This window comes from Macaca mulatta, chromosome 4, assembly GCF_049350105.2.
Source record: "Macaca mulatta isolate MMU2019108-1 chromosome 4, T2T-MMU8v2.0, whole genome shotgun sequence".
Lineage (NCBI taxonomy): Eukaryota > Metazoa > Chordata > Mammalia > Primates > Cercopithecidae > Macaca > Macaca mulatta.
In genome coordinates this window covers 156319327-156391415 of record NC_133409.1, presented here as the reverse complement: position 1 = coordinate 156391415, position 72089 = coordinate 156319327, and the positions used below count along the sequence as shown (strand labels likewise).

Here is a 72089-nt window from a genome sequence, read left to right as displayed (position 1 = left end):
GGCACGAATCCTTTACTGCTGCATTCTTTTGTACAAATCTAATTTGCCTAGAAAATCATACTTTACTATGCATCCCCATTGTGTTTCTCCACCATCTATTTTGCTTTTTAAACTTTATTTCATTTTTATCATCACAGAAGCTTGTTGCTACAAAATAAATGAGCAAATCAGCCAATGGCAACAAAACTGCACTGATATCTCTCTTTAGACCTTGAGAGCCTTTTCCTTAAAGGTGAACAATACTGCATGTTCAAGGACTTTTTCAGCACTATGTGCTAGAAATTATACTGACTGTTTATTAATTTTTATGTAAGTTGGTCGACATAGTTTCTCATGTTTCCCAAGTATTATTACCCCAGTGTTATAGATGACACTGAAGCTCAGAGGAGTTAAACCATTTTCCTCAGATCACATAACTTTAAAGAGGGAAACCAGATACGAGAAGCAGATTTCTTTCTCAGTGAAAAAGTCATAAGCTCTTGCTTTCACTTAGCACATAGTCTCATCATCTGTTTTCTTCACACCAGCTCACGCATGTAACATTCATTCATTTACCAAATACAGATAAATGAGTGGATTTATTCTTGCATTCATCAGATACTAATTCAAAATCTCTTCTGTGTCTGCCACACTGGGCTCAAGACTTCCCAGTGTCTTTGTCTCCTCTCCCTCAAATCTCTCCCCCCAGTGTCTTGACAAATACAGTAGATCTTTCTCGCATAACCTCTCCAGAATCTTTTTCTTCTGTTCTCCATGCTACAGTGTTTATGGAGGATGTTTTCTTCACCTATGAAGTGTGATGGGGGCTGAAGCTGAAGAAAGACTCATGCTGTTCGCCTCAGGAGCTGACACAGTGAATGTGGATAAACCTCAAACCTCTAATATCTTTATGATTTCCTTCCCAGTTACCCCAGTGGATTTACAGATTGAGGTTAGAACCCAGCAGGATTACCTTCCTGGAAAGAATAGGCTTCCCTCTAAGGTTTCACATAGATACTGGGTGAGAAAAGAGCCCTAAATGGCTTGAAAAATTGAATGCTCTTTGGGCAAAGCAGGAAGCCCTGCTATGGAAGAGCATCATTTGAACATAAGTCAGGGTCTCAGTACAAACAGAGTGCTCAGGAGGTCAAGATGGTTAACCAGAGAGCCTGACCAGAATATCCATGGTGGAGAGAAACAATCTTGTTGGGAGAGGGATGACAATAATTGGGGACTTAGAATAAAGGCTAAAAATGATTCAAAGAGAATGCAAAAAAAATCAGGCACAAATCCTTCACTATATTCTGTGGTGCAAATCTCACCTTACTATGTGTTTGTATTCTATTCCTCCACAATCTTTATTTTATTTTATTTTTATGTTCACAGAGACTTTTTGGTGCCAACTAAATGAGCACAACAGCCAGTGACAACAGACTGCACCTAAATAGTCCCCCATCAGCTCTTGAGAGCAGATTCCTCAAAGGTGAACAATATTCCACATACAAGGACTTTTTCAGCAGCAAGCATTAGAAATGGAAGTGAATGTTTATTATTTTTTATGTAAGTTGGTTTATATGGCTTTTCAGGTTCCTTCAGTAGCATTATACAAATTTTTTAGATGACACTAAAGCTCAGAGGAGTTAAACCATTTTCCTCAAATCACATAGCTTTAAATAGGAAAACCAAATATGAAAAGCAGATTTATTTCTAAATTAAAACACACAAACAAACAAACAAAAACAATGAGCTCTCGCTTTACTCTGGCACATAGTCTCACCATCTGTTTTCTCCATACCAGGGCATTCCTGTAACATTCATTCACATAACAAATACAAATGAATGAGTGGATTCATTCATCAAATATTAATTGAGAATCTCTTTTGTGTCTACAACACTAGGCTCAAGACTTTCCAGTGTCTTCGTCTCCTCTGCCTCAAATCTCTCCACCCAGTGTCTTGACAAATACTGTAGATCCATCCTGCACATCTCCAGAATCATTGTCTTCCCTTTCACTCACCTCTGTTGTTATCCATGCTATGGTGTTTAAGGAGGATGTATTCTGCGCCATGAAGTGTGATGGGCACTGGTGCTGCGGAAAGACTCCTGCTGTCCACCTCAGGAGCTGACACAATAAATGTGGGTAAACCTCAATCCTTTAATATCTTTATGACTTCTTTCCCTTTAAATCCAATTCCTGTTTTCTCAGTTCAAGCTCTGACATTCAAAACTAAACACCTTTCTCTCACATGTTGCTTTAATTATTTAAGCCTTTTGCTAGGATTTTTCAATTTCTCTTAAGTTTTCATGAAACTCTCCCAACATATCTCCAAGTGACCAGGCTTTTCAATCACTGCTTCCCTCAATGTGTATTTGACACACAGACACACACACGCACACACACACACTCCACTTAAATTGAACAGGTTTATTTATTCACACAGGAATTCCTACAAACAGCCTGGTTTTCTCCAACACATATGTCCACTCCTTCTCTGCAAAGCTCAATTTTGATTCTTACACTCTGATATTACATATATTCTTACACTCTGATATGATCTTGCCTCTTATTCTTTATGGCTCTGCTCTGTAATTTTGTTGTTGTTGCTCTGACATATAGTTGGACACGTAACTTGTACATGACACCCCTTAGCAAGGAGGCAACCCAATCTCAGATGTAAGTGAAAGAAGCACTCTCCTGGGGTTTCTTAGGGGAGTGGTCAGCATGCTGGCCTCATTCCTGAAAGGGCCTAGTTATGAAAACATCAGGAGCTTTTGCCTTTCAGAAATCTGTACCATCTTACAACCCCCAGACAGTCTCAGCTACAAGGAACAAGTGATAATGCCATACCACTGTTATAAACACTCACACACACACACAATACACATACACACACAAAATCATTTAGTTATTTTTTAAAAATCTGTGACACTTGTGCTGGGCAGGTCTAGGCAGGTCCTCCTTTGCTGAGACATGCCTTTTTCTGTCCTGGAATACCCTAAACTTGACATTTTGGCATCACAAGTTTTCCCTTTGTGACCTTCTCCTTCTTACCTTTTCTCCTCCTTCTTTGCGGAGAATGAGCAGCCACTGCGCCCTGTGTCCTGGTCCAGCAATGAGAAGATCTGCTCTTAGTAGAGCCCTGCTTTTGCACTGAAGTCCCTGAAATCACCTGTGTTCCAGACCACCCACTAAGGATAAATAAAGCTCCCCTGATGTGGGGAATTAGCTCAAGTGGTAGAGCGCTTGCTTAGCATGCAAGAGGTAGTGGGATCGATGCCCACATTCTCCAAGCTTTATTATTTAGACCTTGGGTCTCCAAACATTCAGGTCTCCAAACCCGAGTCAGTGTCTGAGGGCAGGATACTGCTTTGGTTCAAGATATAGGAGCAGCAACAATACAGGGCTGGTGATGGCTCCCTCCTGGCATTCAGTACAGTGTAGATCTACCGTGTAATTAATTTTCTGTTTCTTCGAGGAGCTGTGAAACCAAGGGACATATACAATTGCTCTTTTCTCCCTGTTTCTGCCTGCAACTTGAATGTGAGACAATTGTGAAAAATGCAGGGCAGAGCCACCTGGGTAAGTACAGCCCCGGCTTTCTGGTGAGAGGACTGAAATCAGGATGTGCGAGGTAACTAGAATGTGCCTGGACAGATACTGTAGAAAGCAAACCCATAAAGTTGTTCATGAGCTTGTGGACGCACCTGCCAGCTGTGAATAAGTGGCTCTAATCCCAAACAACTCACCTAAAAAGAGCCTGAGAGCTGAACTGAGCAATGGCCCACTTTCCAGTCCTCACTGACCACTGGGTTGGACACATTCCAGAGATCTCTGAACAATAGTGTCAAGGCTTTCAAGTAGAGTTATCTTTGAAAGAACAACACATGGAAGGCTGATTGGTACTTGGAACTTGAACACAAGGCTATTCTGAGCCTGCAAAAACAAAAATAGCAATATTATCCTTAAGATTTCAATATGACACAGTGTCTCATCACATAATCCAAAGAAGTCCAGGTTACAACCCCAAAATATTCAGCATATGAAAAAACAGGGAGATCTTAATTCACATGGCACAGAGAATCTTTGAGTAACAATACTGAGGACACAGGTGTCAAAATCATCTGACACATACATTAAAGCAGTTATTATAACAATGCTCCTAGAATTATGGGATAACATTTATGAAGTGAATGGAAAGTCTCACCAAATATTTGGAATATATAAACACCAATTTAAGCTTAAGAATTAAAAAATGTATTAACCAAAACTCTTAGGGGAAATAAAAAGCTTAATTGGATGATCACAATAACAGAATGCAGAAGACTAAGGAAAAAGTCAGTGAACTTGAAAACAGAACAAGAATACCTACATAAGCTGAACTATAGAGAAAAAGGAGGATTTTATTTGTCCCTGAACAGAGGCTCAGGGAAAAATAAAAAATAACACATCTAACATTCACATTATTGTAATCTGGAAAGAAGAGGACAAAGATTTTTGTGGGATAAAACTTTGAAGAACTAATGGCTGAAAATGTATCAAATTTGTCAAAAGATATAAACCAGATTTTTAAAGTTCAGTAAATGTCAAGCACGATAAACCCAAAGAAACAAGTAGCAAGACATATCATAATCAAACTGCTGAAAACTAAGAAAATACAAAACAATTTTGAAAGCAGCCAAAGGGAAATGAAAGAGAAAATACCATATGAATGAGTGTAGATTTCTCATCAGGAACCCAGGAGCCAGAAAAAAATGTCATAACATTCAGTAAGCACCAAAAGAAAAAGACACACTATGTGGAGCAAAAGTATCTTCCAGGCATAAAGGCAAATAAATGCATTCTCATCGGAAGGTAAATAAATACATTCTCAATCCCAGCAAGACTGCTGGAAAAGAATTAGCAAAGATTTGTGATAAGAAAAGTGATACTAGAAGGAAACTTAGAACATCATCAATGAAGGAACAAAAGCAGAAATAGAAAATGTCCGGGTAGACCTAACAGACTCTTATTCTTCTGTTGAGTTCCTTAAGTTATGTTTCATGATTGAAAGCAAAAATTGTAACTTTATCTGATGCAGTTGTCATTGTATCTAGATATACTACATACATAAGATAAAAAGGTAAGTTTAATGGGCTTAACTCTTCATGAAGTTTGTATATTCAATTTGAATGGTAAAATATTGATTCTACATATACTGGAAAAGGTTGTATATGTATATGGTAATCCCTAGACTAGTTACTAACCAGATTTAAATAAACCAAAACAAGATAGAAAGAGGAACATAGAAGAATTAAAACAAAGGGAACAAAGGTTAACAAATTATTAAATAGTAGATCTATCTAAAAACTTATCTATAATAACATTACATGTAAATGATCTAACTGCATTAAGTAAAAACTAGAGATCATCAGAATGTGTTAAAAATAAATGTGCTGACTAACGAAAGCCACCCACAATACACTTATATATAAGAATAAAAGTTATACAAGAGATTGAAAGAAAAGAGTGGGAAAGATACCTCATGCAACCATTAATCAAAGACTGCTGTGGTGTATATATACATAAAATCAGACAAAGTAGTTTTGAAAGCAGAGAAGTGTTTCAGGAATAATGAGGGCTGCTAAATAATTATGATTGTCAATTTTCCAGAGGAATACTGTCCCAAATGTATATGAGGACACAGATCTTCAAAAGTCATAAACAAAATCCAACCGTAGTTGTAGTCATTAACACTCCTCTATTAGTAATTGGTGGACTTAGTAGAAAACAAATCAGCAGAGATATTGGAGAATTGAACCACACCATCCAGTAATGGACCTATCAACTTCATAACACAAAATAAAAATTTAGGCAGAAAGCAAAGACAAAAATTAAAAGAAAAGTAAGATCATGTTATAAGCAGAAAATTAAGGGTAATCCAGCATATAGAAGAGTGCTATTATTGAAAGAGTTTGAAAGAGTTATTCAGTTATTTTGAGACATTTTTGAAGCAGTTATTTAGCTGGAAATGACAGAAAGACTGAAAATGGCGAATCTGGAGGTGGATCTTCCCTCGTCCATATTTATCTTGTCTTCTTTTGAGGTCTAGGGTGTCTATACTTCCTCTGAATTACCTGGTCCTACAATAGTGTCTGGCACAGAGCATCTCCCCAGTGGATATGTACTAAATGAGTAGAAAGTAATTGATAGATTCAAAAGAGTTGTGCAAGAATAATGTTAATTATTTGACAAATCATTAATGTGGTGTTTGAAGGAAGATAGTGAATCAAAGTTGACTTGAAAGGCAAGCCCAAGGCCAGATGTGGTGGGTCATTTCTATAATCCCAGCACTTTGGGATTCCGAGATGGGCGGATCCCTTGACACCAGGAGTTTGAGACCAGCCTGGACAACACAGCGAAAACCTATCTCTACAAAAAATACAAAAATTAGCCAGATGTGGTGGTATACATCTATATTCCCAGCTACTCAGGAGGCTGAGGTGGAAGGATCACTTGAACCAGGGAGGCAGAAGTTGCCGTGAACAGAGATCCTGCCAGTGCCTGAACAACAAAGTGAGACTCTGTCATAAAATAAAATTAAATTAAACAAAACAAAACAAAACAAAACAAAAAAGTTAAAGCCAGGCTGGGAGGGGTGGCTCACGCCTGTAATCCCATCACTTTGGGAGGTCAAGGTGGGTGGGCGGATCACCTGAGGTCAGGAGTTTGAGACCAGCCTGGCCAGCATGGCGAAAACCCGTCTCTACTAAAAATACAAAAATTGGCCGGGCGTCATGGCAGGCACTTGTAGTCCCAGCTACTCAGGAGGCTGAGACAGGAGAATTACTAGAACCCGGGAGGTAGAGGTTGCAGTGAGCCAAGATCTTACCATTGCACTGCAGCCTGGGTGACAGAGTGACACTGTGGGGGGGAAAAAATGTTAAGCCCAAAAAGTAAGTAAAGAAGAGGTCTGGAATTAGATATTTGGTGTATGAATGAATAGGCTAAAGTGCAAAAGAACGGGCAGAATAACTGAGCTGGTACAGAGGGAAAAAAAAATCACTTTTTTTTTTTTTGAGACGGCACCTCCAGTGCCACCCAGGCTGGAGGTGCACTGGCGCGATCTCGGCTCACTGCAAACTCCGCCTACCGGGTTCACGCCGTTCTCCTGCCTCAGCCTTCCGAGTAGCTGGGACCACAGGCACCTGCCACCATGCCTAGCTAATATTTGGTATTTTTTTTTTAGCAGAGACGGAGTTTCACCATGTTAGCCAGGATGGTCTCGGTCTCCTGACCTCGTGATCCGCCCGCCTCAGCCTCCCAAAGTGTTGGGATTACAGGGCGAGCCACCGCGCCCGACCAGAAAAAAAATCACATTTAAAATGTAAAAATATCTGCTTCTCAATTCGGGCTTTTCCACTTAGCAGCTTTGGCACCTTAGAAACAACAGTTAACTTATCTGAGCCTCTATTACTTCTAAAAAGTGGATAAGTGCAGACTAAGACATGGTTTTTTTTGGCAAAATTCAGTCAGACTACATCAAGTAAACTCCCTAAGTCTCCTAGTATAATTAATAGCACAAAAAATTGGGGATAAAACAGGGAAGATATGACTGTAAGTTCAGTTTGTGTTTTTTTGTTGAATGAATGTCTTCAGTTATATAGATGCAAGTGGAGATACACAGTAAGAGTTGTGTGAACGGGAGACACCTTGGAAGGTTATTTCTTCCTTCATTCATTCAATTGGTCACTCAATGAACTATCATGAATTGAGCACTATCTCTGTTTCTTATCAACAAAGGAGACTACGGAAAGGAAGAGTGAATAAGATCTCTGAAGAAGGGAAAAGCTACATCATTGGTCACAAGAGGGAAAAAAGGCAGCAAGAGGTACAGTTGTTTCTGGTCCACCAGGCCAGAAGGTCCTATCATTATGAGAATACTGGAAACAGGTGGACTCCACCTGTCCTGAGTGGGGTAGTTTTCCAGTGCAGCATTGGTTGATAAGGAGTGATTTCCAAGTAGCATTGATTGTGTTCTTTAAAAGCTAGGAATTGATTAAGCAGCAGTGTGTGAGAAATGAGATGTGATAATCTGGATGTCAGCTCTTGGGAACAGTTGCTCTCTTGAGTAGCAGACCACCTGTCAATCTCATATTCTGAAGGTCCTGAGTTTGAACATCAGACAAGGTACAGCTTTTGCCACTATTTCCTTTAAGGGAAATGAAATAGGTGCGATAAATAATGGAACACAAATGCTATGAGATAATGATTTCAAGACAGACCAAATATTAACTTAAAATTTAAAAGTGAGCTTTCTTTCTTTTCTCTTTCTTTCTTTCTTTCTTTCTTTCTTTCTTTCTTTCTTTCTTTCTTTCTTTCTTTCTTTCTTTCTTTCTTTCTTTTTCTTTCTTTTTCTTTTTCTCTTTCTTTCTTTCTTTTTCTTTCTTTCTTTCTTTTTCTTTCTTTCTTTCTCTCTTTTCTTTCTTTCTCTTTCTCTCTCTCTCTTTCTCTCTCTCTCTCTTTCTTTCTTTCTTTTTTCTTTCTTTTTTTCCTTTTGACTTCTCAGTGGTTTGAGTACAAGGAGTGGTGAAGAGATATAAATTACACAAGAAACTGCAAGCTGTGTCATATGTCTACCTCTCTAGCTGATAGGGGAAGCAGGGGAAAGTTCTCTTCCTTCCTTCCTTCTCTTCCTTCTCTGAAGGTCATCCAACCACAATTATGGGGTGGGGTGAGTGAACTCTTTTATTCTTTTAATCATCCAACAAATATTTCTCAAGCACATACTTTGTTAAGAGACTGTTTTGGGTACATCAATTCACAGTGAATAAAACGCAGGTATTCTCACCTTTGTGGTACTACCTCATAGTTGGAAGGAGAGGGGAGAAACAGACAGGAAGCAAATAAGAAAATAAATAAGAAGTCATGTGATGATATCTACTGGGAGAGAATCATTAGGCAGTAAAGGACTCAACAATGTGGAGGTGACACATTCAGTTTTCAGGAGAGGAATCGGGGAAGTTGTTATTTTGAAGCTATCATTTAACTTCCCTTTCTTCCAATCTTCTTTCTTTACATGGGATATAAAGACTGTGGGATTCTTTGGGTGGATCACAGCACCTAGAGATGGATCTGATCAATAGGAATGGCGCAGTAAGCATTAGCTACTGCTTTGGTTGCGTTCCTCCTGTGGACTGCTGGCCTCCGGGATTGAGCTTGCATCCTCGGTATTCAGTAGGAGCTTGCTTAGTGGATTTACAGGTTGAGGTCAGAACCCACCAGGATTCTCTTCCTGGAAAGAACAGGCTTCCCTCTAAGGTTTCATATAGACCCTGGGTGAGGAAAGAGCCCTAAATGGCTTGAAAAATTGTATGCTCCCTGGGCAAAGCAAGAAGCCCTCCTATGGAAGGGCATTATTTGGGCATAAATCAGGGTCTCAGTACAAAGGTGAGTGCTCAGGAGGTCAAGATGGTTAAGCAGAGAATCTGATCAGAATGTTCATGGTGCAAAGAAATAATCTTGTTGGGAGAAGGATTACCACAATTGGGGAATTACAATACAGGGTAAATGAGATTCAAAAATAATACAAGAATCAGGCACGAATCCTTTACTGCTGCATTCTTTTGTACAAATCTAATTTGCCTAGAAAATCATACTTTACTATGCATCCCCATTGTGTTTCTCCACCATCTATTTTGCTTTTTAAACTTTATTTCATTTTTATCATCACAGAAGCTTGTTGCTACAAAATAAATGAGCAAATCAGCCAATGGCAACAAAACTGCACTGATATCTCTCTTTAGACCTTGAGAGCCTTTTCCTTAAAGGTGAACAATACTGCATGTTCAAGGACTTTTTCAGCACTATGTGCTAGAAATTATACTGACTGTTTATTAATTTTTATGTAAGTTGGTCGACATAGTTTCTCATGTTTCCCAAGTATTATTACCCCAGTGTTATAGATGACACTGAAGCTTAGAGGAGTTAAACCATTTTCCTCAGATCACATAACTTTAAAGAGGGAAACCAGATACGAGAAGCAGATTTCTTTCTCAGTGAAAAAGTCATAAGCTCTTGCTTTCACTTAGCACATAGTCTCATCATCTGTTTTCTTCACACCAGCTCACGCATGTAACATTCGTTCATTTACCAAATACAGATAAATGAGTGGATTTATTCTTGCATTCATCAGATACTAATTCAAAATCTCTTCTGTGTCTGCCACACTGGGCTCAAGACTTCCCAGTGTCTTTGTCTCCTCTCCCTCAAATCTCTCCACCCTATGTCTTGACAAATACTGTAAATCCTTCCTGCACAACATCTCCAGAATGTTTTTCTTCCTTTGCTGTCATCCATGCTACGGTGTTTATGAAAGATGTATTCTTCAGCATGAAGTGTTATGGGCACTGCAGAAAGACTCCTGCTGTCCACCTCAGGAGCTGACACAATAAATGTGGGTAAACTTCAATCCTTTAATATCTTTATGACTTCTTTCCCTTTAAATCCAATTCTTGTTTTCTTCGTTTAAGCTCTGACATTCAAAACGAAACACTTTTTATAACATGTTGTTTTAATTATTTAAGCATTTTGCCTGGGATTTTCTCAATTTATCTTAAGTTTTCATAATACTCTCCCAACATATCTCTAAGAGACCAAGCTTTTCAATCACTGCTTCCCTCCATGTGTATTTCACACACACACACACACACACACTCTCTCTCTCTCTCTCTCTCCACTTAAATTGAACAGTTTTATTTATTCACACAGAAATTCCTACAAACAGCCTGGTTTTCTCCAACATATGTCCACTCCTTCTCTGCATAGCTAAATTTTGATTCTTACACGCTGATATTTTACATATTCTTACACTCTGATATGATCTTGTCTCTTATTCTTTATGGCTCTGCTCTGTAATTTTGTTGTTGTTGTTCTGACATATACTTGGACATGTAACTAGTACATGACACACCTTAGCAAGGAGGCAACCCATATCTCAGATGTAAGTGAAAGAAGCAATCTCCAGAAATTTCCTAGGGGAGTGGTTAGCACGCTGGCCTCATTCGTGAAAGGGCCTAGTTATGAAAACAACAGGAGCTTTTTGCCTTCCAGAAATGTGTACCATCTCACAACTCTCAGCTACAAGGAAGAAGTGATAATGCAATCCCACTTTTATAAACACACACACGCACAACACACACACACAAAATCATTTAATCATTTTCAGTTATTTAATCATTTTTAAAAAATCAGTGACACTTTAGCTGGGCAGGTGTAGGCACCTCCTCCTTTGCCAGGACATGCCTTTTTCTGTCCTGGAAGACCCTAAATTTGACATTTTGGCAGCACAAGTTTTCCCTTTGTGACTTTCTCCTTGTTCCATTTTCTCCTCCTTCTTTGCAGAGAATGAGTAGCCACTGCGCTCTTGCCCTGGACCATCAATGAGAAGATCTGCTCTTAGTAAAGCCCTGGTCTTGCAGTGAAGGCCCTGAAATCACCTGTGTTCCAGGTCACCCACTAAGGATAAATAAAGCTCCTCTGATATGGGGAGTTAGCTCAAGTGGTAGAGCGCTTGCTTAGCATGCAAGAGGTAGTGGGATCGATGCCCACATTCTCCAAACTTTATTATTTGGGTCTCCAAACGCAAGTTAGTGTCTGAGAGCAGGATGCTGCTTTGGTCCGAGTTGTAGGAGCAGCAACAACACAGTGCTGGTGACAGCTCACTCTTGGTATTCAGCCTAGCGTAGATCTACTGTGTAATTAATTTTCTGTTTCTTCGAGGAGCTGCGAAACCAAGGGACGTATGCAATTGCTCTTTTCTCCCTGTTTCTGCCTGCAGCTTGAATGTGAGACAATTGTGAAAAGGGCAGGGCAAAGCCACTTGGGTAAGTACAGCCCCAGCTTTCTGGTGAGAGGACTGAAACCAGGATGTTTCAAGTCACTAGAATGTGCCTGGACAGATACTGTAGAAAGCAAACACATAAAGTTGTTTGTGAACTTGTAGATGCACCTGTCAGCTGTGAATAAGTGGCTCTAATCCCAAACATCTTACCAAAAAAGAGCCTGAGAGCTGAACTGAGCAATGGCCCATTTTCCAGTCCTCCCTGACCACTGGGTGACACACACTCCAGAGATCTCTGAACAGTAGTGTCAAGGCTTTCAAATAGAGTTGTCTTTGAAAGAACAACACTTGGAAGGCTAGTTGGTACTTGGAACTTGAATACAAGGCCATTGTGTGCCTGCAAAAACAAAAACAGCAATAATATCCTTAAGATTTCAACAAGACACAGTGTCTCATCATATAATCCAAAGAAGCCCAGGAGGTTACAACCCCAAAATATTCAGCATTTGAAAAAACAGGGAGATCTTAATTCACAAGGCAAAGAGAACCCTCAAATAACAATACTGAGAGGACGCAGATGTCAAAATCATCTGACACATACATTAAAGCAGTTATTATACCAATGCTCCTAGAATTATGGGATAGCATTCATGAAGTGAATCAAAAGTTGGAAAGTCTCACCAAATATTTGGAATATATAAACACCAATTTTAACTTAAGAATTAAAAAATGTATTAACCAAAACTATTAGGGGAAATAAAAAGCTTAATTGGAAGATCTGAATAACAGAATGCAGAAGACTAAGGAAAAAGTCAGTGAACTTGAAAACAGAACAAGGATACACACATAATCTGAACTACAGAGAGAAAGGAGGATTTTATTCGTCCCTGAACAGAGGCTCGGGGAAAAATAAAAAATAACACATCTAGCATTCATATTATTATAATCTGGAAAGAAGAGGACAGAGAGGTCTTTGTGGGATAAAACTTTGAAGAATTAATGGCTGAAAATGTATCAAATTTATCGAAAGATATAAACCGGATTTTTAAAGTTCAGTAAATGTCAAGCACGATAAACCCAAAGAAACTCATAGCAAGACATATCATAATCAAACTGCTGAAAACTAAGAAAATATAAAACAATTTGAAAGCAGCTAAAGGGAAGTGAAAGAGAAACTACTATATGAATGATTGTAGATTTCTCATCAGGAATCCCAGGAGCCAGAAAAAAATGTCATAACATTCAGTAAGTACCAAAAGAAAAAGACATGTCAACCCAGAATGCTATGTGGAGCAAAAGTATCTTCCAGACATAAAGGCAAATAAATGCATTCTCATTGGAAGGTAAATAAATACATTCTCAATCCTAGCAAGACTGCTGGAAAATAATTAGCAAAGATTTGAGATAAGAAAAGTGATACTGGCCGGGCGCAGTGGCTCAAGCCTGTAATCCCAGCACTTTGGGAGGCCGAGACGGGCGGATCATGAGGTCAGGAGATCGAGACCATCCTGGCTGACACGGTGAAACCCCGTCTCTACTAAAAAATACAAAAAACTAGCTGGGCGAGGTGGCGGGCGCCTGTAGTCCCAGCTACTCGGGAGGCTGTGCCAGGAGAATGGCGTGAACCCGGGAGGCGGAGCTTGCAGTGAGCTGAGATCCGGCCACTGCACTCCAGCCTGGGCGGCAGAGCGAGACTCTGTCTCTAAAAAAAAAAAAAAAAAAGAAAAGTGATACCAGAAGGAAACTTAGAACATCATCAATGAAGACACAAAAGCAGAAATAGAAAATATCTAGGTAGACCTAACAGACTGTTATTCTTCCCTTGATATCCTTAAGGTATGCTTGATAATTGAAAGCAAAAATTGTAACTGTATCTGAAGCAGTTGTCATTGTATCTAGATGTACTACATACATAAGATAAAAGGGTAAGTGTAATGGGCCTAAATCTTGATGAAGTTTCTATAATCAATTTGAATGGTAAAATATTGATTCTAACTATACTGTGAAAGGTTATATATGTATATGGTAGACCCTAGACCACTTACTAACAAGATTTGAATAAACCAAAACAAGATAGAAAGAGGAACATAGATGAGTTAAAACAAAGGGAAAAAAGGTTAATAAATTATTAAATAATAGACCTATCTAAAAATTTATCTATAACATTGCATGTAAATTATCTAAATGCATTAACTAAAAACTAGAGATCATCAGAATGTGTTAAAAATAAATATGCTCACTAAAGAAAGCCACCTGCAATACACTTATATATAAGAATAGAAGTTATATAGCAGATTGAAAGAAAAGAGTGGGAAAAGATACCTCATGCAACCATTAATCAAAGACAGCTGTGAAGTATATATAAAAAATCAGACAAAGTAGATTTGAAAGTAGAGAAACTTTTCAGGAATAATGAGGGCTGCCAAATGATTGTCAGTTTTCCAGGGGAATACTGTCCCAAATGTATACGAGAACACAGAGCTTCAAAACTCATAAACAAAATTGGATATGCCAAGTAAAAACAGAAAAATCCAATTATAGTTGCTGTCATTAACACTCCTCTCTCAGTAATTGGTAGACTTAGTAGAAAACAAATCAGCAAGCATATTGGAGAATTGAACCACACCATCCAGTAAAGGACCTATCAACTTCATAACGCAAAATAAAAATTTAGGCAGAAAGCAGAGAAAAAAATTTAAAAAAAAGTAAGATCATGTTATAACCAGAAAATTAAGAGTAGTCCAGCATATAGAAGAGTGCTATTATTGAAAGAGTTATTTAGTTATTTTAAGATATTTTTGAAGGAGTTATTTAGTTAAAAAATGACAGAAAGACTGAAAACGGTGAATCTCGAAGTGGCTCTTCCATCGTCCATATTTATATTGTCTTCTTTTGAGGTGTGGGGTGTCTATACTTCCTCCGAATTACCTGATCCTACTACAGTGTCTGGCACAGAGCATCTCCCCAGTGAATATGTACTAAATGAGTGGAGAGTAATTGATAGATTCAAAAGAGTTGTGGAAGAATAGTGTTCATTATTTGACAAATCCCTGAATGTGGTGTTTGAAGGAAGACAATGAGCCAAAGTTGACTTGAAAGATAAGTCCAAGGCCAGGACTTATCTGGTGGCTCATTTCTATAATCCCAGCACTTTGGGAGGCCGAGATGGGCGGATCTGTTGACGTCAGGAGTTTGAGACCAGCCTGGACAACACAGTGATACCCTGTCTCTACAAAAAATACAAAAATGAGTGTGGTGGTATACATCTGTATTCACAGCTACTCAGGAGGCTGAGGTGGGAGGATCACTTGAACTCGGGAGGCGGAAGTTGCAGCGAATGGAGATCCTGTCAGTAGTGCCTGGACAGCAAAGTGAGACCCTGTCACACACACAAAAAAGTACAATAAAATAAAATAAAATAAAATTGAAATTAAAACCCAGGCCGGGAGGGGTGGCTCATGCCTGTAATCCTATCACTTTGGGAGGCCAAGGTGGGCCGACCACCTGAGGTCAGGAGTTTGAGACTAGCCTGGCTAACATGGTGAAACCCCATCTCTACTAAAAATACAAAAATTAGCCAGGCATCGTGGCAGGCACCTGTAGTCCCAGCTACTCAGGAGGCTGAGACAGGAGAATTACTAGAACCCGGGAGGCAGAGGTTGCAATGAGCCAAGGTCTTACCATTGCACTGCAGCCTGGGTGACAGAGGACACTCTGTCAAAAAACAAAAAGCAAAACAACAACAACAAAAAAAGTTAAGCCAAAAAGTAAGTAGAGGTCTGGAACTAGATATTTGGTGTATGAATGAATGGGCTAAAATGCAAAAGAATGGGCTAAAGTGCAAAAAGATGGGCAGAATAACTGAGCTGGTACAGTGGGAAAAAAATCACATTTAAAATGTAAAAATATTTGCTTCTCAATTCGGGCTTTCCCACTTAGCAGCTTTGGCACCTTAGAAACAACAGTTAACTTATCTCAGCCTCTATTACTTCTAAAAAGTGCATAAAGTGCAGACTAAGACATAGCTCTTTTGGCAGAATTCAGTCAGACTACATCCAGTAAACTCCCTAAGTCTCCTAGTATAATTCATGGCACAAAAAATTGGGGGAAAAAAAGGGAGGATTTGACTATAATTTCAGCTTGTGTGTTTTGTTGAGTGAATGTCTCCAGTCATATAGATGCAAGTGGAGACACACAGTAAGAGTAGTATGAACGGGAGACACCTTGGAACGCTATTTCTTCCTTCATTTATTCAGTTGGTCACTCAATGAACTATCATGAATTGAGCACTATCTCTGTTTCTTATCAACAACGGAGACTATGGAAAGGAAGAGTGAATAAGATCTCTGAAGAAGGGAAAAGCTACATCATTGGGCCACAAGAGGGAAAAAAGGCAGTAAGAGGTACAATTGTTTCTGGTCCCCCAGGCCAGAAGGTCCTATCATTATGAGAATACTGGAAACAGGTGGACTCCACCTGTCCTGAGTGGGAAAGTCTTCCAGTGCATCATTGGTTGATAAGGAGTGATTTCCAAGTAGCATTGATTGTGTTCTTTAAAAGCTAGGAATTGATAAAGCAGCAGCGTGTGGGAAATGAGATGTGATAATCTGAACGTCAGCTCTTGGGAACAGTTGCTCTCTTAGAGTAGCAGGCCACCTGTCAATCTCATATTCTGAAGGTCCTGAGTTCGAACATCAGACAAGATACAGCTTTTGCCATTATTTCCTTTAAGGGAAACAAAATAGGTGTGATAAATAATGGAACACAAATGCTATGAGATAATGATTTCAAGACAGACCAAATATTAGCTTAAAATTTAAAAGTGAGATTTCTTTCTTTTCTTTTCTTTCTTTCTTTCTTTCTTTCTTTCTTTCTTTCTTTCTTTCTTTCTTTCTTTTCTCTCTCTTTCACTTTTTCCTTCTTTTGACTTCTCAGTGGTTTGAGTACAAGGGGTGGTGAAGAGATATAAATTACACGAGAAACTGCAAGCTATGTCATATGTCTACCTCTCTAGCTGAGAGGGGAAGCAGGGGAAAGTTCTCTTCCAATTGTCTGCTCTGAATGTCATCCAGCCATAATTATGGAGTGGGGTGGGTGAACACTTATTTTTTTAACCATCCAACAAATATTTCTCAAGCACATACCTTGTTAAGAGACTGTTTTGGGTACATCAATTCACAGTGAATAAAACTCAGCTATTCTCACCTTTGTGATACTACATCATATTTGGGAGGAGTGGGGAGAAACAGTCAGGAAGCAAACAAGAAAAATAAATAAGAAGTCATGTGTTGATATCTACTGGGAGAGAATCATTAGACAGTAAAGGATTTCGCAGTGTGGAGGTGACACACTCAGTTTTCAGGGGAAGAATCAGGGAAGTTCTCATTTTGAAGCTCTCATTTAGCTTCCCCTTCTTCCATTCTTCTTTCTTTACATGGGAAATAAGGACTGTGGGATTTTTGGGGTGGATCACACCACCTAGAGATGGATCTGATCAATAAGAACTGCTCAGTAAGCATTAGCTACTGCTTTGGTTGCCTTCCCCCTGTGGAGTGCTGGCTTCTTGGATTGAGCTTGCATCATCAGTGTTCAGTAGGAGCTTGCTTAGTGGATTTACAGGTTGAGGTCAGAACCCACCAGGATTCTCTTCCTGGAAAGAACAGGCTTCCCTCTAAGGTTTCATATAGACCCTGGGTGAGGAAAGAGCCCTAAATGGCTTGAAAAATTGAATGCTCCTTGGGCAAAGCAAGAAGCCCTCCTATGGAAGGGCATGATTTGGGCATATATCAGGGTCTCGGTACAAAGATGAGTGCTCAGGAGGTCAAGATGGTTAAGCAGAGAATCTGACCAGAATGTTCATGGTGCAAAGAAATAATCTTGTTGGGAGAAGGATTACCACAATTGGGGAATTAGAACACAGGCTAAATGAGATTCAAAAATAATACAACAAGAATCAGGCACAAATCTTTTACTACTATATTCTTTTGTACAAATCCATTTTGCCTAGAAAATCACACCTTGCTATGCATCCCTATTGTGTTTCTCCACCATCTATTTTGCTTTTTAAACTTTATTTCATTTTTATCATCACAGAAGCTTGTTGCTACAAAATAAATGAGCAAATCAGCCAACGGCAACAAAACTGTGCTGATACCTCTCCTTAGACCTTGAGAGCCTTTTCCTTAAAGGTGAACAATACTGCATGTTCAAGGACTTTTTCAGCACTATGTGCTAGAAATTATACTGCCTGTTTATTAATTTTTAATGTAAGTTGGTCGATACAGTTTCCCAGCTTCCCCAAGTATTATTACCCCAGTGTTATAGATGACGCTGAAGCTCAGAGGAGTTAAACCATTTTCCTCAGATCACGTAACTTTAAAGAGGGAAACCAGATACGAGAAGCAGATTTCTTTCTCAATGAAAATATCACAAGCTCTTGCTTTCACTTAGCACATAGTCTCATCATCTGTTTTCTTCACACCAGCTCACGCATGTAACATTCGTTCATTTACCAAATACAGATAAATGAGTGGTTTTATTCTTGCATTTATCAGATATTAATTCAAAATCTCTTCTGTGTCTGCCACACTGGGCTCAAGACTTCCCAGTGTCTTTGTCTCCTCTCCCTCAAATCTCTCCCCTCCATGTCTTGACAAATACTGTAGATACTTCCTGCAAAACCTCTCCAGAATCTTTTTCTTCTGTTCTCCATGCTACAGTGTTTATGGAGGATGTTTTCTTCACACATGGAGTGTGATGGGGGTTGAAGCTGCAGAAAGACTCATGCTGTTCACCTCAGTAGCTGACACAGTAAATGCCGATAAACCTCAATCCTTTAATATCATTAGGACTTGTTTCCCAGTTACCCCAGTGGATTTACAGATTGAGATTAGAACCCAGCAGGATTATCTTCCTGCAAAGAATAGGCTTCCCTCTAAGGTTTCACATAGATACTGGGTGAGAAAAGAGCCCTAAATGGCTCAAAAAATTGAATGTTCTTTGGGCAAAGCAGGAAGCCCTGCTATGGAAGAGCATCATTTGAACATAAGTCAGGGTCTCAGTACAAATAGAGTGCTCAGGAGGTCAAGATGGTCAACCAGAGAGCCTGACCAGAATATCTATGGTGGAGAGAAACAATCTTGTTGGGAGAAGGATGACAGTAATTGGGGACTTAGAATAAAGGCTAAAAATGATTCCAAGGGAATGCAAAAAGAATCAGGCACAAATCCTTCACTATATTCTGTGGTGCAAATATCACCTTATCATGTGTTTGTGTTCTATTCCTCCACAATCTTTATTTTATTTTATTTTATTTTATTTTATTTTTATGTTCACAGAGATGTGTTGGTGGCAACTAAATGAGCACAACAGCCAGTGACAACAGAACTGCACTAAAATAGTCCCTCATCAGCTCTTGAGAGCAGATTCCTTAAAGGTGAACAATATTCCACATACAAGGACTTTTTCAGCGCCACGCATTGGAAATGGAAGTGAATGTTTATTATTTTTTATGTAAGTTGGTTGATATGGCTTTTCAGCTTCCCTCAGTATCATTATCCAAATTTTGTAGATGACACTAAAGCTTGGAGGAGTTAAACCATTTTCCTCAAATCACATAGCTTTAAATAGGAAAACCAGATAAGAAAAGCAGATTTCTTCCCAAATTAAAAAACAAACAAAAAACCCTTGAGCTCTTGCTTTACCCTAGCACATAGTCTCGCCATCTGTTTTCTCCACACTAGGTCATTCCTGTAACATTCATTCACATATCAAATGCAAATAAATAAGTGGATTCATTCATAGATATTAATTCAGAATCTCTTTTGTGTCTACAACACTAGGCTCAAGACTTCCCAGTGTCTTGGTCTCCTCTCCCTCAAATCTCTCCACCCAACGTCTTGACAAATACTGTAGATCCTTCCTGTATAACCTCTCCAGAATCTTTTTCTTCCTTTTCATTCACCTCTGTCATCATCCATGCTATACTATTTATGCAGGATGTTTCTGCAGCATGGAGTGTGATGGGCACTGGCGCTGCGGAAAGATTCCTGCTGTCCATCTCAGGAGCTGACACGATAAATGTGGGTAAACCTCAATCCTTTAGTATCTTTATGACTTCCTTCCCTTTCTCCCCAGTTCCTGTTTTCTCATGTTCAAGCTCTGACATTCAAAACTAAACACCTTTCTCTAACATGTTGCTTTAATTATTTAAGCATTTTGCCTGGGATTTTTTCAATTTCTCTTAAGTTTTCATAAAGCTCTCCCAATATATTTCTAAGGGACCAGGCTTTTCAATCACTGCTTCCCTCCATGTGTATTTCACACACACACACACACACACACACACACACACACACACACACACACTCCACTTAAATTGAATAGGTTCATTTATTCACACAGGAATTCCTACAAACAGCCCGGTTTTCTCCATCATATGTCCACTCCTTCTCTGCATAGCTAAATTTTGATTCTTACACTCTGATATTTTACATATTCTTACACTCTGATATGATTTTGTCTCTTATTCTTTATGGCTCTGCTCTATAATTTTGTTGTTGTTGTTCTGACATATAGTTGGACAGGTAACTTGTACATGACACACCTTAGCAAGGAGGCAACCCATTTCTCAGATGTAAGTGAAAGAAGCACTCTTCAGGGGTTACCTAGGGGAGTGGTCAGCACACTGGCCTCATTCATGAAAGGGCCTAATTATGAAAACAACAGGAGCTTTTTGCCTTCCAGAAATGTGTGCCATCTCACAATCCCCAGACAGTCTCAGCTACAAGGAACAAGTGATAATGCCATCCCACTTATATACACACACTCACACACGCACACACACACACACATAAGATCATTTAATCGTTTTTATTTATTTAATCATTTTTTAAAAATCTGTGACGCTTTAGCTGGGCAGATCTAGACAGATCCTCCTTTGCTGGGATGTGCCTTTTTCTGTCCCGGAATAACCTAAACTTGACATTTTGGCAGCACGAGTTTTCCCTTTGTGACTTTCTCCTCCTTCTTCTCCTCCTTCTTTGCAGAGAATGGGTAGCCACTGTGCTCTTTCCCTGGGCCATCACTGAGAAGATCTGCTCTTAGTGGAGCCCTGCTTTCACACTAAAAGCTGCATTCCCGGCCACCCACTAAGGATAAATAAAGCTTCCTTGATATGGGGAATTAGCTCAAGTGGTAGAGCACTTGCTTAGCATACAAGAGGTAGTGGGATCGATGCCCACATTCTCCAAGCTTTTTTATTTAGACGTGGTGTCTCCAAACACTCAGATCTCCAAACCCAAGTTGGTGTCTGAGAGCAGGATGCTGCTTTGGTTCAATACATATGAACAACAATAATAGAGGGCTGGTGATGGCTCCCTCTTGGCATTCAGTATAGCGTAGATCTACCGTGTAAATTATTTTCTGTTTCTTCGAGGAGCTGTGAAACCAAGGGACATACACAACTGCTCTTTTCTCCCTGTTTCTACCTGAAGCTTCATCCTAAATGTGAGACAATTGTGAAAAGTGCAGGGCGGAGCCACCTGGGTAAATACAGCCCTGGTTTTCTGCTCAGGGGACAGAGTTTGAGGCACTGCAGAGGAACCAGCTAAAGTATGAGACCCATATGTTGAGAGTGACAGAGTGTAAAGTTCAAGAAACTCAAAATATTTAAAGATTTATCATGGGTCTTGATGTCATGATGGAATCTCTCTGCTCTCTGGACTTACTATGTGTGGTAATAAATCTACTTTGTTTAAGCCAGTTGAGTGTTTTTAATGTTGCGGAGCTATTGCTGAGAGTTTCCTGAGTTTTTTCTAGTAATGTAGAGATCTTTGTGCTAAATATTTCATTAACAAATTTGGTGGATATTGTGTTCTAAATCCTAATCACCAGCATTAACTCAAACCAGCCATATAAACGGTATAAAAAATGTCTGTCTGGCGTGCACTTCGTTCACTAAGTTTTTGCTTTCCTGTCAATAAATTAGACATTCTCTTCCCTTAGGAGGCCAACTTCTCAGCCACTGGCTCCAGCCTAGCCCTATGATCTGTCAGTGGCTTTAGATTTAACTGAGACATGCCCAGCCCCAACTCTCTCCTACCTTAAGGATATAAGCACCACTGTGAGCCTCAAAGTTATTATATTCAAGAAACCCAGAAAACCATTTATGTGTATAGCAGCCCACAGTTTTTTCATTTAAACACGTGGGTTGGAATAGCATAGGATCATACACCTGTGAGCCTACCTGTTTTACAAGTTAAACTTTTTCCTGATGCTTGCAAGCATTTTTTTCCTCACTCAACTCTTCATGCATGTGTGCAGAGTTTTAAGGTAAAATTATTTTTTGTAGACACTGAATGTGCTGCCCCCAAGGAATATTACAATGGAGTAGGGAAGACAGTTGAGAAAACAGCTGTTTACAATTCTGATAAAAGTCACCATTGAGATACATACTCTACACACTAGAAGTACAGAAAGGAATACTACTCTTGAGGATGAGTAGCCTGATAGGATTTGCCAGTGTTTCTGTTATTTCATTTGTTTATACCGGTCCCTGACACCTGGTTTCCTTTTCCAACAACAAAATCCTAAAATCTCCATCATCTGCTGCTTTCAGGTTCCTCACCACTGAGGTTAATGACCTGAGGCTGGCAGGAAACGAACTAATGACGCTTCAAGTAGACCGTGAATCTTTACATTTTTTTCAGCTGGACAGCTGAAAGAGGACAAATGGAGGGAGGCCAAGTGTTATCAACCACTTTTAGAAATTTTATTTAATCTGCACATCTTTGTTTGGTAGAAAGTTTTACAGATAAAATTTAACACAAAACAATTGTTTTGAAAAACGATGTTGACTTAAGTAGGGCCAATGATGCAATGCATCATGTATCAGAAGATTCCCAATTCAACTGCTAGCTTGAAGTTGCCCCCTCCTTGTGTTCTGGAAAGATGGGGTGTTGTTTCTCATCCACATATCAAAAAGTAAACAGAAAACAGTATTTCTGAAACCTTTTATGAGGAGGTCTTCATAAAACTTACATTGTTACTCTTTTTGGATCATCACACACCTGAGAAAGATTGGGTGGGGGAAGGTGAAGAAGGCTGGAAAAGATTTACAACAGAATAAAACAAGAATCTGGTACAAATTGACTAATAGTATCTTCTGCATCAGCCCATTTTGAGTGAAAAGTCCCCCGTTTTAGAACTTTTGGCTCTTTGTTTTAATGCTCCCTCCTAAGAATCAACAAAAATTTTGATTACTCTGGGCACACTACCTGGTTAGCCCTGCTCCGCAAGGGGCAGTTATATGTATATCTCACACACACACACACACACACACACACACACACACACACACACACACATTTTTCAGGGAATCCTGCCTAATTTCTTCCGAAGTTCAGCTATATCAGTTCACACCAAAACAAGTTACACAATTTCATAACGGATAGAGGACAGAAGCTTAAGGAGGGAGGGCCGAACGCACCGGGATCCCCAGTCAAGTGTAAGAAATCATCACGAGCGAGGCGAAGCAGGTCGTGGGGGACGAGATCTTCACTCAGGAACGGGGACGATGTGAATCGTGTTTCTATCGAGTGGCTGGGGGACCGGGTTGGGATCAGCTGGGAGGAGGTACCGCACAAGACTTAGCTGGGTCTCCCGCGCAGACATCTGCTGGACAGCGACCCAGCGCCGCGCAGGCGCTCACGGCCCGACCCCAGAGCTGCGGGTGGCGAGTACCTGCCGACGCCCGGCGCTCGCGGTGGGGGAAGGACCGACGCCTCGCGACGGACGCAGACGCACCAGCGGGCCGGTCAGTTCGCAGAAGAGAAGCAGGAGACAAACCCCAGGCAGTGAATGGTCGGGTTTTTCCATCCTGTTCGAATGAGCGAGACGCTGAAAGCGTGCGGGAGGCGGCTGAAATAATTCCGGCGACAGAAAACAGAAAAGGAGTCGGAGACAGGGAGGGCGACCCGGGTTCTCTGAACAGGGCCCTATCTCCTGTCTCTGTCGTGGCCTTGTAGGTTAATAGAGCCCAAGTGTTCTTTTTAAACGTTTAGAAGGTGAGATACGCTCCAGGGGTGAAAAGACAGACGCCACTAATACCACTGCCCAGGTTGCCCCGTCACTGACAACCATTTTCAGTAGCACTGTGGGTGCGCGCAGGAGAAAAGTATTTATGAATTTGCTTTCGCATTCTCTTCCTGCTTGCAAAATCATTGGTACCAGATCTTCTGTTATAGTTACGCTTCACTTTGTCTTGAGATTTCTAACAAGGTAATATTACTCCCTAGGGGCTGATGACAGCACATGGTAACCAACTGAACTACAAGAATACTAATAGCTTTGATCAGATCTCTAAGGCGTTTCCCTGAATGGTCAATAATAATACGTACTTCAGAGTTACTTTTCGCCTCCTCAGGTTCATTACTAAGACAAAAGTTTATCCTCTCCTCTTTATTGCTAACCCGAAATTTTGGTCACTATGAAACTCTGCAGTGGGAAACTTCAGATGTCATCTGCTTCGTGTGATGACCCTTGTCATAATACAACGTACCCTGCTACCCCCATAGCCTGGTCTGTCTCTAGACCTTCTTCCTGGTTTGTCTCCATAGTACCTTGATGATCCTCAGAGGCTGACTGAAGATAAAATTTCTTCCTTTTCCCAGCCTGTCAAGTTGAGCAAAGTTGCAAGGGTGCAAAGGCAAAGAAACACACTTTAGCCTCTCTGCTCCTGGGTTCTCTCCCAATTTCCTCTTTCAACTCTACCCATTTTTCTGAAAGGGAAATATTTTGATTCTCCTGAAATTTGCACCAACTTCTGATTGCAAACCCAACCTGCTTTTGTAAAAGGAATTATGGAAGTACAGATGCTCCATGATTTACAATGGAGTTACATTCCAATAAATGCATCATACATTGAAAATGCATTTAATACATCTAGTCAAACATCATAGCTTAGGCTAGCCTACCTTAAGTGTGTCCAGAACACTTTAGCTTACATCTAGGCAAAATCATCTGACAACACATTACATTGTAGCATATCAGTTTTTTACCTTTATGATCATGTGGCTGACTGGAAGCTGTGACTTACTGCCGCTGCCCAGCATCAAAAGAGAGGATTATACCACATATCATTAGTACAAGAAAATATTAAAATGTAAAATTTGAAGTAGGGTTTCTACTGAGTGCATATCATATTTGCCCCATTGTAACATTGAAAAATTGGAAGTTGAACCATCCTAAATTAGGGACTGTATATGTTTGCTTAACATCTGTGTTGATTGGATTTATATTCTTGTTGATCAGGTAAGTGAATTGACATTTTATGCACAGAATAATGAACTTGCTTTAAACCCCCACACCAGGATCTTCAGATTAAGAAAGGAAAGTTCTACCAATTCCCCCAATCAATCAACAGATGAGGTTGTCACATTCAACTTCAAAACTTAGACCTAATATCTCCTCCCATGTACCAAATACTGTTTTACAGAATGTTATTTCTCCATGTAGAGAAACAGTGGTTCCTTGGAATCTCCCCATATAATTTCACATGAGATTAAATTTTGAAAGAGTCTCATACTCGTGACCCATGGGTCAATGCCATCTAGCAACCATTCAGTGGCTGAATCCTCAGTCACTCAGCGTCCCCAGAGCCTACCGGCATGCCTTATGCCCCCACATAAAGATTTGTTGAATGAATGCAGGTGTCTCACTCCATTACCCTACCATATTAAAGATGTATACTTTCTCTGCCTAGACCGTTACGGTAATGCCCTGACCTTCCTCATGATCTTTGCACTCAACTCTCAACTCTGTGCCCTAATGGAATGATACTGAAATGCAAATTCAGTTACAGTCTGTCCTAAATTCATTTACCAGCAAACTTTGCATATAGTGCTTAAACATTTTATCCTGACATTCAAAGCCCTTCGTAAAAACCTGGCCTGTCTTCCAGCTTTACTCCTAGAATTCAATCCTATGCACACTCTCAGAAAACAAAATCATTGTTAATTCAGCTTCAAAACCTGTTGTTTTATTCTTCTGAGACTTTGCCAATACCTTTGAGCAAGGCGTCTGGATAGCTCCTCATTTTTAAATGTAACTGTGGATACTGTCTTGAGTGGAGATAGAGAGAAAAGGGAAGCTGAAGGATAATGGATTGTAAAAATCTATGCTTTATCATTCTTGTCTGGTTTGATAATCAGTGCCTAGAAAGGAGTCAAAGAAGGTTTTCTTTCTACATCTAAATAACACAAAACCTAGCTCCCCATTAAAGCCTTAGAATCAGTTTCTGGGATTGAAAAAAAAAAACAAAGCAGTAGATTTCAGACTGCCATATTCAGATTCCCACAGATGTGGCAGCCACAATGCAGAATACTAACCACTGTATGATCATGGCAGGCCACTGGGAAAAGCTGATGACTTCTATTTATTACAAATTTGTCATGCCAATTGCGTTTTCCTCAAACTAGGAAGAGCTCAAAAGAGCATACTTTATGATTACAAAGTAGAAATAACTGCGAAATCTTCATGGGTAGATTGATCTTGCTTCTTTTCACCTGTGACCAATTATCTTGCTCATTCCAGAAAAGCTCACAGCTTGCCATCTTATCTTGGTTTAAGAATTCTTTTTGAACTTACCCTATGAAAGAAAACACACAGAAGAAAGCTTTCCCTCTGCATGTCATTGATTTCTGAACAGGAAAATACAAGAAAGTATCATCACAACTGTAGACGCTGGGCATAAACTGGGAAATCTAGATTGTCAGCTTTTCAAGAAACTTATATTCCAGGGGAGAGATCGAAAATAAAAAATAATTTAAGATGCTTTCCAATTTATTAAAAATTTTATTTAAAAGATGGAGAGAGAGGCAGGACATTGATTCAGCCAGAGAGGTCAAAGAAGGACTCTCTGAGACAGTGACATTTGAGTTGTGGCCTCAGTGATGAAAATGAGTCCACTGTTCTGGGTCTGGAGCAAGACTGGTAGAGTGCAGAGGCCTACAGCTGGGGTCTGGGCCTCTGTGGGCAATCAGAAGACGAGCCAATGGAGGACCCCAGTTACCAGACTGACAGCAGAGCCAAATATGAAAATGTTCTTTTTCTCTCAAGCCTTGAGACTGCACACCAAAGTCCCGAGCAATCAAGGTCACTCCATTTCCAGAGGACCCTTGTATCAGAGCTTCATCTCAGTTCCTTGCAGACTTTTCCTGAGGTGAAATGCAGGGACGGTCCCTCTGCTCAGCTCAATGTGGATCATCACCTTCCTGCCCTTCCCCTTTAGCTCACCCTCACCAGATTCTGAGGATTGATGAGGAAGGAATTGCTTTACAGCATGTTCTGCTGAGCATTTACTGCAAGATTAGGTCGATGTCCAGCTCATTGTCCACTTAGAGAAAAAAAAATCTGCCAGGTTTCATGTGTGACCCTGAAAAATGTCCTCATTTGTTCTGTTTGTAATATAGGAGGTTATCCAGAGGAATTTTCCCTGGATGTTATTACATTAAATAGTAGACAGGGTACTGCAATGGTGAGGCCCAAGGCAGATGGAAATAACCACAGTTCACTGCCTGCTGCCACATACACCCTATTCCTGATCTGCCTGTGGGACCTTTTTCTAAGAATTGAGTTTGTGCCAAATCCTTCATTCCCTGACTCTGGCTTTCTGTCTGACAAATTCAAAAGAGATGTGCAAGAATAATTTTCAGTATTTGGCAAATCATTGAATGTGGTGTTTGAAGGAGGACAATGAGTCAAAGATGACTTGGAAGTCTAGGCCCAGGAGGAGGCTGAGAATTTGGTGTATGCATGAATGGACTACTGTGGACCACTGTGGAGAAAAACAGGCAGAGAGATAATGAACAGGAGCAGAGAAAAGACTCCCATTTTGGAATCTAAAATAAATCTACTTCTCAGTTCAGGGTTTGCCACCTAGCATCTGTGGCACCTTAGAAACAATAATTATCTGAGAATCCATTACATCTAGAAAGTGCACATTAGGGCACATGGTTTCGTTAGCGAAATTCAATGGGACCACGTAAACGTAATAAATCTCGTAGTGTAATTAATAGCACACAGGAAAAAACAAAGGAGTAAGAAACAAGGACGGTACTATTATAAGCGGTTTGTGCTTTTTGTAGCGGCAATGTCTTCAGTCGTGTAGATGCAAGTGGAGATATGAAGGAAGACAGTAGTATGGTCAAGAGACATGTTTGATGACCATTTCTTCATTCACTTATCCAGGTGGTCAGTGAACTATCATGAACTGAGAACCTCGTGTCTTTTTTCAACAGAGGAGACCATGGAAAGTGTAAGAGTGACTAAGATCTCTGAGGGAAGGAAAAGCCGTATCACTGGGCTGCAAGAGGGAAAAAGAGTAGCAAAAGACAGGTACAATTGATCCTGGTAACGCAGAACCCAGACGGTCCTATGAAATACTGGAAAGGCGTAGACCCCTCTGGTCTTGGGTGTGGAATCTTCCTAGTGCGGCATGGATTGATACGGAGTAACTTTCAAGTAGAATTGATTGTGGTTTTTAAAAGCTGAAACCGTAAAGCAGGTGGGAAATGAACTTTGATAAGTTGGATGTTGTAAAACTATAAACGGGAGCCCTCTTAGCGCAGCTGGCAGCGCGTCAGTCTCATAATCTGAAGGTCCTGAGTTCAAGCCTCAGAGAGGGCATTGTTTTAGTATATTAGTTCCATACACTAAATATCGGAACATAAATGCTGTACCAGATAAGGATTTGAAGACTGACCCGATATTCGTAGAAAATGGAAAGATTATTTAAGTTTTCTTGTTTCTTCGACTTTCCACTGGTTGGGGTAAAATGAGTGGTGAAAACAGAGGAGTAGATTACACCAGAAACTACAAGCTATGTCATATCATCGGTCTTTCTAGCTGACACAGGAAGCAGGGGAAACTTCTCTTCCAACTTCCCGCTCTCAGGTTCATCTAACAGTAATTATTGGGTGGATTGGTGAAGTCATTTATTCTTTTCATCATCCAACAAATATTTCTTGAACACGTATCTCGTTAAGAGGCTGTTTTGGGTCAAGAGTGAACACAACGCAAACATTCCCACCTTTGTGAAACTATGTCCTAGTTGAGAGGAGTGGGGAGAAAGTGTATACAACACAAATATTCCTACCATTGTGAAACTACATCCTACCTGGGAGGAGTGGGGAGAAACAGACAGGAAACAACACAAAATACGTAAGAAGTGATTTGACGATGTCTACTGTGAGGGAATCGCTAGGCAGTAAAGTGTTTGGGAATGTGGAGGTGGCACATTCAGCTTTCAGGAGGACAATCAGGGACTCTGTCACCTTGACAACTTTAGCCTCGCCTTCTTCTAGTCATCTTGCCGGGACACCTGTGCTCATGTTTTTCTAACACTGTCTTCAGAGTACTTTTACCATCAAGGCAACCGGGGGTTAGGAGAGCTTTTTGCACAGAAGGCTACTTGGCTTCGTTGGAAAACTGATGATACATGAGGACTGGGGTGGTCAATCCCTCGCATGCTTCTTCGTATGAAAAATGAGGACTGTGGGATTCTCTGGCTGGTTCTCAGCACCTAGAGGTGGATCTGGGCAGTAGGAACTGCTCAGCCAAGTGTTAGCTACTGCTTTTGTTGCTTTCTCCCTGTGGAATTCTGGCCTCTCCCACTGAATTTGTATATACATAGGCATTCATGAGGGCCTTGACTGTATCAATATCTGATGAGAGGTTTTAGTGAAGTTCTGTTGTCATGGCTGATTTGCTCATTTGGTAGCTAGCATCCAGCTTCTTGTGAACATTGAAATAAAATAAAATAAAATAAACTATGGAGGAATAGAATACAGATATATAGTAAGGTATTATTTTCCAGACAAAAAGGATTTGGATAAAAGAATCTAAGAATTTGTGCATGGTTCTTTTAAAATTTCTTTGAGGTTTTTTTTTTTTTTTTTTTTTTTTTTTTTGCCTGTTTTTCAAGTCTCCAATTTTTGTCACCCTTCACCCATCAGGTCAGAGAGACAGCCAACGGTCAGAAGGAATCTGCCAGCAACTACCATAGCGCTTTCGCCTGCCTGAAGATGCCTCTTTTTATTCAGCCTTCATGGGAAGTAGCAGCACCATCCGTTCTCAGAGAGTAAGCTCTGGAGTAGCTGAGCTAACCCCAGTTGTTAATCTGAGCTAATCCCAGTTACCCCAGCAGATTTACAGATTGAGGTTAGAACCCAGTAGGGTTCTCTTCCTGAAAAGAATAGGCTTCCCTCTAAGGTTTCACATAGATACTGGGTGAGGAAAGAGCCCTAAATGGCTTGAAAAATTGAATGCTCTTTGGGCAAAGCAGGAAGCCCTGCTATGGAAGAGCATCATTTGAACATAAATCAGGGTCTCAGTACAAACAGAGTGCTCGGGAGGTCAAGATGGTTAAGCAGACAGTCTGACCAGAATATCCATGGTGAAGAGAAACAATCTTGTTGGAAGAAGGATGACGATAATGGGGGACTTAGAATAAAGGCTAAAAATGATTCCAAGAGAATGCAAAAAGAATCAGGCACAAATCCTTTACTATATTCTGTGGTGCAAATCTCACCTTACGATGTGTTTGTATTCTATTCCTCCGCAATCTTTATTTTATTTTATGTTCACAGAGACTTCTTGGTGCCAACTAAATGAGCACAACAGCCGGTGACAACAGAGCTGCACTAAAATAGTCCCTCATCAGCTCTTGAGAGCAGGTTCCTTAAAGGTGAACAACATTCCACATACAAGGACTTTTCAGCACCACGCATTAGAAATGGAAGTGAATGTTTATTATTCTTTATATAAGTTGGTTGATGTGTCTTTTCAGTTTCCCTCAGTAACATTATCCAAATTTTGTAGATGACACTAAAGCTCGGAGGAGTTCAACCATTTTCCTCAAATTATGTAGTTTTAAACAGGAAAACCAGATATGAAAAGCAGATTTCTTTCTAAATTAAAAAACAAAACCAAAAAAACTTGAGCTCTTGCTTTACCCTAGCACATAGTCTCACCATCTGTTTTCTCCACACCAGGGCATTCCTGTAACATTCATTCACATAACAAATACAAATGAATGAGTGGATTCATTCATCAGATATTAATTCAGAATCTCTTTTGTGTCTACCACACTAGGTCAAACTTCCCAGTGCCTTTGTCTCCTCTCCCTCAAATCTCTCCACCCAATGTCTTGACACATACTGTAGATCCTTCCTGCACAACGTCCCCAGAATCTTTTTCTTCATTTTCATTCACCTCTGTCATCATCCGTGCTACACTATTTATGCAGGATGTTTCTGCACCCTGAAGTGTGATGGGCACTGGTGCTGCGGAAAGACTCCTGCTGTCCACCTCAGGAGCTGACACGATAAATGTAGATAAATCTCAATCCTTTAATATCTTTATGACTTCTTTCCCTTTCTCCCCAGTTCCTGTTTTCTCATGTTCGAGCTCGGACATTCAAAACTAAATACCTTTCTCTAACATGTTGCTTGAATTATTTAAGCATTTTGCCTGGGATTTTTTCAATTTATCTTAAGTTTTCATAAAACTCTCCCAACATATTTCTAAGGGGCCAGGCTTTTCAATCACTGCTTCCCTCCATGTGTATTTCTCTCTCTCTCTCTCTCTCTCTCTCTCTCTCTCTCTCACAAACACACACACACACACACACACACACACACACACACACACACACTCCACTTAAATCGAACAGATTTATTTCTTCCCACAGGAATTCCTAAAAACAGCCCGGTTTTCTCCAACGTATGTCCACTCCTTCTCTGCATAGCTCAATTTTGATTCTTACACTCTGATATTATACATATTCTTACACTCTGATATGATCTTGTCTCTTATTCTTCATGGCTCTGCTCTGTAATTTTGTTGTTGTTGTTCTGACGTATAGTTGGACACGTAACTTGTACATGCAAGGAGGCAACCCATATCTCAGATGTAAGTGAAAGAAGCACTCTTCAGGGGTTTCCTAGGGGAGTGGTCAGCACACTGGCCTCATTCGTGAAAGGGCCTAGTTATGAAAACAACAGGAGCTTTCTGCCTTCCAGAAATGCGTACCATCTCACAACCCCCAGACAGTCTCAGCTACAAGGAACAAGTGATAATGCCATCCCACTTTTATAAACACACACACACACACACACACACACACGCACACACATAAAATCATTTAATCATTTTTTATCATTTAATCCTTTTTTAAAAATCTGTGACACCTTAGCTGGGCAGGTCTAGGCAGGTCCTCCTTTGCTGGGATGTGCCTTTTTCATTTTGGAAGCACGTGTTTTCCCTTTGTGATTTTCTCCTTTTTCCCTTTTCTCCTTCTTTGCAGAGAATGAGTAGCCACTGGGCCTTGCCCTGGGCTATCAATGAGAAGATCTGCTCTTAGTAGAGTCCTGCTTTTGCGCTGAAGTCCCTGAAATCACCTGTGTTCCATGCCACCCACTAAGGATAAATAAAGCTCCCCTGATGTGGGGAGTTAGCTCAAGTGGTAGAGCGCTTGCTTAGCATGCAAGAGGTAGTGGGATCGATGCCCACATTCTCCAAGCTTTATTATTCGGACCTTGGGTCTCCAAAAACTCAGATCTCCAAACCCAAGTTAGTGTCTGAGAGGAGGATGCTGCTTTGGTTCAAGACATAGGAGCAGCAACAATACAGGGCTGGTGACGGCTCCCTCCTGGCATTCAGTATAGTGTAGATCTACTGTGTAATTCATTTTCTGTTTCTTCAAGGAGCTGTGAAGCCAAGGGACATATACACCTGTTCTTTTCTCCCTGTTTCTGCCTGCAGCTTGGTCCTAAATGTGAGACAATTGTGAAAAGTGCAGGGCAGCGCCACCTGGGTAAATACCACCCCGGCTTTCTGGTCAGGGGACTGAAACCAGGATGTGTCAAGTAACTAGAATGTGCCTGGACAGATACTATAGAAAGCAAACCCATAAAGTTGTTCATGAGCTTGTGGACGCACCTGCCAGCTGTGAATAAGTGGCTCTAATCCCAAACAGCTTACCAAAAAATAGCCTGAGAGCTGAACTGCGCAATGGTCAACTTTCCAGTCCTCACTGACCACTGGGTTGCACACATTCCGGAGATCTCAGAACAGCAGTGCAAAGGCTTTGCAAATAGGGTTATCTTTGAAACAACAACACATGGAAGGCTGGTTGGTACTTGGAACTTGGAACTTGAATACAAGGCAATTTTTGTGTCTGCAAAAACAAAAATAGCAATATTATTCTTAAGATTTCAACAAAACACAGCGTCTCATCACATAATCCAAAGAAGTCCAGGTTACAAGCCCCAAAATATTCAGCATTATGAAAAATCAGGGCGATCTTAATTCACATGGCAAAGAGACTCCTCGAATAACTATACTGAGAGGACACAGATGTCAAAATCATCAGACGCATACATTAGAGCAGTCATGATAACAATGCTCCTAGAATTAGGGGATAACATTCGTGAAGTGAATGGAAAGTTGGAAAGTGTCAGCAAATATATGGAATATATAAAACCAATTTTAAACTTAAGAATTAAAAAAAAATGTATTAACCAAAACTCTTAGGGGAAATAAAAAGCTTAACTGGATGATCTCAATAACAGAATGCAGATGCTAAGAAAAAGCCAACGAACTTGAAAACAGAACAAGAATACCTACATAATCTGAATGATAGAGAGAAAGGAGGATTTTTGTAAATGAACAGAGCCTCAGGGACAAATAAAAACAACAAATCTAACATTCACATTATTGTAATCTGAAAAGAAGAGGACAAAGAGGACTTTGTGGGATAGAACTTTGAAGAATTAATGGCTGAAAATGTATCCAATTTGTCAAAAGATATAAACCAGGTTTTTAAAGTTCGGCAAAGGTCAAGCAGGACAAACCCAAAGAAACCCATTGCAAAACATATCATAATCAAACTGCTGAAAACGAGGAAAGCACAAAACAATCTTGAAAGTGGTCAAAGGAAAATGGAAAAGAAACTACCATGTGAATGAGTGTAGATTTCTCTTCAGGAACCACAGGGGCCAGAAAAAAAATGTCATAGTATTTAGTAAGTAACAAAAGAAAAAGACCTATCAACCCAGAATACTATGCGGAGCAAAAGTATCTTTCAGACATAAAGGCAAATAAATGCATTCTCATTGGAAGGTGAGTAAATCCATTCTCATTCTTAGCGAGAATGCTAGAAAATAATTAGCAAAGATTTGAGATGAGAAAAGTGATACCAGAAGGAAACTTAGAACGTCATCAATGAAGGAACAACAGCAGAAATAGAAAATGTCTGGGTAGACATAACAGACTCTTATTCTTCTCTTGAGTTCCTTAAGGTATGTTTGGTGATTGAACGCGAAAATTGTAACTCTATCAGAAACAGTTGTCATTGTATGTAGACGTACTACATAAATAAGACAAAAGGGTAAGTGTAATGGGCCTAACTCTTGATGAAGTTTCTATATTCAACTTGAGTGGTAAAATATTGCTTCTAAGTATATTGTGAAAAGTTACATATGTGTATGGTAATCCCTAGACCACTTACTAACCAGATTTAAATAAACCAAAACAAGACAGAAAGGGGAACATAGAAGAATTAAAACGGAGGGAACAAAGGTGAATAAATTATTAAATAGCAGATCTATCTAAAAACTTATCTATAATAGCATTACATGTAAATGATCTAAGTACTTCATTAAAAACTAGAGATCATCAGAATGTATTAAAAATAAATATGCTGACTATAAGAAAGCCACCTACAGTACACTTATATATAAGAATAAAAGTTATATAGCAGATTGAAGGAAAAGAGTGGAAGAGATACCTCATGCAAGCATTAATCAAAGACAGCTGTGATGTTTACATTAAAATCGGACAAAGTAGATTTGAAAGCCGAGAAACTGTTCAGGAATAATGAGGGCTGCTAAATAACTACGATTGTCCATTCTCCGGGTAATACTGTTCCAAATGTATATGAGGACACAGATTTTCAAAACACATAAACAAAATTAGATAAGCCAGGTAAAAATAGCAACATCCAATTAAAGTTGAAGACACTAAAACTCCTCTCTCAGTAATTGGTAGACTTAGTAGACAACAAATCGACAAACATGTTGGAGAACTGAACCACACCATCCACCAATGGATCTAATCAACTTCATAACGCAAAATAAAAATTTAGCCAGAAAGCAAAGACAAAAATTAAAAGAAAAGTAAGATCATGTTATAACCAGGAAATTAAGAGTGGTCCAGCACACAGAAGGGTGCTATTACTGAAAGAGTTGGAAATAGTGACTTAGTTATTTTGAAACATTTTTGAAGGTGTTATTTAGCTGGAAATGACAGAAAGACTGACGATGGTGAATCTGGAGGTGGATCTTCCGTTGTCTGTATTTATCTTGTCTTCTTTTGAGGTCTGGGGTGTCTATACTTCCTCTGAATTACCTGACCGTACTACAGTGTCTGGCACAGAGCATCTCCCCAGTGAAGATGTATTAAATGAGTGGATAGTGATTGATAGATTCAAAAGAGTTGTGCAAGAATAGTGTCCGTTATTTGGCAAATCATCGAATGTGGTGTTTGAAGGAAGACAATGAATCAAGGTTGACTAGAAAGGTAAGCCCAAGGCCAGACGTGGTGGCTCATTACTGTAATCCCAGCCCTTTGGGAGGCCGAGATGGGCGGATCCCTTGACGCCAGGAGTTTGAGACCAGCCTGGGCAACACAGTGAAACCCTGTCTCTACAAAAAAAAATACAAAAATCAGCCGGGTGTGGTGGTATGCATCTGTAGTTCCAGCTACTCAGGAGGCTGAGGTGGGAGGATCCCTTGACCCGGGAGGCGGAGGTTGCAGTGAACAGAGATCGCACCGGTGCCCTGGCAATAAAGTGAGACCCTGTCTTAAAATAAAATAAAATGTAAAAGTTAAGCCCAGGCCGGGCGCGGTGGCTCACACCTGTAATCCCAGCACTTTGGGAGCCCAATGCAGGCGGATCACCTGAGGTCAGGAGTTTGAGACCAGCCTGGCCAACATGGTGGAACCCCATCTGCACTAAAAATACAAAAATTAGCCAGGCACCTGTAGTCGTAGCTACTTGGGAGGCTGAGGCAGGAGAATCACTTGAACCCGGGAGGCAGAGGTTGCAGTGCGCCAAGATTGCGCCATTATGGCGACCCCTAGACCCCTGGGATGGTGATCCCTAGACCACTTACGAACCAGATTTAAATAAACTGAAATAAACTAGGAACAAGAACATACAAGAATTGAGACAAGGGGAACAAATGATTAATAGATCATTAAAAAGTAGATCTATGGGCGCGGTGGCTCACGCCTGTAATAACAGCACTTTGGGAGGCCCAGGCAGGTGGATCACCTGAGGTCAGGAGATTGAGACCAGCCTGGCCAGCATGGTGAAACCCCGTCTCTACTAAGAATACAAAAAAATTAGCCAGGCATGGGGCCGGGTGCCTGTAATCCCAACTACTCGGGAGGCTGAGACAGGAGAATCACTTGAACCTGGGATGCGGAGGTTGCAGTGAGGGGAGATTGTGCCATTGCACTCCAGCCTGGGTGACAAGAGCAAGACTCCACCTCAAAAAGAAAAACAGTGGATCTATCTAAAAACTTATGTATAAAAACATTAAATGTAAATGATCTAAACCCATGAGTTGAAAACCAGAAATTGTCAGAATGTGTTATAAATGAATATGCTGACTATAGGAAAGTCACTAGTAATATGCTTATATATGACATTAAAAGTTACATAGCATATTGAAAGTAAAGAATGCGAAAAGACATGTCATTTAGGCATTACTCAAAGAAAGCTGTGGTGGATATATTCAAATCAGACAAACCAGATTTTAAATTGTAGAAAACTTCCAGGGATAAAGCTGTTACATAATTAGAGGTGTCAACACACCAGAGAAATAATGTCCCAAATGCATATAAGGACACAGGGCTTCAAAACTCATAAGCAAAATTGGATAATCCAGATAAAAACAGAAAAATCCAATTACATTTGCAGACGTTAACACTCCTCTCTCAGTAATTGATAGATCCAGCAGATAATAAACCAGTAAACACATTTGAGAACTGAACAACACTCATCCAGCAATGGATCTAATCAATCAACTTTCTAAAGCAAAATCACAATTTGGGTAGAAAGAAGAGGAAAAAAAATCAAAGAAAAGCAGGATCATGTTATAACTAGGAAATCAGGAATGTTCAGAGTGCAAAAGAGTGATATATTGAAACTGACATTTTTGAAAGCGTTATTTAGCTGTAAATGACACGGAGACTGAAATGGTATCTTCCCTTGTCCATATTTATCCTGCCTTCTCTTGAGGACTGGGCTGCTTGAATCTTTAGAATCTCCTGAACTTACAACAGTGTCTGGCACAGAGCATCTTCCCTGTGAAAGTGTACTGAATCAACGGAAAGGAATTGACAGATTCAAAAATGTTTTGCGGGAATAATGTTTACTCTTTGACAAATCACTGAATGTGGTGTTTGAAGGAGAAAAATGTGTCAAAAGTTGACTTGGAAACGAAGCCCAAAAGGTAAGTAAAGGGGATTTGGGGAATGAGATATTTGGTGTGTGAATGAATGCGGTGCTGTGGAGAGGAGTAGGCAGTAAGATTGTGAACTGGAGCAGAGAAAGAATCACGTTTTAAAATCTAAAACATCTTCTCCGTTCAAGCTTTGATACTTAGCAGCTCTGGCACCTTAGAAACGAAACTTATCTGAGGTTCCATTACTTCTAGAAAGTGCAGATTAGGACACATAGCTTTGTTGGTGAAGTTCCATTGGACTATATGAAGTAAACTCAATAAATCTCTCAGTATAATGAATGGCATACATGATTTGCTTTACGCTTTTTGTAGCAGGATTGTCTCCAGTCATGTAGATGCAAGTGGAGATAGAGAGTAAGACAAAGTAGTATGGACAGGAGACACCTTTAAAGACTATTTTTTCATTCCTTCATTCATTCAGTTGGTCAGTCAGTGAACTATTATGGACTGAACATGTCCTGTGTGTCTTTTCAAAAAAGGAGACCATGGGAGGTGTAAGAGTGACTAAGATCTCTGAAGGAGGGAGAAGCCAGATGACTGGGCCACAAGAGGGAAAAAGTCAGCAAAACAGGTGCAATTGTTCCTGGCCTCTTGCCTCAAGATGGTTGTATTGTTAGGTGAATACTAGAAATGGGTAGATTCCGCCTGTCCTGAGGAAAAAATTCTTTGGTTGCAGGATTGGATTGGCTGATAGTGATTTCCAAGCACCATTGATTGTGTTCTTTGAAAGTTAGGAACTGATAAAGCAGCAGTGCTTGGGAAATAACATGTGGGATGTCAACTCTTAGGCGAGAACTGCCTTCTTTCTGCAGGAGGCCCCACGTCAATCTCAAAATCTAAAGGTTTTGAGTTTGAACATCAGAGGGGATACAGTTTTTGCTGCTATTTTGGTTGAGGGAAACAAAATGGGTGCACTAAATAATGAAATGCAAATGCTATGAGATAGCAATTTGAAGACTGACTCAGTGTTAGCTTAGAATGGAAAAGTGATTTAGGTTTTCTTTGTTTTTTGGGGTTTTTTTTTGGCTTGTCAGTGTAAAATGAGTGGTAAAGGGATATAGATGACACAAGAAACTGCAAGCTATATCATATAATTGGTCTTTCTCGCTAGCTGATGGAAGAAACAGGAACTTTTTCATCCAAATTCCTGCTCTCAAGGTTACCTAATTGTAATTATGAGGTGAGTGGGTGAAGTCATTTCTTTTAACCTACATGTATTTCTCGAGCACATATCTTGTTAAGGGACTGTTTGGGGACACAGCCGTTTAACAGTGAAAAAACACATATATTCCCACCTTTGTGAAACTACCTTCTAGTGGATAGGAGTGAGGGGAGAAACAGAGCAGAAGCAAACAAGAAAAATACATAAGATGTTATGTGACAATGTCTACTGGGAAGGAATCCGTAGGCGGTAAGGGACTTGGGAGTGTGGAGGTGGCCCATTCAGAAGCTTTTAGGAGCGGAATCTGAGAAGTTGTCACCTTGAAGACATCCTTTACCCACTCCCCATCCCCTTCCCCACTCCCCACTCCTGCTTCTTCCTTCAATCATCTTTCTTCACATGGGAAATGAGGACTCTGGGATTCACTGGCTGGATCGCAGCACCTAGAGATGGATCTGATCAGTAAGAACTGCTCAGTAAGCATTAGCTACTGCTTTGGTTGCCTTCCCCCTGTGGAGTGCTGGCCTCTTGGATTGAGCTTGCATCATAGGTGTTCAGTAGGAGCTTGCTTAGTGGACTTACAGGTTGAGGTTAGAACTCACCAGGATTCTTCTCCTGGGAAGAACAGGCTTCCCTCTAAGGCTTCCACAGACGGTGGGTGAGGAAAGAGCCCTAAATTGCTTGAAAAATTGATTGCTCTTTGGGCAAAGCAAGAAACCCTCCTACGGAAGGGCATCATTTGGGCATCTATCGGGGTCTCAGTACAAAGATGAGTGCTCAAGAGGTCAAGATGCTCAAGCGGAGAATCTGACCAGAATGTTCGTGGTACAGAGAAGCAATCCTGTTGGGAGAAGGAAGACAATTGAGGCCTTGGAATATAAGCTAAAGAAGCTTCAAAGGGAATACTAAAAAGATTCAGGCACAAATCCTTTACTACATTCTTTTGTACAAATCAAATTTTGCCTAGAAAATCATACCTTACTATACATCCCTATTGTGTTCCTCCACCATCTATTTTATTTTTTTAAGCGTTATTTCATTTTTATGTTCACAGAAGCTTGTTGCTACAACTAAATGAGCAAAACAGCCAGTAGCAACAGAAATGCGTTAATCTCTCTCCTCAGACCTTGAAAGCATTTTCCTTAAAGGTGAACAATATTCCACATACAAGGACTTTTACAGCACTCTGTGCCAGAAATTATACTGAATGTTTATTAATTTTTACGTAAGTCGGTCAATACAGTTTTTCAGCTTCTCCCAGTATTATTACTCCAGTGTTATAAATGACACTGAAGTAAAGGACATATCGCTCTCTTTATTCTGTGTATGTGTGTCTGCTTACAGCTAAGGACTTCCCAAATTATAGTTTTGTAAACATTAGTTCTAAATCATGCCGATCACTTGAATTTTGAAAACGTCAAAGCCAATCACATTAGTGTAGTAGAAAATACGGGTTTGCGGTGCATTGGCTCACTGTTTTATTCGCTATGGATCAGTGGAGTAGAAATTCCCAACGCGGAAAGGGGTTCATTCCTGTCTCTCAGCCTCAGCAAAGTTAAGACATTTCAGACCTTTCCTGACTTTGGATCTATTGCGCATGCTCTGTCCTTTACCACTATCCAATCCTAGGGGCATATAGAGCCACTCAGAGCCTTAGAAGTACATTCAGCGAAATGGAACCAATCACCATATAGTGTAGCCTATTGTTCTTCAGATCAAAACGCACCGTGTTGAGATAGCATGAATTCTACAGGCCCGTGAAGTCCATGTGGACCACAAGACACTCTTTCCATCCTGCCTGCACACATATCCCTCACTCTTCATTGATTCATGCAGACTTTTAAAAGTGTTTAGCAATAAGCATCCTACCCCCAAGAAGCTTATGATCTCATGGAGAAGATGGCCAAGCAACAGACAATCACAACGTGGTGAATGCCACAAAACAAATTGTACCTGGATCTCCGTGAGTGCTAGGAGGAAGGCAACCCAAACTCAGAAAACTAGGAGAGGTGTCAGGGAAGACATTTCCCAGAAGATGGTGTTGTGTCTAACAAAGCCGTGAGACCAGCAAAGAGGAGGTGAAAGGCTCAGCGTTCTGTGGGACATTTCCTTAAGTCCAGTATCTCTAGAATTGAGTGTGGGAAGCTAAAAGAGCGGAAATAGAAACGAAAAATGGGAGTTCTTGAGAGGCTTTTTTACCCTGCACAAGCCAAGGACTGGTCTGCAGGAAGTAAGCAGATGCACAGTTAAGAAAGCCCATATCAGGAGTTAGTCATGATAGAGAAGGATTTGTACACTTTGGAAATCGTAAAAGAATGAAAAGCCCAGGTCTTTATTTCCGTGTTTTCGCCTCTGTTTTTCACGTTCCTCCCGGATTTCAATTTCCTTCTGGAATCTCAGCTCTCTTCATCATCTGCTCTTGCAGGAACACTAAACTGCAAACGCAACCCTACGATTCAGGGAACTACGTCCCATCAAGATTAGTGGGTACGTATATATTTTCTTTCTTGTTCTCTTGCGACTTTCTATACCACTGCACACAATTGTTACCGTGAAATAAGCATTAAGAGTCTGCGTAGATTACCGGGTACATATACATTTACTTTCTTGCTCTCTCGTGACTTTCGATATCACTGCGCACAATTGTTACTGTGAGATAGACATTAAAACAGTGCGTGTGGCCCGTACGGGGATCGAACCCGCGACCTTGGCGTTATTAGCACCACGCTCTAACCAACTGAGCTAACCGGCCCCGCTGACGGAGAGGCACCCTGCGTCTTATGAGAGGCTTAAAGGCGAACGTTATTCCAGTCACCAAAGGAAGTTTCCTGAAAGTTCTCGGAGCTGGAAAGAACCTACGGTCTTTGCTAACTTCTTTACGATCCTCGGCAAATTTCTTCGAACCCTGCAATTTCATTTAAAATACAACTCGGCGGAAGGAAAGTTCAAATGTCACCTGCTTCAGTGTTTCATGACGAGGGGTTTTAGTGACCACCCTTTTAAATGCAACGCCATCACCTTCCGCTGGTACTGTAGCCCGACCCTATCACTCCTTTCTACTTTGCTTCCGTAGCTTCTGAGCGACCCTTGAAGAAATTGACGGAAAACGGGAGGAATTACCGCCAGTTCCTCTCCACGGGCGGTCAAGGCCAATATGAGTCTCCACCCCGGCTCCTCTGCTCGTAACTTCTAGCACAGTTCCCACTGTGTTCGCCCATGTTTCCCGAAAGTGAATATTTGATCCCTACCCCACCCCATTTTTAGCAAACTCAGGAAAACGCTCTCGTTTTTCTACCTGAAAAGGGCACTTTAGAGAAATACGTCCCGTTACAGTCTTTGTGTTCGCATTTTATTCCATCTCGATGAAACAGGTATAAGTTCGTTGGTATTTTATGCACAAGACAACTTTGAAGCCCGACTCATGGCCTTTGGCCTTTAGATTAGGAAACATTCTCCGGGAGCTCTGCTGATCGCTAGGTCTTACGAGGTTGACGCCTTCTGTCCCAAAGAGAACTATTTCTCTGCGTGTTTCCGCCTGGCTGCCCACTTCTCCAGTAGAGAAACGGCTGTTCCTCGGGATTCATTTTTGGAAGTGCTTTGGGTCCTGGGTAATGAGGCCGCATCCTGCAGCATCGACAAGGTGGTTGAATACGCAGGAGCACCCACAGTACCCAGGGACCAATAAATAGCTCAGTAGACCCATTTCGAATAATTGAATAAAGGAAGTCTCAACCAACCCCCTTGCTGTATTACAGATGGTCCACCTCTCTGCCTAGACTATTGTGCTGACGTCCTGTTCCTTCTCCTGGCTTTTGAACTAGATTCTCACCTCTCTCCAATCCATCTTTCGCGGGGCTGGCCTGTCTTTCCGCCTCACTTCTGAAATTCTATCCATTGCCGCCTCTATGCAAACCGACTCTGGTTAATACTTCACTCGGTATGGCTCCCCTCTTCCTTCCGCACTTTGCACTGCGAGAAATGCCCTTCCTTGAGTCAGCTGGAGGCCTCCTTCTGCTGAGAGCTTAGTTGTGGACACAGCCTGGAGTAGAGGCGAAAAGGAAAGAAGGCCGGGAGATAATCGGGGAAACACACACACCTTTCGTGTGGTTTGAAAGCTGGTGCCCGAAAAGGGGAGCGAAAGAAACAAGAAAAAAAACACGCTCCAGAAGTGTCTGAGATTGCTGCGGCCATAAAGGAGAGAGCACTAACCGCGGTACGGATACGGGAGGGGAGGAGGGCTCCACCCCCGGGCCTGTGCCCACGGACCTAGGTGAGGACGGGCACTCCTGCCTCCGCGCCCAAATGTTGCATTTCCCAAGAGCACCCCGGCCCGCCACGACCCCATCCCGTGCCTATAAAAACCCCCGAGACCCTAGCGGGCACAGACACAAGCGGCTGGATGTGAAGAGGAACACGCCGGCGGGAGAACACAGAACACCCACCCTCTCTTTTAGTCACCCTGGAGGCGTCGGAGAAGGCGGTTTCAGGGATCCGTGAAGAGACCCTGAGTCTTTTACATCCCGGAGAATGACGAGAGAGAGAGAGAGTACCTAGGCGACGTTTACTTTCTGGGATTTCGGGAGATGCGGTTTTCTACACGCCAGGGGCCAAGCCTGAGAGATAGGTAGACGGCAGGGATAGGAGCTCTCTCCGCGCCCCAAACGCCCCTGTTCATACCTGGGTTCCTTGATTTTCCTGCCTATATAACCGAGCCTCCCATGGCCGGGCTCTGAGCTCTCATTCTGCGAACTGGGACAAAGAGGTTAACTGTGATGCGCTTTGTATAACCCCAGGATTCTGCACTTGCCCAAGGGCGAGGCGCAAATCCAAAACCAGGCACAACTGAACACCGAGATCAGCTGAGCCCTGAGTGTCTCACGACATAAAGTCCCTACGATTTTAACAAGGGCTGTATGTGTGCTAGTACTGTTACTGACAAACGCATGTCAGATCCCATCTGTCTTTAGCTCAATGTGTGACGTTAGACATGTCGTTTTGCTCCTCAACTTTCTTATTTGTAAAAAGAAAAAAAAAAAAGTGTTCTGGATTTGCAGAGGGCCTCTTCAGAGGTAAGTTCCAGTAGCTGTACTGTAAATTGATCTCTTGGGCAGTCCTGTTGGTGAGGAAAGAGGACAAATTGAGAAATGAACAAACAGAGAAGCTGCGAAAGTCTTGTGACTTACAGCACAGGACAAGTCTACAAACCATGCCACGCCGCACTAAGCTCTAATTGTTTTAACACCAGCTTACTCAGACCGGGTGATCCAAGATAAGACCAAAGCCAAACTGATCCAGCAACTCTGCACAGATCTTCATGTTCCGGCAGCTAAGTTCCGCTGAATAAACCTGTGATTCGCCTAGTTTAGAAATTCTGTCCAGTCCCTCCTGAGAAGGACCTTGCTAACTTTCCCCCTAAAACTGTCCTTTGAATATCTCCAGTCCCCAAACCCTGTAAATTCTGGTCTCTGACTCGCCCTTGTTTTAGGCAGTACTGGGACTCCACAGAGGTGGGGCTCTTTGCTCAGCAAGTTTAATAAATCCAAGGTAGTAGAATCGATTTGTTTTCTTGGTCGTCTTTTTTTGGGGAGTGGGTCTTCTAAATGTTGATTCTGATCCCCGCCTATGGATACTTATAAATAAATAGATATTTGCACTCCATCATTATGTGGAGCTAAAAGTGTTAAATTTAACTGTCTAATTACCTCTAAAATAATCATGAAATTCAACGATCTGAAACTTATCTAATGAGTTCCACATTCTGGAATGAAGGGATGTAATAGGTAATAACAGGTCTCAGTCCCGAATGGAGAAATAATCACACAGACACCAGGTGAAAGATGAGTAAAGTGGAAAGCAATAGGCAGAACAATAATTTGCTTTATGCTACGATTTTTGGAGTGAAGCAAGAAAATTAACCAAGGAAACAAAGAAGAAATCCAAGACATAGTAGTGTTGGAGTTGCGTTTTTGTCATATGACACTACTTCGATTCTACAGGATTCACTTAGTCTCCATCTGACCTCCTCAGAGTAGACTGCTCTTCCCCAATCACTCCTGCAATTACCCTAGGAGATTTGTGATCCTAAAGTAAGGGGGAGTTTTAAATTTACTCCTAAGTACACCTGCATGATGCCATTACTCAGGACAGGGTAGCTGAACAAACTCAGCTCTGAATCCTTTAAGCAGAGGCAATAATTACTGACACTCTATTTAATCAGATTCTGAGCATGATGTGCCACTTTTCCTTTTGGGTCTGAAGTGACACCAGCCATTTTCACAGTTTCTTCCACTAGGAGGTCCTGGGAGAAAAGTGATAAAGGTAGATTCAAGAATGGTTAGTTTGAGAAGAGAAATAAAAAGGCAAGTGTATTTTTCACTCAGTTCACCTTGGTTCTAAGAGTGGGTCTATATAAAGAAATGGAACATGCTTCTGCTAATTAATATTCAGGCAGAAAAAGTCATGAATTTCACTACAAACCCATGTCCCTTCTTCCACATGACAAATTGATGAGGGTATTCTTTCTTCTGTCGGTAAAACGAAGTCTGGGATATAGACTGCAATATTAGCAGTGCCATAGTGCAGAATTTCTCATAATTAACACTTTTTACTTAAATACATAAGAAAACAGAATTGGAATGTAAAGTTAATAAATTAATCAGGTTATAAACAATATGAACATAGAAGCAACAATTGCATGGTCTTTGGCATGCAGTCTTTGATTTGGGGAATGCATTCTTTTCTATTTCTATCAGGAAGGAGGAAGAGAAACAGTTCATATTCACATGGAATAGACAAAAGTATGCATTTATGGTCTTGCTCCAGAGGTATATCAAGTCCCCCAATTTTTCATAATCTAGTCCAAAGAGAATTGAACTGTCTGGACTATCAGCAAAACATTGGTACACTGTATTGATAGTATCATTTAAATCTTCAGTGAGCAAGAAGTGTCAAGTAAGGTATAGATTTTGTTAAGCCCTGCATGTTCCAGAGGATGGGAGAGAAACACAGAAACCATTCATCGACCTGGTCCGTGAATGAAAGTTTTTAGGATCTGTGAAATTCTCAGACATTTCCTCCAAGGTAAAGACTCATTGTTGCATCTCGAAGTTCCCATCACTTAGAAGGGAGTGCTGTGCTCACCATGTTTCTTTGGGCTGTGAAAGCGGCATGTCCCGCACTTGGAGGCCCTTCTCTGACACACTTACCAACAGATACTGAATTAGAATATTAACAAATTGAATCCAGCATTATCTATAAAGCATAATGCACCATGAGTTAAGGGAGATTGCCTCGGGAATAAAAAATTAGTCAAGCATTGAAAAGTCAATTAAATGTAATATACTACATTAACAAAACAAAAAATACATGTAATCATCTCACTAGATGCAGAAGAAATATTGGACCAAATTTGCCATTCATTCGTGGTTTTTAAAAATTATCTCAGTAAACTAAGAACGGAAGGAAAATTCCTCAGATGAATAATGGGCATTTAAGAAATTCCTACAACTAACAACAGAGTTAATAGTGGAAGAACAAATATGTACCCTTTAATATTGGAGAAAAGTGCAAAATATCTGTTCTCACTTCTTCTACATGTTACAGAAAGTCGTAGCTAGTGCCAGAAAGTAAGGAACGCATGAATAAAGAATAAATGAATAAATAAATCATTTTAGAATAAGAAAAATATATTCATTTGCAAACAACATAATCAGATACACGAAAAATCCTAATGCATCTACAAAAATAAGCATTATAAGTAAATACAGCTATGTCACAGATTACAATATACAAAAATTAATTGGATTTCTATGTACTAGCATCAACAAAAATGGAAAATTAAGTTACCATTTTCAATAGGATTAAAACAAATGAAATATTTAGAGATAAACTTGTCAATGTGCACAAGACTTGTACATAGAAATCTACAAAAGATTGCTGAGAAAAACTCAGGAAAATCTAAATAATTGGTGTTTTTGCCATATTTACAGATTGAAAAATTTAATATTATTAAGACATCATTTTTTTTCTCTGAGTTGATCTGTAGATTTACTACAATCCCAACAAATATCCCAGCAGGAGTTTTGTTTTGCTTTGTTTTGTTTGTTTGTTTCTACAGAAATTGACAAGCTTATTCTGAAGGACCTAGAGTGACCAAAATAATTAGGAAAAGAAAAACAAAGATACAGGACTTACACCAAGTGATTTCAAGACTTACTATAAAGCTAAGGCTAATCAAAATAATGTGGTATTGTCTCAGGGATACTTACACAGATTGGTGGAATAGAATAGATAGTCCAGAAATAGACCAACGTTTGTGGTCAACTGATTTATGACACAGGTAAAATGTTATTTAATGAGCTTTTTAAACAAATCGTCCCAGGCAACTGAGTATGGAAAAAATGATTCCCTACCCTTACCTCACATCCTATACAACAATTAAATCAAAATGGTTTATATACATGAAGCTTAATGTTAAAGATATCAAACTTGCAGAAGAAAAGAAGAAAAGAAGTCTGCACATATTTGATGTAGGCAAAGCTTTTTCATAAGAGACCAGGAAAGCATGAGCCCTTACAAAAAAAGATACATTGGATTTCATAAAATATTAAAATGCTTTTTCTTTGAAAGACAATATTAAGAAATTGAAAAGGCAAGACATAGACTTCAAAAGAAATTTAATATATGTTATATGCACACACAGTTGTTATACATCATATGTGTTATACATACACATATAACAAAGGACTTTTATGGAGAATATAAAACACATTTTAGAACTCAGTGATACAAACACTCAGTAAGGATAAGGGCAAAAAACTTGAGCAGGCATTTCACAAAATAAGATACTTATATGGCCAATAGACACACTAAAAGATGTTCAACAACATCAATCAGTACAAAAATGCAAATTAAATCTATCAAAGATTAACAGGAAACAACAGATCTCAAATCCCCTAAATGGAGAAACAATTAGTAACACAGATATTAGATAAAGATAAGTTACTTGAAGGATCAATTGATAAAAAGATACTTGGGTTTATTTCCAGGTTTGCGTTATCAAAAAGTGATGCATTCAACAGAGCATTTGAGGTAACTGCTAATTAGGGACGGTACTTCCTTCTCTTTCATCTAATGGGAGAGTGAAATCGGATTAGAACTAGAGCTTTCCTAATGAGATCTTTTCTCTCTTTGTCAGGATCCCGACTCAGATTGAAAAAGCAGAGGATGGTCACTGCCTTCCAGGTCTGAGGCCGTCTCCCAGAAGCTTCACTCCTGGCTTCGCCCTGGTAAGGAAGTTTCCGGAGGTGTTTGAAAACCTGGACACTTAAGTGGGACATGGAACGATATTTGTACTTGTGTCCCGGTTATAAGAACAGGCAGAAAGGACAAGTGTAATATGGGGGAATTAGCTCAGGTGGTAGAGCGCTTGCTTAGCATGCAAGAGGTAGCAGGATCAACGCCTGCATTCTCCAGCTTCTTTTAATCCCTAGTCTACCAACGGTGTCTGATAAATACTTTCAGCGGATTTACCGCTCTTTATTCAATTCAGTGTCATCCTGTTATGTACATCTTTTTCTTTTTAAGGAAATGATACGTAGTATTACATGGAAAAGCAAAAAAAGGAAGAGATTAGTCACAAATGAGTTTTGCAAATACAGGTTTTGGGGCTTCAGCTCGAAGTTAATAAAATGTATTTTCGTGGGGAAACCAAACCTTAGCCTTTTGGGTTCAAAGTATGAGAAACAGCCTAGAAATAGTGTCCCGAGGCAAGAGCAGGAGATTTGAATGTGCCAGTCTTTTGCTTTTAATTACATTGACAACACATGGTCAGGTAGAGGATGAAAATGTGTCTTCTATCAGATTATCTGAGAGTTGGCCAGGTATTTAGAAGAGAGACATGCAGGAGAGAGGTAAGGAAGGAGTATAAGTGAAGGTGGGAACTAGCATATTAACTCTAGTAGTCGGATACACTCACTAAGAAAAGTGATATTCAATCCTTCTATTCAACTCTCTGAAAGCTCGTTGTGACAAAATGTGCTCAAAATAAATTGGGACCTAGGTCTTCCTCTAATTTCCAACACGAACCACAATGTAAAAAATAAATAAATAAATAAATAAAATGTATTTTGGAAATTGCAACACTATCCTCTATTTAAAGAAACTACATGAGGCTCTGTATTAACAACACATAGGTTGACTTTAGCTCAGCTGGCCAAAGCAGAGCTCAAAATGCTGAAGAGAGTGGTCTTTGTGTAGGTGACTCCAGGAAGTTCTTGTAGGTCCCTGGGACGTGCCACTCTTTCCATCCTTCTTTCTTTCCCATCACTCAGATCTCTCTCTGACACCATTTGACTTCTCAGCATTGCCCTTTGTCAATTGTAATAGAAAGACCATGTTATTGATTACATGTTTTTCTATCTTATTTCCTTATTCATAAATGAACTCAAAAATGAATGTCAGACATAATGAACATGTTGTTGAATTTTTGTCCCATAGGAGCAGCCTCTTGCATTCTCAGGATGTGCCCTCCTAATAAACTGGGACCATGAAGGAGGGACCTGAAGCTGCCCCAAACCACCTGCAGCTCCATGAAGGTCATGCCTCCACCCACTAATCACTCTGAAAGTAGCGCCCTCCACTCTTCCCCAACCACATTTCCTTTTCAGGCAAAAACATTTCTACGGGTTTGTTAGACCCTAGCTTCTAATCCTTTCCTCAGTCTTTACTGATCTGAAGCCACTCTCTCCTTTGAGGTTTCTAAATTATCTGTATAGCCTTTCTCCATTCAGCAAATTTTCATCAGGCAAAATCCTACTTGATGCTACTTATACTCAGAGAAAAATGACTATGTTACTGTCTTAAATGAGAATTCTTCATAGGTGGAAAGCAGATTTGGAATCCACTACAACTCCAAGGCAGTGGAGCTAATGTAGCTTCCCCTGGGCTACAGGGGAAGTCTTCTTCGGTGGGCCTGGGAATTGAAGAACTAGACAGGCGTAAGAAGGACAAGTGTGGTGCCCAATGCAGCAAGAGAAGGGGGGAGGAAGCTGACAGGGAAGGAGAATGGCAAGGGAAGCACCTAAACAGCAGACACTGTATAGCCTGCATCTGTTTTTCCTTTTGCCTGAGAGATCCCTGAGCTCTGTGGTGACAAATTTCCATAATTTTTCCATATAAAAAACCGAAGATTAGAAACTATTTCTAGGCATTTTACCTGCATTAATATTAGTATGTGTACAGCATCCAAAATAGGGCCTAGACGACAATTGCACAGTACTACTACTTGTTGTTGTGGCAGTTTCTATGTGGATCATTGGCCTCATCCACTGTGCCTGGTGCTGAAGAAGTGCTTCAGGAATGACTCCACAGATTGAGATTAAAATTCTCAAGCTTTCTCTTTCTCAGCTCCTCCAAGGTTCTCTATCGCTTTCTGAGTCCTACAGGAGGAAAGTGCTCTTGAAGATGCGGCCGCGTATGGCGTAAGGCTCTGGGGCTGGGAGAAGGCGCCCCACTACTTCCGGGCGGCCTTGCCTGCAAGGAGCAGGTGACGATCACAACTCTAGAGCAGGCTGCAAGAGCCATGCCCGCTAGCCAGGCAGTTCCGGGTGGTGCTTCTCCGTCTGGAATGTGCTCTCTACTTCCGAGAGATGAGGAAGGCGAAACTGGGAAGTGAGGAGAGAGGTCTCCCTCATGACCTTCTTTGGAAATCCCTATTCTTCACACTGTCAGGCTCATAGAACTTTGCTCAAGGCAGTATCTGAGAAGCTCCGCCCTCAATCTTGTCCTACCAGGGGTTTGGCGGCCCAGAGTCCCGGCAGGCTCCTAATAATCAGGAAAATGGGTGGGGCGCGGCGTTCCCCCAGTGGGGAATTAGCTCAGGCGGTAGAGCGCTCGCTTAGCATGCGAGAGGTAGCGGGATCGACGCCCGCATTCTCCAGCTTCTTGTCCGGTTTATGTCTCTTGGTCTGTATACCACGTTCTTTCTCCTGTTGACGACATCGGTGCTTCTTACCTGGGAGAAGATCAGAGGAACCCGCCGCCTCCCTGGAGCCCGTGTTTCCCTGCTCCCCATACAAGAGTCTTGTTGCCCCGGCTTCCAGCCTCCCTTCTTTTCCACTCCTGCCTCAGGTTTGGCACTTCTAGGTACCCAGGTCTCAAGGCAAATTTCCCGTCTTTCGGCAAGTACAGCTAAAAGTGATGCCACACGATCTCTCAGTTCCTGCTATAGCTTCACAAATATCGTCTCCTCCGGAAAGTATGTCTTTAAGTTATTCGCTTGTTTTTCTCTCCCCTAGATTGGGAGCTTCCTGAGTACCAAAACACTATGTAGTCTATGTAGTCTGTGTAGACTGTGCTCAACTCACTTCATCCCCATGTGTAGAGTTAAGGTTCTATAAAATACAGTTACTACCTTGAACAGATGAGGTGGGTGGTATAAGGAAACAGGGAGATAAAACACAAAGCAATACTTAAAAACATCATCCTGCCACATTTCTCAAATCTTAATAATAGCATTCACTAATGTATTTTGGTTTTTCTTTGTGCTTTCTCCATATCCATTTATTTATTTATTTATTTATTTATTTTTTACATTTGACTGACAATTTTACTTTTTTTTTTTTTTTAAATGACCAATCAGATTTTGCTATTTTCTAGTTAATTCCTGTGTTTCCTTCACCATTCTATTTTCTGGCTTTCTATCAGGCTGCTGATCTTCTTCTTCTTCTTTTTCTTTTTTTTTTTTTCCTTCTTTTTCTTACTTCGTATATTTAATGCACTGATTTCTTCTAATGTTTTGTAACTTGGGTATTTAAAGGTATAATTTAAAATTAGAAAGCAGTTTCTACAGAATCCTTAGAAATATGTCATTATATTCTAAGGAGCTTGAAGATATACTTTTGATTCGTTTCTAAACTGTGCATTTGAGAATCTCTTCATGTTTACTTTTATGTTCATTCTTTCAATGTTATTTTCTAATTTTTGTGCATCATTTCCTTTATCAACACACAAATATATGAGTTATATATACCTGTATTTATGAATGGCAGCGGAACCACACATTAGTGCTAATATTGGTGTATTAATAATTATTGGTTTACCAATTGTAGCAAATGCACCACAATGATGCAAGATGTTAATAATAGGGGAAATTGTAAGAGAGGGAGAGTGATGGAGTTTATGGAAATTCTATGTATTCTGATCAATTTTTCTTTAAACCCAGAACTTCTCTAAAACATAATGTCTATCAATTTTAAAAACTAATATCAATAAAAGAAAGACCAGGGACCTTTTATGGATGAAAAGAGTCTTAAAAAACATAAAAATCTGTAGATTTTAGTTTATTATTTATAATCAGCCATTAAGAGAAATTTTTTTTTGTATGGGTGACAATCAGAACAAAAGTTAGTATTAGATCATATTTATGATCTATTACCAATTTGTTAACAAGTACTTAACACACATACAAACATGGCCCTAAAATTTCCTAGTTCTCTCAAGTGTTGATTTCATCCTTATCTCCACGGCCGAGTTCAAGAAAGCGAAATGTGTAATGGGTATTCCTCCTTTCCAAACTTCCTTCCAGTTCACAGCCTAGTGCAGTCTACTTGCATGGGATGTTTCTTTTCCATCACAATGCTCTGAGATAACTAAGTCAAGGGAAGTTTGAGCAGCCCTCCAGACCCTCCAGATTTCAAAGGAAAGCCCACTGCTGCTGGTCTGGGGGAGCTGATGGCCTATTCATGGATGAGATGGACTAAGGACAGTGGGAAGCATAATGGACCAACAGTGTTGTTGGAGGGGACTGGGTGAGGAAGCAGGAGCCTAAACAATACTCTCCAGACACTGCCTGAACACTGTCTCCAGACCGGTCTTGTAGCATCAAAAATTACAGCTAAATATTGATTTCTTTCTGGTAATTATTTTGTTCAGCAACCTGGAAAAACTGACAAAAAATTATCTCATTCCCTTTCCTATCTAAAGTCTGAAATATTTCATTAAAATTTTAAAACTTAAAAAAAGTGCTTATTAGGCCAGGCTCGGTGGGAAGCCGAGGTGGGGGCGTGGCGGGGTGGGAGGTGGGAATCACTTGAGGCCAGGAGTTTGAGACCAGCCTGGCCAACACGGGGAAACCCTGTCTCTACTAAAAATACAAAATTAGCTGGGCGTGGTAGTGCTCGTCTGTAATCCCAGTTAGTCGGGAGGCTGAGGCAGGAGAACCTCTTGAACCTGGAAGGCAGAGGTGACAGTGAACCGAGATCGCACCACCGCACTCTCAAAAAAAAAAAAAAAAAAAAAAGTGCTTATTGAAATTTTTAAACTTGAAAGTGCTCTGACATATACATAAATCATTTTCTCTATATACATGGTTTTTGCACTTATACATGTCTAGACACCCTAGGAATGGTGGTGCCGTGGTGTGAACACGGAGCCTGGAATGGACAGCCCCAAAACCTCCTCCTCCTCAACTGTTGGCTCATCAACAGTCAGTCCGTAATCATAACTTCCTTAAAATACAAGAGCTGCAGAACATTCTGGGATATCTGTGCTAATTAATCTGGCAGTTCCCGCTGTGGCTTGCCCCAGGTGTGACGTGCTCTCTTTCGTGAAATTAGTAACTACGAACTGTAACGGGAACAAGGCAATTGCTTGCCTCTGCACTCTTGCCCAAAGCGTTCTCTGAGATGTTTGGTAGTTATTTGGGTCCTTACTTGACCTTCGTGGCCTTAAAACTAAGGGAACATGGCATTTGTGAATCTGAAAGACTTGTGATAATTTTCTCATTTCCTCCAGGCTGTGTGCTGCATCACTTTGAGTTTGCGGAGGGAACAGCCCTTTCTCAGGGCCCCCTCACGTCCTGAGTGTCATCCTCAGAATGTGGAGCTTGGGCTCAATTTGAAGAGGGTGTGAAGGCCAGCCAAAATGCAGTCCTGCTCTGTAAATCCCTTCCTCTGACTAGCTTGATTTTAGGCTCTGAGAATGGATGGGGTGGGATTGCTCTTCAGTACTTTCTGCTGAGACATTTTTGTATATTCATTTCTATCTCAAGGAGCCTCTATAACAAAGGAGAAAAAACTGTCTCGGGTTCTGTGTGTGGCACATGAGTTTGAAGGATTTCTCAGACTATTGTTCAGGACTGGCGTTACAGATGAAACGCCAGTTAGATTCAGGACCGGTGATGATGGGATCCCTGGCAGGCGGATATAACACCTCGTTGAGGACAGACTGCCCACCACTCTCCTTCTTTCTCTCTTTCTGAATTTATTTTCTATAAATTCCACTGGGTATCAGAACCTTCCTTCGGCTGACTGGCGCTTTGCAATTTCCTCTCCAAGCCCGGATCTGTTCCCCCAAATTCTCTCGTTCCCGCTTCTAGCTTCTCTTTTTAGCTTCTCTAGGTTCGCGTCATCGGCTTTCCTTGTTTCCCAGGTTGAATCCCCAGTTCCAAGCAGCGGAGAGGTCTTCTTGTCATAAAATTAACTTCCCTCGGCTCCTGTAACCCTCCCACCCGCCGTGTAGCACTCTGCATCTCTGAGAAGAAAGTGACCACCCCAGCCCAGCACAGATTTTCTTCGTCTTTGAGCACCTGCTCGGAGTTCCCGCCCCTGGTCGCTCCTCGGTTTTCCCGCATGGCACACATACAGTCTGTTGGATGTCGGTCAAAGATATAAAGATATTGCCAGCCCCCGCCAGGGAACCATTTGGGGGAAAACAGATCAGTGATTCCCTGTCGTCTGTGTACCATAAAAATAAAAACATAAAAATAAGAAGATCAATGTATTCGACATCTGCACCCAAGCGTACAGCTCTTAGGTGATCAACTGGGAAGCGACGGTTGCCCACCCAGAGGGAAGAAAGGAGCAAAGCCGGAGAATGCGGACGCGGACCCTGCAGGCCGCTGCCTCCCAAGTGAGCTGGTTACAAATTCCGCTATCCCCAGCCCCCACCCCGCTATTGGCTATTTGAGGCGTGCGGGAGTTTTTTCCGGACTAGAAGTCTTATGTTCCACCTGGTTTTTCGGGGCCACTCAACATTCCTGAGCTCCACCCCTGCCAAGGTGGAGCCAGCACAGGACTGCAGGCGGAGTCTCCAGACTCATCCAGAAACAGCCACTGCGCGGAGCCGCGAGCGCGTGTCAAACGAGCACCCATAGACAGCTACTGTGGGAAAGCTCTGGGTCCGACGCAATTCCACTTGCTTGATATTTTAGAAAAGAAGCAATTATACCCCAGCTGTAAAGGGAGTGGGAATTACAGCTACAACAGGTACCAGGAAAGTAAGCGTTCCTTGCAAAAGCTGCCCTCTCTGAGGCTCGAACTCAGGACCTTCAGATTATGAGACTGACGCGCTGCCCACTGCGCTAAGAGGGCGACGAAATGCGGGGCCCAGCCAGATTCTACAGGAATTTCCTAATTTCTTTCCGCAGGCGGGTAATTTTGGGGCTTCAGTTTTCTTCGCCCGGGGTCGCTAGTTCTCCAAGATTCTTTCCAATAGGCACGCGTAGGCTCCTTTTTAGCCCATCGGAAGAACCTCACACTCGGAAGCCATAGTGTACTGAACAATTATGCCTGACCTCATTTTCTATTGATCTGGATCTTCGTCCCCTCAGATGTATTAGGCAATATTTACTGTCCACAGTTTCCTTAGTTGGGATAGCGGGCTCTCACTAAATCGTAGTTGAATGAATGAAAAGCTCCCAAACACGTCTGTAGTTTACACTTAACCTGTCTTAATTTAAATTTGCATTTCCACTTATGTCACCTGAGATATTCCCCTCAAAATACACCAACTGATTTTATGATGAGTCTTCATGTTTTCTTCACCGCTATGTTCCAAAAACCCTATTGAAGATTTTATTCCCATAATTTCATTGAGTCCAGTTTATTGCCATAAATCTGTACATCATTATTCCCATCTTACTGATGAAACTGAGGCTCAGCGGAACTAAATCCACAGCTGATAAGGGGCAAAACCAGACCTTGAAAGCAGATTTTGTTTCCAAAAAGTGCGTTGTGCTCTTTCTCCCTCTAGATCATGTAATCTCCCCTTTTCCTCTCCACACCACCACGCTCATTCGTTAAGCAAATAGTTACAGAATTTTAGATTCGTTGGTCCATTCAACAAACGTTAATTCACCATCTGCCGTGTACCCGGCATTTATGTTCTAGATTTCCAAGGCATCCTTGGCCCTTTATCCCTCACTTCCCTACAAACACCTTGAATCATGTGTTCTCAAAGTGCGGTGCCCAGACCCACCACATAATTCTTGAGGACACATTCCATTTCAGGTACTGTGCTACCTGAAGGCTTTGAGGATTCAGAGGAAACTGAGCCATCCCTGACCTCAGGAGCTGACAGGACAAACTGTCCTGTCCGGTCCAGTTCCTATACTCTCAAACTTCCGGATTCTTATAAATGCATTCTCCTAAATATTTTATTTTGATACTGTAACTCTTCTGCTCTGTACTAGTTTGCGAGGGCTGCCATAATAAATATCACAGACCCAGTGGCTTAACCCACAGAAAATGTTCTCAGTTCTGGAGGCTAGAAGGGTTGTTAGCTTTGATTTCTCCTGAGGCCTCGCTCCTTGGCTCGCAGATGGTCACTTACCTTCTCGCTGTATTCTCGCATGCTCTCTCTCTATACACGTATTTCCATCTTTTCTTATAAGAACGCCTGTTGGGAGTTACGGTTTCAACATGAATTTGGTGACGGGTGGGGCGGGACACAATTCTACCAAAACATGCTCAAAAATTGTTTACATTTTCACCTTCAAATTTGCCGTAGACTTTGTTACTGGAAAGCACTACGGGTTTTTTTGTTTTTTGTTTTTGGTTTTTTTTTTTTTTTTTTTTTTTAACAAATATTTTAAAGTCCCTTAATTAAACAGACCACATACCTTTCCTTATCTAGGAATTCCCACTCCAATGCCCGGTCCACACCCCCATTATTTCTCCTCATCTCCGTTCTTCAAGGCCCATTCTTGATTCTTTCATTCTCATTTGAAGCAATGTAGCATGGAGGAATGTAGCACACTAGTTTTTCCCTCTGAATTGCATGACTCGTTGTCAGTAACTGTCTTACGGTTTTTGCTGTTATGACATTTAGTATGGATGTGTGATATTTTTCATTAATATCCTCCATCTAGTAGTCATTGTTTCCATAAGGAAGCGCAGCCAGTGTGAACTACAGTCCAAAACCTCACATATGCATAGACTGGTTATGTAGTCTAAAGAAATTCCTGGCTCTGAATTCTAATTCTGAAGGTTGTGGTAAACTTCAGTCCTTTGCTGTCTTATTCACTCAGGTTCATGCCAAGCTTATGGGACCCAATGCAGGTCCCAGGAAAAGGAGGGAGGGATGTAATGCTAAACCTGTTCCTATTTCTACCTGCCAGGTTTGTTGTTGTTGTTTGTTTGTTTGTTTTTCAGGTGGAAGCTCAACAGCATCCATGCCATGGGTGATTGATGCTATGTTTCTCTAATGTTAGGAGTATCTTTTTCTAATGAACTCTCTCCTTGATGATCTCTTGTCATCTGTCTTGGCCAATGTCAGTAAGGGGTCTGCATGTAAAAATGCTCATAGGCACTTGAGATGTTCATCTTTTCCTCCTTGTTTGGGTGAATTGTTTCTTTCTTAATGCATATATGCATGTGCACATACATGTGTACATACATGCGCACACAGCTGCACACGCACATGTGTAGATGCATGCACTTGTATGTGTACATACATGTACGCATACACGTATGCATTCTCATGTACATACATGCACGAATGCTCGCATGCATGTTTAGGTACCTGTATACAAACGTGATTCACACACAAATACGTGTGTGACACGTATTCACACATAAATACGTGTGTGCACAATGCATATATGTATGCATACACATGTGTGCATGCATGCGTACACACATGCATACGCACATACATGGATGCATACACACGTACGTGGGTAAACACATACACATGTACACACATGCATGCAGACGTGTGTGCACATGTCTATCTGCATGTATATCTACACACATACCTGCATACATAGTGTGTACACACATCCATGCATGCATACATACTGTGTACAAAATGCATGGATACACATACATCCATGCACACACACCCCCATGCATTTGCACATACATGTGTACATATCTTTACACACTCACACATGCACACACGTGCACATGTATACATACACCTGTGCACATGTATACGTACACCTATACTCAAGTAAACATGCACGTACACGTTTGTACACGTGTGTACATACACGTAGGCATCTACACATACACGTATACACGCACATCTACACATACACGTATACACACATACACACATACATGGACACATACATACTGCATACATAATACGTGAATACACATAAATGCATGCCACACACACGTATTTTTACACGTTCATGTGTGTATGTATGTGTGCGCACACATGTATGTGTGTATACGTGTTTGTATGTACGTATAGGTGTACATATACATGTGCACAGACGTCTGCATGCCTGTGTGGGTACACATGTGTATTTGTGTGTATGTGCGGGTGCATATGCATATGCATACATGCATGTAAATGCTGTGCACACGTAGCTATACATTCCAGCTTGTATGTACACATATACACACATATACACACTGGGATGTACAGCTATGTGTGTGTATGTGCACATGCACACTGGGATGTACAGCTGTGTGTGTGTATGTGCACATACACACTGGGATGTATAGCTGTGTGTGTGTATGTGCACATACACACTGGGATGTATAGCTGTGTGTGTGTATGTGCACATACACACTGGGATGTATAACTGTGTGTGTGTATGTGCACATACACACTGAAATGTATAGCTGTGTGTGCATGTGTACATACACACTGGAATGTTAGCTGTGTGTGTGTATGTGTACATACAAGCTGGAATGTATAGCTACGTGTGCACAGCATTTACATGCATGTATGCATATGCATATGCACCCGCACATACACACAAATACACATGTGTACCCACACAGGCATGCAGACGTCTGTGCACATGTATATGTACACCTATACGTACATACAAACACGTATACACACATACATGTGTGCGCACACATACATACACACATGAACGTGTAAAAATACGTGTGTGTGGCATGCATTTATGTGTATTCACGTATTATGTATGCAGTATGTATGTGTCCATGTATGTGTGTATGTGTGTATACGTGTATGTGTAGATGTGCGTGTATACGTGTATGTGTAGATGCCTACGTGTATGTACACACGTGTACAAACGTGTACGTGCATGTTTACTTGAGTATAGGTGTACGTATACATGTGCACAGGTGTATGTATACATGTGCACGTGTGTGCATGTGTGAGTGTGTAAAGATATGTACACATGTATGTGCAAATGCATGGGGGTGTGTGTGCATGGATGTATGTGTATCCATGCATTTTGTACACAGTATGTATGCATGCATGGATGTGTGTACACACTATGTATGCAGGTATGTGTGTAGATATACATGCAGATAGACATGTGCACACACGTCTGCATGCATGTGTGTACATGTGTATGTGTTTACCCACGTACGTGTGTATGCATCCATGTATGTGCGTATGCATGTGTGTACGCATGCATGCACACATGTGTATGCATACATATATGCATTGTGCACACACGTATTTATGTGTGAATACGTGTCACACACGTATTTGTGTGTGAATCACGTTTGTATACAGGTACCTAAACATGCATGCGAGCATTCGTGCATGTATGTACATGAGAATGCATACGTGTATGCGTACATGTATGTACACATACAAGTGCATGCATCTACACATGTGCGTGTGCAGCTGTGTGCGCATGTATGTACACATGTATGTGCACATGCATATATGCATTAAGAAAGAAACAATTCACCCAAACAAGGAGGAAAAGATGAACATCTCAAGTGCCTATGAGCATTTTTACATGCAGACCCCTTACTGACATTGGCCAAGACAGATGACAAGAGATCATCAAGGAGAGAGTTCATTAGAAAAAGATACTCCTAACATTAGAGAAACATAGCATCAATCACCCATGGCATGGATGCTGTTGAGCTTCCACCTGAAAAACAAACAAACAAACAACAACAACAAACCTGGCAGGTAGAAATAGGAACAGGTTTAGCATTACATCCCTCCCTCCTTTTCCTGGGACCTGCATTGGGTCCCATAAGCTTGGCATGAACCTGAGTGAATAAGACAGCAAAGGACTGAAGTTTACCACAACCTTCAGAATTAGAATTCAGAGCCAGGAATTTCTTTAGACTACATAACCAGTCTATGCATATGTGAGGTTTTGGACTGTAGTTCACACTGGCTGCGCTTCCTTATGGAAACAATGACTACTAGATGGAGGATATTAATGAAAAATATCACACATCCATACTAAATGTCATAACAGCAAAAACCGTAAGACAGTTACTGACAACGAGTCATGCAATTCAGAGGGAAAAACTAGTGTGCTACATTCCTCCATGCTACATTGCTTCAAATGAGAATGAAAGAATCAAGAATGGGCCTTGAAGAACGGAGATGAGGAGAAATAATGGGGGTGTGGACCGGGCATTGGAGTGGGAATTCCTAGATAAGGAAAGGTATGTGGTCTGTTTAATTAAGGGACTTTAAAATATTTGTTAAAAAAAAAAAAAAAAAAAAAAACCAAAAACAAAAAACAAAAAAACCCGTAGTGCTTTCCAGTAACAAAGTCTACGGCAAATTTGAAGGTGAAAATGTAAACAATTTTTGAGCATGTTTTGGTAGAATTGTGTCCCGCCCCACCCGTCACCAAATTCATGTTGAAACCGTAACTCCCAACAGGCGTTCTTATAAGAAAAGATGGAAATACGTGTATAGAGAGAGAGCATGCGAGAATACAGCGAGAAGGTAAGTGACCATCTGCGAGCCAAGGAGCGAGGCCTCAGGAGAAATCAAAGCTAACAACCCTTCTAGCCTCCAGAACTGAGAACATTTTCTGTGGGTTAAGCCACTGGGTCTGTGATATTTATTATGGCAGCCCTCGCAAACTAGTACAGAGCAGAAGAGTTACAGTATCAAAATAAAATATTTAGGAGAATGCATTTATAAGAATCCGGAAGTTTGAGAGTATAGGAACTGGACCGGACAGGACAGTTTGTCCTGTCAGCTCCTGAGGTCAGGGATGGCTCAGTTTCCTCTGAATCCTCAAAGCCTTCAGGTAGCACAGTACCTGAAATGGAATGTGTCCTCAAGAATTATGTGGTGGGTCTGGGCACCGCACTTTGAGAACACATGATTCAAGGTGTTTGTAGGGAAGTGAGGGATAAAGGGCCAAGGATGCCTTGGAAATCTAGAACATAAATGCCGGGTACACGGCAGATGGTGAATTAACGTTTGTTGAATGGACCAACGAATCTAAAATTCTGTAACTATTTGCTTAACGAATGAGCGTGGTGGTGTGGAGAGGAAAAGGGGAGATTACATGATCTAGAGGGAGAAAGAGCACAACGCACTTTTTGGAAACAAAATCTGCTTTCAAGGTCTGGTTTTGCCCCTTATCAGCTGTGGATTTAGTTCCGCTGAGCCTCAGTTTCATCAGTAAGATGGGAATAATGATGTACAGATTTATGGCAATAAACTGGACTCAATGAAATTATGGGAATAAAATCTTCAATAGGGTTTTTGGAACATAGCGGTGAAGAAAACATGAAGACTCATCATAAAATCAGTTGGTGTATTTTGAGGGGAATATCTCAGGTGACATAAGTGGAAATGCAAATTTAAATTAAGACAGGTTAAGTGTAAACTACAGACGTGTTTGGGAGCTTTTCATTCATTCAACTACGATTTAGTGAGAGCCCGCTATCCCAACTAAGGAAACTGTGGACAGTAAATATTGCCTAATACATCTGAGGGGACGAAGATCCAGATCAATAGAAAATGAGGTCAGGCATAATTGTTCAGTACACTATGGCTTCCGAGTGTGAGGTTCTTCCGATGGGCTAAAAAGGAGCCTACGCGTGCCTATTGGAAAGAATCTTGGAGAACTAGCGACCCCGGGCGAAGAAAACTGAAGCCCCAAAATTACCCGCCTGCGGAAAGAAATTAGGAAATTCCTGTAGAATCTGGCTGGGCCCCGCATTTCGTCGCCCTCTTAGCGCAGTGGGCAGCGCGTCAGTCTCATAATCTGAAGGTCCTGAGTTCGAGCCTCAGAGAGGGCAGCTTTTGCAAGGAACGCTTACTTTCCTGGTACCTGTTGTAGCTGTAATTCCCACTCCCTTTACAGCTGGGGTATAATTGCTTCTTTTCTAAAATATCAAGCAAGTGGAATTGCGTCGGACCCAGAGCTTTCCCACAGTAGCTGTCTATGGGTGCTCGTTTGACACGCGCTCGCGGCTCCGCGCAGTGGCTGTTTCTGGATGAGTCTGGAGACTCCGCCTGCAGTCCTGTGCTGGCTCCACCTTGGCAGGGGTGGAGCTCAGGAATGTTGAGTGGCCCCGAAAAACCAGGTGGAACATAAGACTTCTAGTCCGGAAAAAACTCCCGCACGCCTCAAATAGCCAATAGCGGGGTGGGGGCTGGGGATAGCGGAATTTGTAACCAGCTCACTTGGGAGGCAGCGGCCTGCAGGGTCCGCGTCCGCATTCTCCGGCTTTGCTCCTTTCTTCCCTCTGGGTGGGCAACCGTCGCTTCCCAGTTGATCACCTAAGAGCTGTACGCTTGGGTGCAGATGTCGAATACATTGATCTTCTTATTTTTATGTTTTTATTTTTATGGTACACAGACGACAGGGAATCACTGATCTGTTTTCCCCCAAATGGTTCCCTGGCGGGGGCTGGCAATATCTTTATATCTTTGACCGACATCCAACAGACTGTATGTGTGCCATGCGGGAAAACCGAGGAGCGACCAGGGGCGGGAACTCCGAGCAGGTGCTCAAAGACGAAGAAAATCTGTGCTGGGCTGGGGTGGTCACTTTCTTCTCAGAGATGCAGAGTGCTACACGGCGGGTGGGAGGGTTACAGGAGCCGAGGGAAGTTAATTTTATGACAAGAAGACCTCTCCGCTGCTTGGAACTGGGGATTCAACCTGGGAAACAAGGAAAGCCGATGACGCGAACCTAGAGAAGCTAAAAAGAGAAGCTAGAAGCGGGAACGAGAGAATTTGGGGGAACAGATCCGGGCTTGGAGAGGAAATTGCAAAGCGCCAGTCAGCCGAAGGAAGGTTCTGATACCCAGTGGAATTTATAGAAAATAAATTCAGAAAGAGAGAAAGAAGGAGAGTGGTGGGCAGTCTGTCCTCAACGAGGTGTTATATCCGCCTGCCAGGGATCCCATCATCACCGGTCCTGAATCTAACTGGCGTTTCATCTGTAACGCCAGTCCTGAACAATAGTCTGAGAAATCCTTCAAACTCATGTGCCACACACAGAACCCGAGACAGTTTTTTCTCCTTTGTTATAGAGGCTCCTTGAGATAGAAATGAATATACAAAAATGTCTCAGCAGAAAGTACTGAAGAGCAATCCCACCCCATCCATTCTCAGAGCCTAAAATCAAGCTAGTCAGAGGAAGGGATTTACAGAGCAGGACTGCATTTTGGCTGGCCTTCACACCCTCTTCAAATTGAGCCCAAGCTCCACATTCTGAGGATGACACTCAGGACGTGAGGGGGCCCTGAGAAAGGGCTGTTCCCTCCGCAAACTCAAAGTGATGCAGCACACAGCCTGGAGGAAATGAGAAAATTATCACAAGTCTTTCAGATTCACAAATGCCATGTTCCCTTAGTTTTAAGGCCACGAAGGTCAAGTAAGGACCCAAATAACTACCAAACATCTCAGAGAACGCTTTGGGCAAGAGTGCAGAGGCAAGCAATTGCCTTGTTCCCGTTACAGTTCGTAGTTACTAATTTCACGAAAGAGAGCACGTCACACCTGGGGCAAGCCACAGCGGGAACTGCCAGATTAATTAGCACAGATATCCCAGAATGTTCTGCAGCTCTTGTATTTTAAGGAAGTTATGATTACGGACTGACTGTTGATGAGCCAACAGTTGAGGAGGAGGAGGTTTTGGGGCTGTCCATTCCAGGCTCCGTGTTCACACCACGGCACCACCATTCCTAGGGTGTCTAGACATGTATAAGTGCAAAAACCATGTATATAGAGAAAATGATTTATGTATATGTCAGAGCACTTTCAAGTTTAAAAATTTCAATAAGCACTTTTTTTTTTTTTTTTTTTTTTGAGAGTGCGGTGGTGCGATCTCGGTTCACTGTCACCTCTGCCTTCCAGGTTCAAGAGGTTCTCCTGCCTCAGCCTCCCGACTAACTGGGATTACAGACGAGCACTACCACGCCCAGCTAATTTTGTATTTTTAGTAGAGACAGGGTTTCCCCGTGTTGGCCAGGCTGGTCTCAAACTCCTGGCCTCAAGTGATTCCCACCTCCCACCCCGCCACGCCCCCACCTCGGCTTCCCACCGAGCCTGGCCTAATAAGCACTTTTTTTAAGTTTTAAAATTTTAATGAAATATTTCAGACTTTAGATAGGAAAGGGAATGAGATAATTTTTTGTCAGTTTTTCCAGGTTGCTGAACAAAATAATTACCAGAAAGAAATCAATATTTAGCTGTAATTTTTGATGCTACAAGACCGGTCTGGAGACAGTGTTCAGGCAGTGTCTGGAGAGTATTGTTTAGGCTCCTGCTTCCTCACCCAGTCCCCTCCAACAACACTGTTGGTCCATTATGCTTCCCACTGTCCTTAGTCCATCTCATCCATGAATAGGCCATCAGCTCCCCCAGACCAGCAGCAGTGGGCTTTCCTTTGAAATCTGGAGGGTCTGGAGGGCTGCTCAAACTTCCCTTGACTTAGTTATCTCAGAGCATTGTGATGGAAAAGAAACATCCCATGCAAGTAGACTGCACTAGGCTGTGAACTGGAAGGAAGTTTGGAAAGGAGGAATACCCATTACACATTTCGCTTTCTTGAACTCGGCCGTGGAGATAAGGATGAAATCAACACTTGAGAGAACTAGGAAATTTTAGGGCCATGTTTGTATGTGTGTTAAGTACTTGTTAACAAATTGGTAATAGATCATAAATATGATCTAATACTAACTTTTGTTCTGATTGTCACCCATACAAAAAAAAATTTCTCTTAATGGCTGATTATAAATAATAAACTAAAATCTACAGATTTTTATGTTTTTTAAGACTCTTTTCATCCATAAAAGGTCCCTGGTCTTTCTTTTATTGATATTAGTTTTTAAAATTGATAGACATTATGTTTTAGAGAAGTTCTGGGTTTAAAGAAAAATTGATCAGAATACATAGAATTTCCATAAACTCCATCACTCTCCCTCTCTTACAATTTCCCCTATTATTAACATCTTGCATCATTGTGGTGCATTTGCTACAATTGGTAAACCAATAATTATTAATACACCAATATTAGCACTAATGTGTGGTTCCGCTGCCATTCATAAATACAGGTATATATAACTCATATATTTGTGTGTTGATAAAGGAAATGATGCACAAAAATTAGAAAATAACATTGAAAGAATGAACATAAAAGTAAACATGAAGAGATTCTCAAATGCACAGTTTAGAAACGAATCAAAAGTATATCTTCAAGCTCCTTAGAATATAATGACATATTTCTAAGGATTCTGTAGAAACTGCTTTCTAATTTTAAATTATACCTTTAAATACCCAAGTTACAAAACATTAGAAGAAATCAGTGCATTAAATATACGAAGTAAGAAAAAGAAGGAAAAAAAAAAAAAGAAAAAGAAGAAGAAGAAGATCAGCAGCCTGATAGAAAGCCAGAAAATAGAATGGTGAAGGAAACACAGGAATTAACTAGAAAATAGCAAAATCTGATTGGTCATTTAAAAAAAAAAAAAAAGTAAAATTGTCAGTCAAATGTAAAAAATAAATAAATAAATAAATAAATAAATGGATATGGAGAAAGCACAAAGAAAAACCAAAATACATTAGTGAATGCTATTATTAAGATTTGAGAAATGTGGCAGGATGATGTTTTTAAGTATTGCTTTGTGTTTTATCTCCCTGTTTCCTTATACCACCCACCTCATCTGTTCAAGGTAGTAACTGTATTTTATAGAACCTTAACTCTACACATGGGGATGAAGTGAGTTGAGCACAGTCTACACAGACTACATAGACTACATAGTGTTTTGGTACTCAGGAAGCTCCCAATCTAGGGGAGAGAAAAACAAGCGAATAACTTAAAGACATACTTTCCGGAGGAGACGATATTTGTGAAGCTATAGCAGGAACTGAGAGATCGTGTGGCATCACTTTTAGCTGTACTTGCCGAAAGACGGGAAATTTGCCTTGAGACCTGGGTACCTAGAAGTGCCAAACCTGAGGCAGGAGTGGAAAAGAAGGGAGGCTGGAAGCCGGGGCAACAAGACTCTTGTATGGGGAGCAGGGAAACACGGGCTCCAGGGAGGCGGCGGGTTCCTCTGATCTTCTCCCAGGTAAGAAGCACCGATGTCGTCAACAGGAGAAAGAACGTGGTATACAGACCAAGAGACATAAACCGGACAAGAAGCTGGAGAATGCGGGCGTCGATCCCGCTACCTCTCGCATGCTAAGCGAGCGCTCTACCGCCTGAGCTAATTCCCCACTGGGGGAACGCCGCGCCCCACCCATTTTCCTGATTATTAGGAGCCTGCCGGGACTCTGGGCCGCCAAACCCCTGGTAGGACAAGATTGAGGGCGGAGCTTCTCAGATACTGCCTTGAGCAAAGTTCTATGAGCCTGACAGTGTGAAGAATAGGGATTTCCAAAGAAGGTCATGAGGGAGACCTCTCTCCTCACTTCCCAGTTTCGCCTTCCTCATCTCTCGGAAGTAGAGAGCACATTCCAGACGGAGAAGCACCACCCGGAACTGCCTGGCTAGCGGGCATGGCTCTTGCAGCCTGCTCTAGAGTTGTGATCGTCACCTGCTCCTTGCAGGCAAGGCCGCCCGGAAGTAGTGGGGCGCCTTCTCCCAGCCCCAGAGCCTTACGCCATACGCGGCCGCATCTTCAAGAGCACTTTCCTCCTGTAGGACTCAGAAAGCGATAGAGAACCTTGGAGGAGCTGAGAAAGAGAAAGCTTGAGAATTTTAATCTCAATCTGTGGAGTCATTCCTGAAGCACTTCTTCAGCACCAGGCACAGTGGATGAGGCCAATGATCCACATAGAAACTGCCACAACAACAAGTAGTAGTACTGTGCAATTGTCGTCTAGGCCCTATTTTGGATGCTGTACACATACTAATATTAATGCAGGTAAAATGCCTAGAAATAGTTTCTAATCTTCGGTTTTTTATATGGAAAAATTATGGAAATTTGTCACCACAGAGCTCAGGGATCTCTCAGGCAAAAGGAAAAACAGATGCAGGCTATACAGTGTCTGCTGTTTAGGTGCTTCCCTTGCCATTCTCCTTCCCTGTCAGCTTCCTCCCCCCTTCTCTTGCTGCATTGGGCACCACACTTGTCCTTCTTACGCCTGTCTAGTTCTTCAATTCCCAGGCCCACCGAAGAAGACTTCCCCTGTAGCCCAGGGGAAGCTACATTAGCTCCACTGCCTTGGAGTTGTAGTGGATTCCAAATCTGCTTTCCACCTATGAAGAATTCTCATTTAAGACAGTAACATAGTCATTTTTCTCTGAGTATAAGTAGCATCAAGTAGGATTTTGCCTGATGAAAATTTGCTGAATGGAGAAAGGCTATACAGATAATTTAGAAACCTCAAAGGAGAGAGTGGCTTCAGATCAGTAAAGACTGAGGAAAGGATTAGAAGCTAGGGTCTAACAAACCCGTAGAAATGTTTTTGCCTGAAAAGGAAATGTGGTTGGGGAAGAGTGGAGGGCGCTACTTTCAGAGTGATTAGTGGGTGGAGGCATGACCTTCATGGAGCTGCAGGTGGTTTGGGGCAGCTTCAGGTCCCTCCTTCATGGTCCCAGTTTATTAGGAGGGCACATCCTGAGAATGCAAGAGGCTGCTCCTATGGGACAAAAATTCAACAACATGTTCATTATGTCTGACATTCATTTTTGAGTTCATTTATGAATAAGGAAATAAGATAGAAAAACATGTAATCAATAACATGGTCTTTCTATTACAATTGACAAAGGGCAATGCTGAGAAGTCAAATGGTGTCAGAGAGAGATCTGAGTGATGGGAAAGAAAGAAGGATGGAAAGAGTGGCACGTCCCAGGGACCTACAAGAACTTCCTGGAGTCACCTACACAAAGACCACTCTCTTCAGCATTTTGAGCTCTGCTTTGGCCAGCTGAGCTAAAGTCAACCTATGTGTTGTTAATACAGAGCCTCATGTAGTTTCTTTAAATAGAGGATAGTGTTGCAATTTCCAAAATACATTTTATTTATTTATTTATTTATTTTTTACATTGTGGTTCGTGTTGGAAATTAGAGGAAGACCTAGGTCCCAATTTATTTTGAGCACATTTTGTCACAACGAGCTTTCAGAGAGTTGAATAGAAGGATTGAATATCACTTTTCTTAGTGAGTGTATCCGACTACTAGAGTTAATATGCTAGTTCCCACCTTCACTTATACTCCTTCCTTACCTCTCTCCTGCATGTCTCTCTTCTAAATACCTGGCCAACTCTCAGATAATCTGATAGAAGACACATTTTCATCCTCTACCTGACCATGTGTTGTCAATGTAATTAAAAGCAAAAGACTGGCACATTCAAATCTCCTGCTCTTGCCTCGGGACACTATTTCTAGGCTGTTTCTCATACTTTGAACCCAAAAGGCTAAGGTTTGGTTTCCCCACGAAAATACATTTTATTAACTTCGAGCTGAAGCCCCAAAACCTGTATTTGCAAAACTCATTTGTGACTAATCTCTTCCTTTTTTTGCTTTTCCATGTAATACTACGTATCATTTCCTTAAAAAGAAAAAGATGTACATAACAGGATGACACTGAATTGAATAAAGAGCGGTAAATCCGCTGAAAGTATTTATCAGACACCGTTGGTAGACTAGGGATTAAAAGAAGCTGGAGAATGCAGGCGTTGATCCTGCTACCTCTTGCATGCTAAGCAAGCGCTCTACCACCTGAGCTAATTCCCCCATATTACACTTGTCCTTTCTGCCTGTTCTTATAACCGGGACACAAGTACAAATATCGTTCCATGTCCCACTTAAGTGTCCAGGTTTTCAAACACCTCCGGAAACTTCCTTACCAGGGCGAAGCCAGGAGTGAAGCTTCTGGGAGACGGCCTCAGACCTGGAAGGCAGTGACCATCCTCTGCTTTTTCAATCTGAGTCGGGATCCTGACAAAGAGAGAAAAGATCTCATTAGGAAAGCTCTAGTTCTAATCCGATTTCACTCTCCCATTAGATGAAAGAGAAGGAAGTACCGTCCCTAATTAGCAGTTACCTCAAATGCTCTGTTGAATGCATCACTTTTTGATAACGCAAACCTGGAAATAAACCCAAGTATCTTTTTATCAATTGATCCTTCAAGTAACTTATCTTTATCTAATATCTGTGTTACTAATTGTTTCTCCATTTAGGGGATTTGAGATCTGTTGTTTCCTGTTAATCTTTGATAGATTTAATTTGCATTTTTGTACTGATTGATGTTGTTGAACATCTTTTAGTGTGTCTATTGGCCATATAAGTATCTTATTTTGTGAAATGCCTGCTCAAGTTTTTTGCCCTTATCCTTACTGAGTGTTTGTATCACTGAGTTCTAAAATGTGTTTTATATTCTCCATAAAAGTCCTTTGTTATATGTGTATGTATAACACATATGATGTATAACAACTGTGTGTGCATATAACATATATTAAATTTCTTTTGAAGTCTATGTCTTGCCTTTTCAATTTCTTAATATTGTCTTTCAAAGAAAAAGCATTTTAATATTTTATGAAATCCAATGTATCTTTTTTTGTAAGGGCTCATGCTTTCCTGGTCTCTTATGAAAAAGCTTTGCCTACATCAAATATGTGCAGACTTCTTTTCTTCTTTTCTTCTGCAAGTTTGATATCTTTAACATTAAGCTTCATGTATATAAACCATTTTGATTTAATTGTTGTATAGGATGTGAGGTAAGGGTAGGGAATCATTTTTTCCATACTCAGTTGCCTGGGACGATTTGTTTAAAAAGCTCATTAAATAACATTTTACCTGTGTCATAAATCAGTTGACCACAAACGTTGGTCTATTTCTGGACTATCTATTCTATTCCACCAATCTGTGTAAGTATCCCTGAGACAATACCACATTATTTTGATTAGCCTTAGCTTTATAGTAAGTCTTGAAATCACTTGGTGTAAGTCCTGTATCTTTGTTTTTCTTTTCCTAATTATTTTGGTCACTCTAGGTCCTTCAGAATAAGCTTGTCAATTTCTGTAGAAACAAACAAACAAAACAAAGCAAAACAAAACTCCTGCTGGGATATTTGTTGGGATTGTAGTAAATCTACAGATCAACTCAGAGAAAAAAAATGATGTCTTAATAATATTAAATTTTTCAATCTGTAAATATGGCAAAAACACCAATTATTTAGATTTTCCTGAGTTTTTCTCAGCAATCTTTTGTAGATTTCTATGTACAAGTCTTGTGCACATTGACAAGTTTATCTCTAAATATTTCATTTGTTTTAATCCTATTGAAAATGGTAACTTAATTTTCCATTTTTGTTGATGCTAGTACATAGAAATCCAATTAATTTTTGTATATTGTAATCTGTGACATAGCTGTATTTACTTATAATGCTTATTTTTGTAGATGCATTAGGATTTTTCGTGTATCTGATTATGTTGTTTGCAAATGAATATATTTTTCTTATTCTAAAATGATTTATTTATTCATTTATTCTTTATTCATGCGTTCCTTACTTTCTGGCACTAGCTACGACTTTCTGTAACATGTAGAAGAAGTGAGAACAGATATTTTGCACTTTTCTCCAATATTAAAGGGTACATATTTGTTCTTCCACTATTAACTCTGTTGTTAGTTGTAGGAATTTCTTAAATGCCCATTATTCATCTGAGGAATTTTCCTTCCGTTCTTAGTTTACTGAGATAATTTTTAAAAACCACGAATGAATGGCAAATTTGGTCCAATATTTCTTCTGCATCTAGTGAGATGATTACATGTATTTTTTGTTTTGTTAATGTAGTATATTACATTTAATTGACTTTTCAATGCTTGACTAATTTTTTATTCCCGAGGCAATCTCCCTTAACTCATGGTGCATTATGCTTTATAGATAATGCTGGATTCAATTTGTTAATATTCTAATTCAGTATCTGTTGGTAAGTGTGTCAGAGAAGGGCCTCCAAGTGCGGGACATGCCGCTTTCACAGCCCAAAGAAACATGGTGAGCACAGCACTCCCTTCTAAGTGATGGGAACTTCGAGATGCAACAATGAGTCTTTACCTTGGAGGAAATGTCTGAGAATTTCACAGATCCTAAAAACTTTCATTCACGGACCAGGTCGATGAATGGTTTCTGTGTTTCTCTCCCATCCTCTGGAACATGCAGGGCTTAACAAAATCTATACCTTACTTGACACTTCTTGCTCACTGAAGATTTAAATGATACTATCAATACAGTGTACCAATGTTTTGCTGATAGTCCAGACAGTTCAATTCTCTTTGGACTAGATTATGAAAAATTGGGGGACTTGATATACCTCTGGAGCAAGACCATAAATGCATACTTTTGTCTATTCCATGTGAATATGAACTGTTTCTCTTCCTCCTTCCTGATAGAAATAGAAAAGAATGCATTCCCCAAATCAAAGACTGCATGCCAAAGACCATGCAATTGTTGCTTCTATGTTCATATTGTTTATAACCTGATTAATTTATTAACTTTACATTCCAATTCTGTTTTCTTATGTATTTAAGTAAAAAGTGTTAATTATGAGAAATTCTGCACTATGGCACTGCTAATATTGCAGTCTATATCCCAGACTTCGTTTTACCGACAGAAGAAAGAATACCCTCATCAATTTGTCATGTGGAAGAAGGGACATGGGTTTGTAGTGAAATTCATGACTTTTTCTGCCTGAATATTAATTAGCAGAAGCATGTTCCATTTCTTTATATAGACCCACTCTTAGAACCAAGGTGAACTGAGTGAAAAATACACTTGCCTTTTTATTTCTCTTCTCAAACTAACCATTCTTGAATCTACCTTTATCACTTTTCTCCCAGGACCTCCTAGTGGAAGAAACTGTGAAAATGGCTGGTGTCACTTCAGACCCAAAAGGAAAAGTGGCACATCATGCTCAGAATCTGATTAAATAGAGTGTCAGTAATTATTGCCTCTGCTTAAAGGATTCAGAGCTGAGTTTGTTCAGCTACCCTGTCCTGAGTAATGGCATCATGCAGGTGTACTTAGGAGTAAATTTAAAACTCCCCCTTACTTTAGGATCACAAATCTCCTAGGGTAATTGCAGGAGTGATTGGGGAAGAGCAGTCTACTCTGAGGAGGTCAGATGGAGACTAA

The 72089-nt window shown here is 40.9% G+C and overlaps 8 non-coding genes across 8 annotated transcripts; 6 read left to right on the top strand and 2 right to left on the bottom strand.

The window, feature by feature from the left end:
• Nucleotides 1–3196: 3196 nt before the first annotated feature.
• Nucleotides 3197–3269, top strand: TRNAA-AGC (transfer RNA alanine (anticodon AGC)). Its single transcript has one exon. It is a non-coding gene; the product is annotated as a tRNA-Ala (tRNA).
• Nucleotides 3270–11501: 8232 nt separating this feature from the next.
• TRNAA-AGC (transfer RNA alanine (anticodon AGC)) lies at nt 11502–11574 on the top strand. Its single transcript has one exon. It is a non-coding gene; the product is annotated as a tRNA-Ala (tRNA).
• A 16837-nt stretch (nt 11575–28411) lies between these two features.
• Nucleotides 28412–28484, top strand: TRNAM-CAU (transfer RNA methionine (anticodon CAU)). The gene has a single exon. It is a non-coding gene; the product is annotated as a tRNA-Met (tRNA).
• Nucleotides 28485–32304: 3820 nt separating this feature from the next.
• On the top strand, nt 32305–32377 carry TRNAA-AGC (transfer RNA alanine (anticodon AGC)). Its single transcript has one exon. It is a non-coding gene; the product is annotated as a tRNA-Ala (tRNA).
• Nucleotides 32378–41233: 8856 nt separating this feature from the next.
• On the bottom strand, nt 41234–41307 carry TRNAI-AAU (transfer RNA isoleucine (anticodon AAU)). The gene has a single exon. It is a non-coding gene; the product is annotated as a tRNA-Ile (tRNA).
• A 9113-nt stretch (nt 41308–50420) lies between these two features.
• TRNAA-AGC (transfer RNA alanine (anticodon AGC)) lies at nt 50421–50493 on the top strand. Its single transcript has one exon. It is a non-coding gene; the product is annotated as a tRNA-Ala (tRNA).
• Nucleotides 50494–54852: 4359 nt separating this feature from the next.
• TRNAM-CAU (transfer RNA methionine (anticodon CAU)) lies at nt 54853–54925 on the bottom strand. The gene has a single exon. It is a non-coding gene; the product is annotated as a tRNA-Met (tRNA).
• A 6797-nt stretch (nt 54926–61722) lies between these two features.
• On the top strand, nt 61723–61795 carry TRNAM-CAU (transfer RNA methionine (anticodon CAU)). The gene has a single exon. It is a non-coding gene; the product is annotated as a tRNA-Met (tRNA).
• Nucleotides 61796–72089: the final 10294 nt, after the last annotated feature.